Source organism: Triticum dicoccoides, chromosome 4A (genome assembly GCF_002162155.2).
Source record: "Triticum dicoccoides isolate Atlit2015 ecotype Zavitan chromosome 4A, WEW_v2.0, whole genome shotgun sequence".
In the NCBI taxonomy this organism is placed as follows: Eukaryota; Viridiplantae; Streptophyta; class Magnoliopsida; order Poales; family Poaceae; genus Triticum; species Triticum dicoccoides.
This window is the reverse complement of record NC_041386.1, coordinates 94,856,819-94,917,946: the sequence shown is the minus strand read 5'-3', so window position 1 is coordinate 94,917,946 and position 61,128 is coordinate 94,856,819. Positions and strand designations below refer to the sequence as shown.

The window sequence follows — 61,128 nt, the reverse complement described above, 5'->3', positions numbered from 1 at the left end:
TAAGCCCCCGAGTGGGAGGTTTGCTCTTCACTCGGTAGGATTTTTTCAAACTTAGGCGAGCACTGGGTTGCAGCTAAGCCCCCGAGTGGGAGGTTTTCTCTTCACTCGGTAGGATTTTTAAACACTTAGGCGAGCACTGGGCTGCAGCTAAGCCCCCGAGTGGGAGGTTTGCTCTCCACTCGGTAGGATTTTTAAACACTTAGGCGAGCACTGGGCTGCAGCTAAGCCCCCGAGTGGGAGGTTTGCTCTTCACTCGGTAGGATTTTTTCAAACTTAGGCGAAACGGATTCGCGGCTAAGTCACCCACTGGGGGATTCCGTATGTAAACAAAAGTGACAACAATTGATGGAACACTCTTGCCTTTGATAAAAACGAACTGCAGGAATCTTTCTTATTACATCTCGTCCAAGGGAGAGCTCAAGTGTAAAAGGGCGGAGTAGTTCTGCATTCCAAGCTCGAGGCTCGTCGATCTGGCGATCAACATTGTAGAGGTGATACGCTCCATTGTGGAGGACTCTGGTGATGACGAAGGGGCCTTCCCAAGTAGGAGCAAGCTTGTGTGATTTCTGTTGATCCACTCGGAGGACCAAATCTCCTTCTTGGAAGGCTCGACTCTTCACATTCCGGGCGTGGAATCGACGCAAGTCTTGCTGATAAATGGTCGATCTGATCATGGCCATCTCCCTCTCTTCTTCTAGGAGGTCGACTGCGTCTTGCCGGGCCTGTTCTGCTTCATCTTCGGTGTAAAGCTTAACTCGGGGCGCGTTGTGAAGAAGATCACTTGGCAGAACCGCTTCGGCTCCATAAACCAGAAAGAATGGAGTTCTTCCAGTCCACCGGTTAGGGGTGGTCCTCAATCCCCACATAACTGACGGAAGCTCGTCGACCCAAGCACCTGCCGCGTACTTGAGATCACGCATCAGCCGAGGCTTCAGTCCTTTGAGAATCAAACCATTTGCTCTTTCAGCTTGTCCATTCGACTGAGGATGCGCGACCGACGCGTAGTCGACTCGTGTGCCTTGAGAGGCGCAAAAAGCTCTGAACTGGTCCGAATCGAAGTTTGACCCATTGTTAGTGATGATGCTATGAGGGACTCCATATCTGAATGTTAGTCCTCTGACGAAACTGATAGCAGTGCCAGCATCGAGGTTCTTGATAGGCTTGGCTTCAATCCATTTGGTGAACTTGTCGACTGCCACAAGCACATCCGTGAATCCGCTCCTGCCTGTTCTCAATGGACCAACCATGTCCAGTCCCCAGACAGCAAAGGGCCAGACGACTGGAATGGTCTTCAGGGCTGATGCAGGCTTGTGTGACATGTTGGAGTAGAACTGGCAGCCTCCACATTTGTCGACTATCTCTTTTGCCATCTCATTTGCTCTAGGCCAGTAAAATCCCGCTCGGTATGCTTTAGCCACAATGGTCCGAGAGGACGCATGGTGGCCACAGGTCCCCGAGTGGATATCATCGAGGATTATCCGACCTTCTTCTGGTGTTATGCACTTCTGACCGATTCCAGTCGCGCTTTCTCTATACAACTGCCCATTTATGACTGTGAAGGCCTTGGATCGGCGGACGATCTGTCGAGCCTCTTCCTCGTCTTCTGGGAGCTCTTTCCTTAGGATATACGCGATGTACGGTATCGTCCAGTCGGGAGTGATTGCCAAGACTTCCATGATTAGGTCGACCACAGCAGGAACTTCGACTTCAGTCGGATCTGTGGCACTTTTCGGTTGTGGGGCTTCTTCTGTGAAAGGATCCTCCTGGACTGACGGCGAGCGGATGTGCTCCAGAAACACATTGCTAGGAATGGCTTCTCTCTTGGAGCCTATTTTTGCCAGATCATCAGCTGCTTGGTTTTTCAGTCGGGGGATGTGATGAAGCTCTAACCCCTCGAATTTCTTTTCTAGCTTTCTCACTGCATTGCAATAACCAGTCATAGCTGGACTTCTGACGTCCCACTCCTTCATCACCTGATTAACCACCAAATCTGAGTCGCCATAGACCATGAGGCGACGGACGCCGAGTGAAATGGCCATGCGCAACCCATACAAAAGTGCTTCATACTCTGCTTCATTGTTGGAGGAATCGAAGTGAATCTGGAGAACATATCTGAGCTTATCTCCTCGAGGGAAGACTAGAACTACCCCAGCACCGGAACCATTCAGCATCTTAGATCCATCGAAGAACATGGTCCAGTGCTCCGAGTGAACTTGAGTCGGAAGTTGCTGTTCAATCCACTCGGCTATGAAATCTGTGATTGCTTGGGACTTGATAGCCTTCTTTGCTTCAAACTTGATATCTAAGGAAGGAGTTCAATCGCCCACTTGGCCACTCGACCAGTTGCATCTCTGTTATGCAGAATCTCTGACAGTGGGGCATCGCTGACGACTGTAATGGAGTGGTCAGAGAAGTAATGTGCAACCTTCTTGGTGGTCATATAAATCCCATATACAAGCTTCTGGTAGTGAGGGTATCTTTGTTTTGAAGGTGTCAAAACTTCAGACACATAATAGACTGGGCGCTGAACTCTGAAGGCCTTTCCTTCTTCTTCCCGCTCGACCGTACGTACTGTGCTGACAACTTGCCCTGTGGCTGCAATGTAAAGCAGCAGAGGCTCTTTGCTGATTGGGGCGGCAAGCACCGGCTGGGTGGAGAGCAGAGCTTTGAGCTCTGCAAATGCTGCATCAGCTTCCGGAGTCCACTCGAACTTGTCGGACTTCTTCATCAGTCGGTAAAGGGGCAACGCCTTTTCACCGAGACGAGAAATGAATCGACTTAGGGCGGCCAAGCAGCCTGTAAGCTTTTGGACGTCGTGCACGCGAACGGGACGCTTCATCCGGAGTATGGTGCCAACTTTTTCAGGATTGGCATCGATCCCCCGTTCGGAAACGAGAAAACCGAGTAACTTTTCACCTGGAACTCCGAATGTGCACTTTGATGGATTGAGCTTGATATCATACCTCCTGAGGTTGGCAAAGGTTTCGGCAAGGTTAGCTCGCAGGTCGTAACCTTTGCGTGACTTAACCACAATATCATCCATGTATGCCTCCACATTCCGACTGATTTGAGTGAGTAAACACTTCTGAATCATTCTCATGAATGTGGCTCCGGCGTTCTTGAGGCCCAACGGCATGGTGACATAACAGAAGCATCCGAATGGGGTGATGAAAGCTGTTTTGATTTCATCGGGTCCATACAGACGGATCTGATGGTACCCGGAATAAGCATCTAGAAAAGACAATCTCTCGCACCCCGTAGTCGAGTCGACTATTTGGTCGGTGCGAGGGAGAGGAAAATGATCTTTCGGGCAGGCCCGATTGATATGTTTGAAATCAATGCACATGCGAAGTGACTTGTCCTTCTTGGGAACCATGACGACATTGGCGAGCCACTCGGAGTGGTAAATCTCTCGGATAAACTCCGCTGCTAAGAGCCGAGCCACCTCCTCGCCAATGGCTTTCCTCTTCTGGACGGCGGACCGTCGAAGATGTTCTTTCACAGGCTTCAACTTCGGGTCGACTCGTAGACGGTGCTCAGCCAGCCCTCTGGGAACTCCAGGCATGTCAGAGGGTTTCCATGCGAAGATGTCCCAGTTCTCACGGAGGAGCTGGATGAGCGCTTCTTCCTATTTGGAGTCAAGCATCGTTGAGATGTGAGTCGGGGCAGCATCGGGGTCGGTCGGGTGAATGTGGACTGTCTTTGTTTCACCGGACGACTGAAAAGCTGATTCTGAAGCAGGCTTCTTGGCTCGTAGCAATTCGCTTGGATCGGCAGTCTTTTGGTACTCTTGCAGCTCGACCACTGCCATTTGAGCATCTGCAATCTTTGAGCCCTTCTGAAAGCACTCTTCTGCCTTCTTCCGATTTCCTGTAACAGTGATCACACCTTTGGGGCCGGGTATCTTCAGTTTGAGATACACGTAACATGGCCGGGCCATGAAGCGTGCGTAAGCTGGCCTGCCCAAAATGGTGTGATAAGCACTTTGGAAGTCCACAACCTCGAATGTCAACTTTTCCTTGCGGTAATTCTTTGAATCACCGAAAACCACATCAAGAGCGATCTGGCCGAGTGATTGGGCTTTCTTCCCAGGAATAACTCCGTGGAAACTCATGTTACTGGTGCTGAGCCTGGACATCGGAATGCCCATTCCTTTCAATGTTTCAGCATACAGTAAGTTCAGGCCACTGCCACCATCCATCAGGACTTTAGTCAGTCGAGTGCCTTCAACAATTGGGTCGACCACCAAAGCTTGCCTCCCAGGGGTGGCAATGTGCGTCGGGTGATCAGACTGGTCGAATGTGATGGCAGTCTGAGACCACTTCAGGTAACTGGGTGTTGCCGGGGCAACCATGTTCACCTCTCGGTTAATGACTTTCAGTTGACTTTTGCTTTCGACATCGGCAAAAATCATCAGGGTGGAATTGACTTGGGGGTATCCATCGTCACTGTCTTCCTTGTCCTCGACTCTGTCCGACTCTTTTTCCTTATCCTTGGACTGCTTTCCTTGGAACTGCTGGATCAGGAGCCGGCACTGTCGAGTGGTATGATTTGGGTAAATAAAATTACCCTCTTCATCCTTCTTGGTGTGGATGTGACATGGAAGATCCAAAACATCATTTCCGTCTTGATCCTTGACTTTCTTGGGCTTCCAGGGGCCTTTGGGTTTTCCCTTGAAATTTCCCTGGGTTGCGGCCAGGGCCTCCCCAGGGGCGGCTGGCTCGGCCTTCCGCTTCTGCTTCCGACTAGAATTGCCTCCGGTTTCCTGGGCGACTGCTTTCTGCTTGCCACTCCGGAGTCGATCTTCATCTTCTCCGTTAGCGTACTTGGTGGCAATCTCCATCATCCGATTCAGAGACATCTCTCCAGTTCGACCGAACTTCAGATTCAACTCTCTATATTTAACACCTTCCTTGAAGGCACAAACTGCTTGATGGTCTGGCACATTCTCAACCGAGTGATGCAGCGTGATCCACCTCTGGATGTATTCCCTCAGAGTTTCATTCGGCTTCTGCACGCAAGACCGCAACTCTGTAAGGCCTGCAGGTCGCTTGCATGTTCCTTCAAAGGTCGTGATAAACACTCGGGAGAGGTCCTCCCAAGTGTAAATGCTGCTGGGTGCTAACTGATTTAGCCACGCTCTGGCCGAGCCCTCTAACATGAGAGGCAAATGCTTCATGGCCACCTCATCATTGCCACCGCCAATCTGTACAGCCACTCGGTAATCTTCGAGCCAGGTGTCAGGCTTAGATTCACCGGTGAACTTGCTGATTCCAGTCGCCAGCCTGAAATTGGGAGGAATCACTGCGGCTCTGATGGCTCGACTGAAACACTCTGGCCCTGAAGCACGTACTCCGCTGCTGGCAGGCGCATCTCTGTTGTGGCCTTCTCGATGAGCTCTGTTCCTGTCAACCAAACCTTGAACGAGGATGGATCTCGCATCAAAGCCTGGGTCTCTAGGGTCGACTGGAATCCTCTGCCCAACACTATGAGGGCGTCTGTCATCTTGCCGTCGAGGCGCATATGACCCACTCCTCGGGGGAGGGGTTGGCACTCGACGTCGATCATCACGGTCGAATCGGTGATCATACTGCTCATTTCTCCTGTACTGGTCACGCCGGTCACCACGTCCCTCACGCCTCGGGGGCGATCTCGGGCTGTGAGCCGACTCGACTGTATCTGTTGCGACAGATCGACTGTGGATCCTATCCCGCGACTGAGAGACAGCGGAATTCTGGTTTCCCGCCGCCCGGAGCAATGCTCTGATCTGTAACAAGCCCCTGCCAGCCTCCGACTGGGAGGGCTGAATTGATTCTGCTATACGGGCCGCAGCGGCCAAATTCTGAACTGGGGTTCGATATACCTGCGTCGGCGGGAAGAGCTGGCGTCGACTAGACTCGGGAGCCCGCTGACGCGCTCGCTCGTCGAGTGCTCGCTGGAGATTCTCCAGTCGAGTGCGCTCGGCCAAATTAGCCAAACGCGCGTCCTCCAAGGCCCGGGCCTCGGGGGACTCACCGACGATAGGGGTGCGGAGGGCGTCCGTGTTCCAGTGGCGAAGCTCCTCTCGCTGTGATGACGTGAGAGGTTCGGGGAGATACTCATCGTGGGGATGCGACGGATCGCCCCCACCCGCGCCTCCACCAGCGCGAGGGAAACCAGGAGGACTGTGCGTCCCATCGACCGCCAGAACCTCCGCCGCTGGGTCGCTGCTGTCGCACTCGGATGCGGTCTCCGCGGAGCCAGTCGACAGGTCTAACAGGCCGCGGAGGGATTCGTCGGGCTCGATCGCCGCGACTTGCGGGGTGGCCGACTGGCGAGCCACGGCATGTCTCACCCACCTCTGAAGTCTCGACCGACCGGAGCGCTTGCGCCAGTGGGAGGCAGAGCAGGGAGACGATACGGGGGCCGACCGATATTGGGTCGACGGTTGCCGCAGGAGGACGCCACGAACGCATGCGCGGAAATACGTCGCACCGCGGACGGGGAGCGCGTCGATGTCGAGTGGCGCCTCCTGAAGCCAGGCGGAGTCGTCGGCGATGAACGTGAGCGCGCCGAGACGGATCTCGCGGACCTCCACCAAAACTCCGCACGAAACCATGATCAAAGGGGATCGGAAAAATCGCAACTTCTCCAATCAGGCGCTAAGACTGCTGCCCCACGGTGGGCGCCAACTGTCGTGGTTCTAACTCTGACAGTGATGTAGGGGGGTGAATATGGAGAGGCTAGATCTTAGCTATTGGGAAGTTGTTACACGCGAGGTTTACGAGTTCAGGCCCTTCTCAGAGGAAGTAATAGCCCTACGTCTCGGAGCCCGGAGGCGGTCGACTGGATTATGCGTGTATGGATTACAGGGGTGCGAACCCTTCACACTGAGGAGGGGGGTGGCTTATATAGAGTTCGCCGGACCCCTCCTGCCCTCAGTAATGCAGGGTTTAAGGTACATTTAAGTTTGGGCGTTACTGGTAACGCCCCTAATAAAGTGCTATAATGATCATAAAGACTACTTAACAGCCGACCGTTTGCCTGTGGAGTGACTTTAGGTCTCCTGGCAGTCGAGTGGTTGGCTTCATGGTCGAGTGATAGCTTCTTGGTCGAGTGTCTTGAACCCGTCGAGTGGGATACCTTCAAGTCGATTGAAAGGTGACTTCTTTTATGGGTGTCCTAGGGTAGGACTCTTTGGTCAGGTCCGTGTCCCTACCCTAGGTACATGTATTCATCAGTAGCGAAGAGGCCCTCTAGTTTGATACTTAAAGAGTTGACTAGCAATTCTCACAAACATCATAACCAATTCTTACTTCCAGTCATGAGACCTGTATTGTTTTTTGGTAAGTGTTATATGTATTACTCCCTTTATTTTTTATACAAGGTCACAAACTCATATTGCAGGTACCAAGGTATAAATTAATGCCTACTTAGCCAATGTTGCAAGCTAGTCTTGTCTCCTCGCTTGACGTGTTAATTAATGTGTATTTTTCTCTTCAGCGCACAAGAAGACAACCCTCTCACTCCTCATTGGTTGATTAATGTGGTACATAAAAATCAATCTCCTCACTCCCACATGCATGCAAGGGGTATTAATGTTCTCGGTTGCTAGTACGAGGCAAACCTCATCAATTTTACCTCGATGATGTTAGTGGCCTTGTATAGATGCAAATTATAATTTTCATAGTGGCCTTGTATTTTTTTAGAAATGGAGGTTCGGCCCCCGGCCTCTGCATCAATTAATGCATGTATCCATCTTTATTAATTATTTCACAAAGGTCTGACAAGAAACATACATTAAATCGTCCGAAGCCACCACTCACACCTACAAAATCGATAATGAGGAGTGCTCTCACTCCCCATATCTATAACCAGTGTCGTCGTCGATCCATCCACATAACGTATCGGGACTAACAACCGGTGCAGCAGACCTAAAGCGCACACCACCTGCACACGTTTTAGAAGCCGCCATCTTCATCGGACCACTGACCCATCTTCAGAAGATAAATCTGTATCCTTCTTACCAATCCGGACATCCATCGACGCCACCACGGCGCCCAACGGCGCCACCGCCCTGCACTCGTCCGTCCAGACGCGAAGACTCTGGAAGAGCTATCGTGCGTAGCACCTGCCAACCAGGCATGACTCATCGTAGCACCTGTCGGCCAGGCATGACTTGACAACTCCACCGAAGCTCCATGCAAGACGGAGCCGCTCCACCTCCTGCTTGTGTCTTCTAGAGCTGCTCCACAAACGATGCTCCCCGGAGAGAAACGACACAGCAATACTGCCATCGTCTGATCTGGAGAACCAGATCCTAGGGTTTCCCCCGAAGCAGTGCCCATCACCAGCAACCGTCAAGGACCCACACAGTGCCCACCACCCCTCAGCCCTTAAGGCGACGCCTTCAAGAAGGTCACGACGTCAAGGACGCTGCCGCCCGCCAGAGTTAGGGTTTTCACCCGAGAGGCGGAGAGGGGGGAAATGCAGGAGCAGACATCGACCGATGTCTCCAAGAAGAAAAGCGGCGCCCTTGAGCGTCGTCGTCGGCGCGGCCTGCGGCTAGATTTGGCGCTAGAACCCACCGCTCGCGCACACCGGTAGCCGAACAAGCCGACCCCGACAACGCCGGCCACAGATTTGGCCACACCCAGATCCGACGCACCCGCCGCGTCGACGACCTCCTCCACATGCCGGAGTGGAGAACCACCCTGGACGCGCAGGCAAGCGCCGGCGACACCACGGGCCGCTACCACCCACAGAAGGACGAATCTGGGCAGGGGGCGCCCAGATCCGCCGCCACCGCGCGCCATGGCTGACCACCACGCTTCCCCTGCAGCCATGGAGGCGCAGCCCCGCCGACAAGCCCTGGAGCCGCCGCTCCAGCGTCCTATCTCCGCCGCCACGCCAGACGCCCAGGGTCGCCATCGCGCGCAGCCCGAGTATTAGAAATTTGCATTTTCAGCCGAATTTTAAATCTTCAAACTTGAATACTGAATTTTTGATAAATTATTGATCAATTTGGTATGAAATTTTGTTAGTCTCTCAGCAGGCCATTTATTATTTCGTTGGAAAGGAATCCAGAGTTTTGTGTATGGTTTGTTCCAACCAAAGCTAGTCCTTTCCATTCATTGTTAGAATCGCTAATCCACACTTGAAGCTAGTGTATGGGTTATGTGCAATGACCTGCCCAAAATAGTGGCTGTTTTCAGTAAAATGTTAGCTAAGTGGTGGTTATGAGCAATACTAGCCCTAATAGTGTTCGTCTTTTATGCAATTCACGCTTGCTCCAAAATCCAAATACAGGACAGGTCTGGTAAAGCCTGAGCACCAGTGAGTAGCAGCTAGGTTTGATCAAAGCCTATGTATGCTAGACAGTTTTCATGGATGCATGGAGTACACCATAAGATACGTAGAAAAGCCAGACTGAACATAAAGCTTACCTTAACTTTTGTTGGCAGATGTTACCTGAACGAAGCCTATGTATGCTAGGCAGTTTCATGGATGCATGGAGTACACCGTAAGATACGTAGAAAAGCCAAACTGAACATAAAGTTTACCTTAACTTTTGTTGGCAGATGTTACTTCCTGCAACAACAACATAAGGAGATCGACTACTGGTTTCCACCGTTTGATCACACAGTTCACTGCTCAACTTAAATTTTGTGTTTCTTACATGGCACTTTTTTTTTACGAGAAAACTTCTGATCTATCCATCAACTGTCAAGGTATATAGTATAAGAGCATCTCCAACAGCAACGGCAAATATCGCGCGCGCAGGGGAAAGTTAGGTTTAGCGCGCGCGGAGCGGGTTCGCGCGCTCCAGCGGACGCGGAAAATTCCGGCGCGCGGCAAAAGATCGCGCGCGTGGGGGTGGGGGTGGGGGGAGGCGGCCCTTCATGCACTAGATTTGGTGGGTGGCATCCGGCGCGGTCTATAAAACACGCGCGTCCGATGCCGCCAGCCGCACATTCGACTGCTCTCGTCGGCCCTTTCTTCCCCTCGCCACCCCTCTCTTCTTTGCATCCGGCGCCCCGCATCTGCCGCCGCCGCGCCCTTTCCCCACCACCGACATGCCGCCGCGTCGCCGAAGCAGCTCGGGCTACCGCGGCGTCCGCGTCCGCCCTTCCGACGCGTTCTACGCGGAGATCCGCTCTGGCAACGTGCGTCTCAGTCTCGGGACATTTGAGACCGCGCACGAGGCCGCCCGCGCCTACGATGCTATGGGCGTGGCGCCTCAGCAGGCCACACTCGCAGATGAACTTCCACGACGCGCAGACATGCCAGCAGGCGCAGGACCTCGCGCGGCCGCCCCGTCTTGTAACAGACGAGGACCATGAGGAACACCGCAGACGTCAGCGCCGCCTCCTCATCGCCGAGGCGGATGAGCTAGCCATGGTGAAGTGGCGCCGGTGCTACCCGCAGGACGTCGCCGACGAGAACGCCTTCTGGGCGGAGAGGACGGCAAGGCGCCGCGTGGTGCGGGCGGACATGCGTCGGTGGAAGGCACTCGCGTCGGCGCAATGCGATCTCGATAGGAGTCGTTCTTTGACGAAGACGATCCTCGTTGGGAAGACGTGTTTCTCAATACCTTGGACGACACCAGCGAGGAGGACAACTTGGGGTAGGTTCTAGTTGCACTGTAGTTTTTATCTATTTTATCGTATTGGACTAGTTTTTTATATCTATCTATGCTATGATGAACTATGTACGCTATGAACTATATATGTATCGTTTTTTAATCTATTTTAATGTATGCCTATGTTTTATTATATTTGTTTAAAGTGCATATGTTGTTTGTGCGAGAGCGCGCGCAGTTTTTTTTGCAGCGTCTGCTGGAGCGGCTCGCGCGCACTAAACTTTTGAGCAGCCGCTGGAGCAAGCGCTCCTCGCCACGCAAAAACAGTCGATCAGCGCGCTGCAAACGCCTTTTTAATGCGCCGCGCGTTGCGCGGCTGTTAGAGATGCTCTAAAGAACACTAGAAGTAAAATTTACATCCAGGTCCGTAGATCACGTAACAACAAATACAAGCACTGGCACTCTCGTTGTAATAAATCAGGGATAATTAACATGAATATGAGGAAGTATATTTTTCTTGATCCGCGTCCGTAGATCACGTAACGACAAATACAAGCACCGGCACTCTCGTTGTAATAAATCAGGGATAATTAACATGAATATAAGGAAGTATATTTTTCTTGATCCGCGTCAGGCACCGGGTACTGCCCGATCAGTGTTTTTCCGAGTAACCGAGATGTTATGCCGGCATGTCATTTGCGTTGCAAGAAAACATTGGGTCCACAGACGACACAGTAATGCCGTTCGTTCCCTACATGATGATGGACACTAATTGGGTATCACTCGAAGAGGAACGTTACCGCTTTCCTAATCAGGGAATCCAGCAGCGCTATTATCAGCCTGATCACTTGCCGTGGAGGGCATCGGAGCGTGCCAATCTTTACACCGAGATGTGCACAGGCACTTGATCATCTCGCACAGCTTTTCTCATGCCTGGTGGATGATCTGACCTCTCACTCTCCATGCATGGATGTACGGGCGCCTTTGAACTTGCTTGGGCGCGACGACTCTCTCGGAGGTACTACGCGCTTTTTTAAGAGCACATCTAACCGTCTGCCGTTACTTAATTATAACGTGGGGCGCAGCTGCAGCAGTGCAGATAATCTGTCATGCCCATGAGATGAGCCCATGACGTACGTACGTTCGAGTTATATATGCATGGCCGCAGAACTTAATAAGAAATGCCCGTGTACAGTACATAATACGAGGCGCGCAGATCAACGTCTGAAATCTGACGAATAATTGAGCATCGTATACTTTAGGCCGGCTTATATATAATTTCCATGGCAGCTAAACTCTTGCTTGTATTGTATGTATGATAATAATATATAGATATAGGGCTTTTCCCCCGGTTCCATGTACTGAAATGCATGGCACGATGGCAGCTGATGAGATGGATCTGGTTTTACAGCTCTTTCAGTGGCTTTAATTATAGGTTTTCCGACAGCATCAGGCAAGTTTGGCAGCTGCCCATGCGTGTATGTACTAGCCAGTTTTCGTTTCTTTTCTTTTCTTTTCTGGCCACAATTAATACTAGTACAGCCGAAGCGTCCAGGAAGGCAAGCCACAAGCTACACCGTACATTCTCCCGAGATCTGGCTATACGCTCCTTCTCAGACAAGCCTGGCTAGGCAAGGGCAAAGTGGGTACATCACACGTAGGCATAGCACATTTGCTGCGATCTAGCCAGCCTTGGTCTCGGTCACTTCATCGAAAACGGAGTCTTCCAAATGCAAGTTAAGCAGTGTAGAATAGCGCCAGCCCTTTCTCCACTACTAGAGTCTAGGACCACGTACGTACATACTCCTACGTACGTAGTACGTGGTGACTTTGCGTGCGCGAGAGTGACACTGCCCCCTTTCCCACGATCGAACTCCCTAGCAGCGTTCAGCCGTTCACACGTCGCCTCCCTCACTATAAGTACGGAACTCACCAGTGTGGTGTGGCAGCAAGATCTCATCTCAGCAGCAGGGAGCTAGAGCGCGTGGAAAATGGTCAAGAACCACCCGGGCGGCGGCACTAGCAGGTGCGAGGCTGCGGCGGCTATGGCAGAGAGCGGTGGTGGGGGTGGGACGGCGGCGCTGTGCGGCGGCGGGAGTAGGCAGCCGGCGATGGCGGTGAGGCAGTACAAGGGGGTGCGGATGCGGAGCTGGGGGTCGTGGGTGTCCGAGATCAGGGCGCCGCACCAGAAGCGCCGGATCTGGCTCGGCTCCTACGCCACCCCGGAGGCCGCCGCGCGCGCCTACGACGCCGCGCTCCTCTGCCTCAAGGGCTCCGACGCCGTCCTCAACTTCCCCTCCTCGTCCTCCGCCTCGCCCTCGTCGCCGCATTCGCTTCCCTCCCCCGCCGATCAGCACGCCGACGACCTGTCTCCGAGGTCCATCCAGCGCGCGGCCGCCGCTGCGGCAGCGGCCTTTGAAGCCACCAGGATCGTCGCCGGCGTCGTGGACGACAGCTGCTCTTCCAGCGCCGAGGCGACGACGCCGACCTCGGTCTCAGTGTCCACACTGGGGAGCGCCGACGTCCAGGAGCACGCCACGTCTTCGATGGCCAGCGCTGGCTCGCCGGTGGGAGATCACGACGAGCTGTGGACGGAGCTGGACGCGTTCGCGTCCCCCAAGCTCATGGACCTCATCGCCGCCGGTCACGCCACGCCCTTCTCGTCGACCTGGGAGGAGCCCGAGGAGGACGGCGAGATGATGAGGCTGTGGAGCTTCTGCTAGAGTGAAGCGTCCACCGTCTCGAATGGATCAACATTCATACGGGCATCCATGAGTCGATCACCATTGATCATTGGTTTTTTCTTTCTCCCATGGAAGCTAGCTAGGTGCATGCATGGATCCTCTCTACTAGGCTCTAGCTAGGTCTCACTCCAAGTGTGCTTCCATAGATTCTTTCGTTCATTTAGTAAGAACATACGTAATACTTATACAATATATACTACTATGTGTGTGTTTATTTGGCGAGACGTTAGTAATACCACTGCTACTACACTGTATGGGTTCATGAGTGAATCGAGCGAGACTGTCTGCATTGGATACCTGTTGGATTTGTTCCGTTTTGCTTCCATTTTTCTGTTGTTGATCATTACAATTAGTTTAGTTTAATCGGAAAGTGCTCCCGAGAACGCGCTTTGGGTCTCGTGCGGAGGCTTGGCGTCTAAGCAGAACAGCTCACTCGCAGGAGCTAAGCTGTGCTCGTCTGTAACTCTGCAACTCTGGTTTTTTTGGTATTGTAAAGATGATAATCCAATGCCCTCGATCTAGCTAAGATTCCTTTTTGAGGATGATATTCCTTTTTTTCTTCTTTTTGAGGATGATCTAGCTAAGATTCCAGCGCTCCCATTAGCTGTTCTCCCTTTCCCACTTACTCCAGCTGGTCATCCAGTGTTAAGTCTGCTCGGTGTTCACACCCTCCCGTCTTCAAGCAGAGTGACACGGCATGACCAGTTGCGGTGTGGAAGCAGTACTACGCAGGTCCTGCCTAGTTCGTTGCAGGTGTTTGTGTACGGCAACGCCATCAATACGGGTCCTTTTCGGCTCGAATTTCTGTGCACTCTGTCGGAGTACCAACCTTCAGTCGCCTCCATGCACCTGAGTTTTGCTAAGAGAGATGTAGGTGTCTAAGAAACAGCTGTACGACTGCACATGATCTCGGTGTCTAAGAATCTAATTACTTTATCACCGGCCACCAGAATTCAGGATCAGGACGCCGGTGAACCCTAGCAGCTGAGGACCAAAATACAGCAGCAAGAAAATGCTCCACTTACGTTATATATTGCTTCAGAGATGCTTGATGTCGATTGCTCTAGCAAAGGCAGTATTCACTGCTCACCTCCGCAATTGTAAAAGACGAACCAGTGGTGAGTGAGTTGACATTGGAGCAAACCGGAAACACCGGCAGAACACAAGCATGTTCTGGACAGCTCAACCTATGACGCAGGATCAACACGTATATCTCTTATTCCTCCGTATTCTAATGAGGACTGGCAGGACGCCACTAAAGAAATTCAGGGGAAAACTAAAGCGAAAAAGGCAAAAAATAATGCTGGAAACCTTTTGTAGATCCTGATGGTTCCCATGGTAGATATCTGTATTCCTGATCGTAATCGACAAAACTACTCAATGTGCAGTGAAGCAAGCAAAGTTAATCAAGACAATGGTTCTTCACTGTTTTTTCTTTATACTTACACACACATAAAACTACTCAATATTTCAGTATGATTATGAAGCTGAAAATAATACTGTACTATGTTACCTGGTTCTGTGTCATCGGTGGAGGTTCTTGGGTTCATACCCCGCAAATGAATCGAACAAAATGTAGTCATTATTGCCTTGAAAATCTTAAGATGATGGGAAATGAATCTTAAGATCCGATCTCTACAGAAGTAAAAGAGGTCATCACCCCGGGCTGGTACGATATGACTGGATGCGCTGATTAAGAAACCACATTCAGGTACATAAATTACTCTGAATATTGGCACGAATTCTACCTGCTCTTATGGAAATTCTAGTTACATAATAACAGTTTACAAAATGGCAGTCACCACAAAGTCCAACTGACAACAAAATAAAGAGCCCCAAGGATCAATTAACAAATGTTTGGATCTGGATCTAGCTTCAGCAGAAAGAATTTCCATCTGCCTTGGTACCCAATATCTGCTTTCTAGTTTCCAGCATGTACAATTGTGGCATCAAGGACCGCGGCATATCTGCTCAGGGGGAATATGCATATTCTGCTCCGCGGCTGCTTATCGCCTCTTGGTATACTAAGAACGAACTGCAGAAGGCAATGTTCTCACTGTCTGTATTTCACCCAATTGATTTCACCGGCTTGACCAGAGTGCCAGCTCACGCATGCTCTGGCTGACCTGATGATTCGTCAACAGCGGCTTGTTGTGTACTGATGTTGCTGACTTCTGAGTCAGGAATTTCATTTTTAATGTCCTCATGAGCCTTGTTGCTTGCTTCAGTGCTGTCGCAACTATTTACAACATTCTTCACATTCTCAGGCTCCTCGGATATCTGAAGATGGGATGCAGTTTGCATGTTCTGAACAAGAGGAGTTTCAGGGGTGACACCCATCCCCTTGGAGAGTGCTACATACTTAAGTACTAGTTGCTTGTAAGAGTTTAAAAGGTTATCTACATCAGCAACTGTCAGATCACCAGCACGGGCAAATAGAAATGGGTATTCCTGGGATATTTTGTTCAAGTCGTCATCCTTGACAAGCTCTGTAGCTCCCTTCTTCTCTAAATCAGAGATAGATTGCACCCGCTCAACTGATTTACTGCTCACATCACTTTCCCTTTTCATGTCCTGAACTGGACCTTGGATATGATCTTTCAAGGGTAGGTTGACATCGGAATTTCCACTAGCTTTTAGTGCTTGTGGTCTATGCTCCCCCGCATCAAGATTGGTCTGATTCTCCTGATTCTCTGAGCCAACTGATAATCCTAACAAGCGTTCCCTTGCCAAATCCATCTTCTTCTGGAAATCTCGTTCATCCATGGATAATGATTCCGCCTCAATGTTCCAAATGAAAGACTCGGCAGATAGGAGGTTTGTAAAAAAATATTGAGCCTCTGACACCAGTCGTGATTGGCACCTGTATCTTTGTATGTATAAAAGATTTGAGTGTAACTGCGGAGGATTAGCCTGCATTAAGAACAGAAACTACTTGATTCATGAAGGCTACCCCAATTTAGTAATTTAGTATAAATCTACAGGTGTGTTTTGTAAGCCAACAACAAAAAAGGGTCATCCCACACAAATCCAGATAATGAATAAATAAAACTAATAAAGCAGCAGCGCATGGCACAAGGGCATCTTTGCCGATTACCGTTTTAAAGTTACCGAATGAAACCTTGACAGGCTGAGCCGGGAGGGCACAGATGTAAGGAAGTCTAGTAGGTTCAATACAAGCAACAATAGTCAAATACGTACATCACACCACAAGCTTGCTATCAGGATGACAAAATATGAAGGCTACGTTAGACTAGATAGGTACAATGATAAAATAAAAAAGTTACAAAGAGAAACAATAAAGCTAGGTCACACAGTGCACTGACACCTATACTGAAGAAGCATGTATATGACATAACAAATAAACCACACCATCAGTTACAATTTGCAGCTATTTTTCAACGTATATCGAAGTTGAGCCATGTCGACCAATAGGCAAAGCCCTGTTGACAGTTGAAACAAAAACGTATGGGGCTGTTCGGTTTGTGACTAACTTTGCCAAAGGTTGCCACACCTCAGGTTAGGCAAGTTTGACTAACTTAGGTGAGTGTTTGGTTCAAGCCACACCTTAGGCAAGCCGCACTTGAGCCCCACATGGCATACACACAAAAAGTGTGGCAAGATTCCCTTAGGCTTGCCAACTTGTGGCTCTCATTTTGATGAACTAAGCTTAGGCAAGGTTGGCAAAAATATATGGCAAAGTGTGGCAATGCTAGGCCTAGAACCAAACAGCCCTTAGTACTGCTAACAATAGACACTTCATTTTACAAAAGATGGACTTCTAGAAATATCTCACCAACAATCAACATGTCCTAGCACAAGCAGTGAACCATACCTTTATGGTGACATAGATGAGGACTGGAAGAAATTCGTCAGCTCCAGGGGGGTTATCATGTGACATATGAGAAGCATTCATAAGTAAGTTATTGATGACTTTACAACAGTTCAGGATGCAAGCAAGCTTATCCCTTGGAGCCTTATACATGTTTATCTTCTGTAGCTCCTTTTGTGCAAGCTGAATAAAAGAAGAAGAAATTAATGGTGACCATGTATATGACGAGTGGGCCATAAAATGCATGCTATTGGAACAGTCATTGGGTCCCAAATGGCTTCACCGTTATGTGTCTGTCAGCTCTAACTTAAAAATGCTCTACAATGCAACATGAAAAATTTATGTTTGTTTTAAAACTAACAATGATTTTAACTACTCTCCCTGAGAAGGGTAATTGGCATTTGGCAGCGGCAATGTCAAGAGTGGCATCAATGATAAATAGTAAAGTGTAATGAGTAGGAAGAATGACATGCTTAGCATAGGTAGGTCCAAACGTTTTGCTCTACGACCTACTCATCACAATTGTACCATAGCTCAATTTCAGCTTGAAAACTTTCATCTGTAAAGACAGCTATCAACATGTGCAATAACACAACATCCGGCATACGGAATTTTGAGAAAATAGGGAGGTTAAATTTTATACCAGCCATGATGTTTCATTCTGATATTCTGGTTTTATGTCTAAGTTTTCAGGACGTATAAACTGCTGGAGTAGAGAAATCTTCTCAAAAAGCTCTTCGTCGCTCTTCACATCTTCCGGGACTGAAGCAAATACCCGATTATACAGCTTGGTCATAACATACTTCTCGAGGCCCTAGAAGCACAGAACAAGAAATGACAACAAATGTTATATGCTAGAAATAATAAATAGTCTAAGAACAAACTAGTATGTGTGCCAGATCAGCATGACAAAATTATTCGCAACTAAAGTAATGACACCTAGAGATACAAAGATTTACCACATTGAGCCTCAACTACAAGTTATTAGGACAGCAGCATGGCTATAGTAGAATATATTAATACTTGGCATTCAACACTGCTAGTATTAATCACATGACTAACGTAAAACTTCACTGCTGCAAGAAAGTATGACATCAAACACTTTTTTATTCAGAAGAAATGAAATAACAAATTCTCAGTGTTCTTACACAGTGAAGCCTGAGCAAAAATGGTTATTTATAATCTATATGTCAGACATGCAGCCGGTTATTGAGATTTTGAGAGTGCTAACATGAAAAGATAAACCACAAACAATTCCAGTGAAAACATGGCCTGTCCAAGAATAAAACATTTCACGCCCATATCCGAATACCATTATGCAAAATATTAGTCATCACTGTTAAAGTCTAGATATAAGTTATTGCTAAGGATGACAGATTGCTTGTCGAACATTCAAAATGATATTCCACTATGATCATAAAATAGATTGCCATTATGCATCAGGGCCGGAGTGCCATATATGACTTTGATAATGTGACAAAGCTATGCAATCATGTGGATCATAAAATAGATTAGAAGCGCCATATATATCAAAACATCAGCAAAAAATAAAAAAGCAAGACAACAAAACAAGAGAAAGAAATCACATTCTGACAAACCTAGTCAAAGTCTTGGTCCAACCATGTCAAAAAGTGCATATACTTACTGGATACTTAAATTGCATCAACCAAAAGCCAAGATGAAGAACAGTATTTTGTTTATGAGAATTCCAGAAATTTTGCAATCAATATGAAGATAAAGGTTTTGAATGCAATGCTAATCCTTATCCCTCTGGACATGTAGTTGTATTAACAGGGCAACATAATAAGCAAATTACCTCACCGGCACTCTCTAGTTCTTCTTCAGAACTGCCAGCCCAAGGAGTGTGGGCTCTGAAAGCACCTTCCATATTTTCAAGGAACTCTTGAACAGCTGTGCTATCTCCCTCTGGATCAGGTGCTCTGTTTGAGAACGTCATGATAAAGCTGTATACAACATATAACTACATTAATTTCGTATTGTTTACATGAAAACCTACATAAATAGCAAGTACTAACTAAACACTGGCACTGAATCTAGTTGGGGGTGGTGAGGCCCCACAGTATATTTTTGCTTGCATATAGAAGTACCATTATTCCCACAGGTTCATGCGGCATTAATTCACTAATGGGGGGCTTCTAGTCTTCTTAGCAGCATATGGAGAGAAAAACAAAGGCACTGATCAATTTTTGACTAAAGGATCCTCGCAATCAGTTGGAGCTCAGGATTCGACCTTGGTTGCTGATGCTACGGGAAAATCTAACCTTAATCTATCTCTAAATATAAGCGTGTGAGACTTATCTTCAAACACAGAATAATAAGCACAGTAAATTCCATGCCCTGCACCCAAAGTAGTTGTTTCACTTAAACCTAGTAACCATCTAGCTAAGCTCATGTATTCACTTAGGTACGGGTACGCGCAGATCCTGTGAGTTTCTGGAAAGCTTTGTTACACTGCCCAATACATCTGCATTATACTGCAAGCATTCATGTGCATCAGCTCAAACTTGGCAAACCGGAATGCCGCTGAACCCTACATAAACGATGGTTAGTAATCGTAGGTTTAAGTTCTTCAAACAAACTGGCACAGCAGCAGAATCCCCTTGGATCCGCACTCAAGGTGTACCAAATTCCCACTAAACGACTGCAAAATGACTCATCTAACTGACTGAAGTTACGCGCATCGCGCAGGGAGGAACCGATTGCACTAAACCAACATCCCGGATCTCTACACCACGAACTGAATCGAGCTTATGAGCCCAGCATGGAATTTGGGGGGGAGCGGGAGCGGAGGGGAGGGGAGGGGCGCTGACCCCTTGATGGACTTGACGAATTCGGCGGCGGAAGGCTGGCGCATGCGCTCGAGGAAGTCGTGCCAGGCCAGCGGCGCGGTCGAGGACCCGAAGGCGTCGGCGCCGCCCTCCATCGTCGCCGGATCGGGAGGGGGGACTGGACTCGGCGGTTCGGATCAGCGGGTTTTTTGGTTCTATGCTGAAGGTGGGGGTGGGAGAAGTCAAAGGCTCGCCGCGGATGGCCCTGGCGACGCGGCGATTTTCGGATTTCTATACTGTTGGAGTTCGGACCCGCCGAGGAGCTGCTTCACCGCTCAGGCGCTCACGGCGTGGCCGGGCAGGGCAAGCAATGCTTCGTTTGTCTGCCTCCCTCGTCCACATGAAGGGTCCGTTTCGCGAAACTGATTAATTCTTCGAGGGCATGTAAAGAATTAATCAAATACTCCGTATCATTTTTTTCTTCTAAAAATCATGTTTGTAAATTTGCATCAAGAAACACTTTCTCTATTTATGTGAATTTTGAGTTTGCTAACCACATGTCCCATGTGGCAAACACTTTCTCTATTTAAAACACACTAATTAAGAGCAAGACTGTTGCCTAGTTAATCACAAAAACTCGTAGAAAATTTATACTAGAAGACGCTAACTAAACACACACCTACAACCAAGCTAACATCTCACTATATTGCGAGAGAGAAAAAGTCATGACAATTATGGGAGAGCGGGCCCAGGGTGCTCCGGCGAAGGTGAAGAAAGCATCGCTCCACAAGCCCTAGTGCCAAAAGCGATTTTAGACACGCGCATGCCACTGACCAACATCAAACATCAAAGACAATCCCCATCGTCCACACAACACAAGACAAATGTTCTCAATGTTGCTGAATTCACGAGGTCGCCACCCAATTTCTAGTCACTTCTTTGTGACATATAGAACCCATGACACCATGTCGACGTACCACCACTCATCCTTGAGCCATAAACGACACATGATCCAGTTGCCTGCAACCCAAACTGCACAGGACCACCACCCCGCATACCTCAACTGTTGCACCATTTAGGTGATCATCGCTACCGGCATACCATCTAATCATCCTCTATGCTATTCTTGGAATCTATGTGAAATTTATGATTTTACTTGTTGCTCGGAGAACCCTAAAAAATATCTTTCCTACCTATGTGAGTTTAATGATAATGAAAATAGTATCTTCTTATGCCAAAGGTGTTTATGGTTACTACGATATCGAACAAATTGAAGAATTTGTTGCTTTTAAGAGTGCTTATGAAGTTGCTTCTTTGATTGAAAAATATGATATTACTCTCTACAAATCTGAAGGTTTTGACATACTTAAATATTGCTATGAAAACTATGCTTCTAATGCCTATGTTAAAGAATTTATTGAGAGAATTCTGCTGCTTTGGGAGAAATTATGATATTCATGAATATATAGATAATTATGATTCCATTGATTTGATTGAAATATCCCCCTGGTGAATGTTGGGGAACGTAGCATGCAATTTTAAAAAAATCTATGCTCACGCAAGATCTATCTAGGAGATGCATAGCAACGAGAGGGGAGAGTGTGTCCACATACCCTCGTAGACCGAAAGCGGAAGCGTTTGACAACGCGGTTGATGTAGTTGAACTTCTTCTCATTCGGACCGATCAAGCACCGAACATACAGCACCTCCGAGTTCTGCACACGTTCAGCTCGATGACGTCCCTCGAACTCTTGATCCAGCAAAGTGTCGAGGGAGAGTTCCGTCAGCACGCCGACATGGTGACGGTGATGGTGAAGTGATCCACACAGGGCTTCGCCTAAGCACTACGTGAATATGACCGGAGGCGTAAACTGTGAAGGGGTGTAACATCTCAATTTTCAATTTGGATGTTATACATAGGTCATCATATACAAATCATATTTTATTTACATTTTGTTTGTGATCCTAGAAATCTTAAGTAACTTAAGGATCCAAGGAGAGAGTTGGGGATTTCATTTATTTTTATATTTGACTTTTCTCAAATTGGAAAAGAGGGATCATTTTGATTTTAATACTTTTCTCTCCAATTATTTCCAACATTAAAAATAAAAGAGAGAGAGGATAATATGACTTCTTCAAAAGGGAGAAATATTGGAGGAAAATTTTTAAAAACAAATATATTTTTTATTTGGAGTTTATTTGAGTTTTTCTTTGAATTAGAAAAATATACATTTTTAAAAATTGCAACTTTAGGCCAGAAAAATGTTCACTTTGTTCTAAATATTTTATTTAGAAGGTGAAAATTGTTTTTGGCATTTTTAGATTTTTTTTATATTTTATTAGAATTTTTCTTCGGCGGAATTTATTTATAAAAAAAGTTTCTGCCCGACTGGGCAAAGGCCCAGCCGAGCCGGGCCGAAGTCCGTAGCGCCGCCGCCTTCCTCCCGTCGCCGCCGTGCATGGCACGGACGCCGAGGAGGAGTCCGAGCCGGACTCCACCCCATGCCGGCCCCCTCCCCAAGTCGCCGCCCCCGGCCTCCTTAAATAGGGCCGAGGCCCCCACCGCCTCTCCACCCTGCCATCGCAGCACCACCGCACTGCCGCCAACGCGGTTGCCCCACCGCGCCGCCGCCGGAGCCGCCCCACGTCGCCGCGCCGTTCGCCGGATCCCGCCAACGCCGACCCACCGGTTTTCGCCGTGAACCGGTAAAACCGCCGCCGTTTTTTCGGTTTTTGATCTAGATCAGTTTTATTTTAGGGTTAGGGTTTTCTCGGTTTTTCTTGGTTTTTTCGATCGGCTCTATTTAGCGAACATTCACCCAAACGTCTCTGTTAGCGAACACGCTCGCCCGTTTATCTCTGTTAGCGAACGTTCGTTCGTTAGTGTTTTTCTTTTATTTTATTTTCGGCCAGGACCTATCCGCGATTATTTTTATCGCAGATTAGCCTTTGAACTTCAATCGCTCACAACTTTTTGCTCGTTTGCCCAAATCTAGTGAAACCAACGCCAAAAGCTTCGTCTCGAACCCCTCTTTCCAATTAACCAACTTGAACATGATTTTGACAATTTAAAATTTGGTTGCAAGCAGATTTGAATTTGAACTTCTTTAGATCGTAGTTTGAGTTTCGTTGCTACGATTTGGTTGATTCTTTTTGCAAATCGAAGTTCTTGAGTTGAACTTTCGATTTGGATCTTTTCTTCTGAGATTTACCCTTGCATCTATTGTTTGAGTGCTTATGTATGCTATTGTTTGTTTGCGATAAAGTTTTCGGAGTGCGAAGCGTGCTACTACGAGTCACTAGGGTTTTCAGATCGTCAGCAAGGCAAGTAACACTTTGATCATACCCCTTATTACCCAGTTTTTATGCATAAGTTTCAATCCTCAAACACTGCATGGTTAGGACTTGAATACTTGTGGGTATTGGGAAGTAGTGATGAGGTAGAACCTATTGTCTTTATTCAAACCATGGGAGTTACTTCTATGTTATGCTTATACCGCTATGCTATGCTCGTAGACGTGGTTTGGTTGAGTGATCCATGACAGTTGTGAGAGTTTAATTAATGGTTAAACTTAAGGTGGCTACTTTAATACACATCCGCGTGGATTGGTTGAGGCACCCTGGAGCACCCAGTGGTTGTTTGGGCACCTGGAGCAATCCAGTGTTGTCCTGGGATATCCCGGAGTACCCGTGTGATCATCCTACGGTTTGCCACCCAGGCTCAAAGGGATCATAAGATTATTCATGCTGGAAACTTCTGTGTGCAGCCACAAGCCATTATGGGCTCTGGCATAGTTGATTAAGTTGTGTGACCTCTTTCAGTGGTAGGCTAGCAGATGTAGGGGATGTAGGTGGTACTGTCTACCCAGAGTAAAGAGTTAATGCTTCTGAAAGACTGTGTCTCGGTCATCCGTTTCTCAAACACCATGTAGTGCGAGAAATCCAACGGAGGAGATCGAGTTTTGTGGGGAAAAGTGCGCAAACCTCGGCAGAGTGTATAAACTAATCATGGTTAGCCGTGTCCCCGGTTATGGACATCTTGAGTATCTGGTACTTGACTTATTGATTTGATCTCGTCAGTCTATTGATTAAATTGTTGGGTTGATGATTACTTAATTTGGGATTGAGTTGGAGGAACCTTCTCAATGTTTTCAACAAACTTTGTAGTTAAATAAAATATATTCCTTTGTTGTAGGGAAAAATTAGCTTTCTGCAAAAATAACCATAGAGCCTCCACCAGCCAAATATGCATATAGTTATAGCTGCTACATGTTCATTGCTCTACAGTGTTATATTGCCAGCATATTCCATGTGCTGACCCATTTTGGGCTAGGATGTATTATGTTGCAGACTTTTTAAACGAAGAGTAAGGTGCGCTAGGTCGTTGTCTTGCACTCAGCTATGTCGTTGGAGTTGATGGACTCATTTTGCCTTTGAAGCCTTCCGTTGTTATCTTCATTAGTTGGCCTTCGGCCATATTATTGTAATAAGTACTCTCTTTGAGATATTCGATGTAATAAGTGTGTGATTGAACTCTGTTATAAATCCTTCAAGTACTATGTGTGTTAGCATTACCGATCCAGGGATGACACTTATACATAGAGATTTGACCGTTTGAGGTCGGATCGCTACAAGATGGTATCAAAGCACACACTGACCATATGACGCAACCACTAAGATAAGCCATAGGACACCCTTCGCTACTCATTTCTGACTCTTCTCCACTTTCCACTCTATAGATGACGGACCCAAGGAACATGTTTGCTCAACCGAATGAAGACACCCCTTTTGGATGACATTTGAAGGAAGCCACTAGATACCTAAACATCAGAATACTAAGCTTCACCGGGACCTACACTGCCACTCTACCTGAAGAAGAGTGTTGGACCATTTGAGTACATGTTCCAGGAAGGACATTCATACCAGTGACTGAGCCCAAAGAGTTTTCCTTTGATGCACCAACCTGGAGTCTAGGAAAGAGCATGGCAGCTCACATCGCCATGGGACGCATTGTCGAAGTTTACCGCAAGGATCTTAAGGACACCATCTACCAGATATGTGGGCGCCGAGATGAGCAATGGGAGATGATCAGCACCAGGAGGGACAAATCCATTGTAGCCTACATCCAGGAGTTGAACCAACACATTCATCGACAGGAGAACCAGATGTGCGCCAGCATGATAGACATGAAGAAGGTGATGACCAGAAACATGGAGCTAGAAGAAGAACTCAAGTCTACACACGATGGATATGAGGAGGAAATTGCAGTTCTACTGGAGAAGAATGAAGATCTGAAGAAGAAGCTAGGAGTATTCATGGGAGACCCTGCGCCAGGAGGTGACGATCATCCCGAAGACTACATCATCATCGACGACACCGACTCCAACCCAGACAGTGATGATGACTATGAAGATGAAGCTGGAGTGGATATCATGGAATCTTCTTCTAATCCAAATTTCTAGTCGACCACCATATTATCAGTAGTATACTCCCCATGTATATAGAATAGTCCGAGTACTTTGTAATGATAGCTAGATCGTTTGTATGCCCCTTGTTTGAATTGAGTGGTGTGATATGAATTTGTTTGTCTCATGTGCATATGGGTAGTGATTTTCCCCTTAGACCCCACTGTATTCTAATCTCTCCCCTCTAAACCTATCAGATGCCTCCAAGACGTGACCCCATATTTGTTTTCCCACCGGAGCTCACATGGCTGATCCAACAGCAGAATGCCTTGATGCAGCTTTTAGTTCAGAACCAGGGCAACAACAACAACAACAACCCGCCGCCGCCACCTCCAGTTGACAACTTAGCTCTTTTTCTGAGGTTGAATCCGTCGGTGTTTTCCAGTAGCACCGAGCCAATAGTTGCTGATGACTGGCTCTGCAAGATTGGAAGGGAGTTGACCACCGCAGGGTGCACAGATGCTGAGAAGGTGCGTTTTGCCGCACACCAACTAGATGGACCCGCAGCCTCATGGTGGGAGAATTACACGGCCACTTTCCCCATAACCAATGTCACATGGGATCAGTTTTAGCAAGCTTTCTGTACATCCCATGTATCAAGTAGAGCAATGAGTATGAAGAAGCGTGAGTTTCGCAACTTACGCCAGGGAAATCGTACTGTGGAGCAGTACATGGATGTGTTTAGTAAGTTAGCTCGCTATGCCCCAGATGATGTGGCTACAGATGCCGCGAAGCAGGAGAAGTTTATTGAAGGGCTGAATGATGAGCTGAGTATGCAGTTGATGTTAGCAACATTCAATAACTACCAGGATTTGGTAGACAGGGCCCTTATGATTGAAGGCAAGCAGCAACAGATAAAGAGCTACAAAAGGAAGTATGGACAAGGGAAGTACAATTCTGGAGCTCAGCAGAAGCCTCATTTTACCCCGAACTCGGGAGGACACACTCATAACCATGGAGGCCATACTCATAATGGAGGGAGTTCGCATAACCACAGTGTCCCTAAGAATGGAAATGGGAATGGAGGAAGCAACAGACAGAACAGTTCCAACCCAGCAACACCCGCCAGGAAGGATTTAAGTCACATTACTTGTTTCAAGTGCGGGAAGACTGGACACTACGCCAATGAATGTCCTGAAGCAAAGAATGGAAATGGCAATGGAAGCTCGGGGAACAAGCCAAACCCTTTCACCAGAGGTCAGGTGAACCACATCAACGTGGAGGAAGTTGAGGAGCAGCCAGATGCAGTTATCGATAAGTTTTTGGTTAAGTCATTTACCGCTCTTGTTCTTTTCAATACTGGTGCATCACATTCATACATATCAAGGGGATTTGTGGATAAGTTTAAGTTGCCAACCTTAGCTCTTAGGTCACCCATTTTAGTAAGCTCGCCAGGAGCAGAGTATATGGCCAGCCGATGGTGTGATCGGTTACCATTAACCATTGGTAGCCATGTTTTCCCCTCAGACCTAATAATTTTGGAGTCCCAAGGATTGGATATAATATTAGGCATGGATTGGTTATCGAAGTATGGAGGAAACATCGATTGTGCTAGTAGGTCAATTTTACTCACCACCCCGGAGGGAAAAAGGACCAAGTATGTGTCTAGGCATGCGCTAAGGAGGACCCAAGTAAATTCTCTCCTGGGAGTTTTTCAGGAAGAAGTGCCTGTTGTGAAGGATTACCCGGATGTATTCCCAGAGGAACTACCAGGCATGCCGCCCGATCGAGACATAGAATTTTTGATCGAGCTATTGCCAGGCACCGGACCAATATCGAAGAGGACATACCGGATGCCCGCAAATGATTTGGAGGAAATTAAGAAGCAGATTAAGGAGTTATTGGAGAAAGGCTATATCTGACCAAGTTCATCACCGTGGGGAGCCGCAGTGCTCTTAGTTGAGAAGAAGGATGGATCTTTAAGAATGGTTGTTGATTATCGGGCTTTGAACGAAGTGACGATCAAGAACAAGTACCCACTACCGATGATCAATGATCTATTTGACCAGTTGCAAGGAGCTAAAGTATTCTCCAAGATTGATCTTCGATCAGGATACCACCAGTTGAAAATCCGAGAATAGGATATACCTAAGAGAACTTTTACCACAAGGTATGGGCTATATGAGTACACGGTCATGTCATTTGGATTGACTAATGCCCCTGCCTATTTTATGAGTATGATGAACAAGGTATTCATGGAGTTTTTGGATAAGTTTGTTGTGGTATTCATTGATGATATTTTGGTGTACTTGAAGAATGAAGAGGAACACAAGGAACACTTGCGCTTAGTTCTCAAGAAGCCCAGGGAACATCAGTTATATGCCAAGTTCAGCAAGTGTGAGTTATGGTTGAAGGAAGTTGGATTCCTTGGACATGTTATATCAGGAGAAGGTATAGCAGTAGACCCTACCAAGGTCCAGTCTGTCACTGAGTGGTTGGCACCCACATCAGTTGGAGAGATCCGCAGTTTTCTGGGAATTGCATGATATTACAAAAGGTTCATTGAGAATTTATCCAAGATTGCGAAACCCATGACCGAGTTGTTGAAGAAGGACACCAAGTTCAAATGGACTGAAGATTGTGAGGCAAGCTTTCATGAGTTGAAGAAACGTTTGGTTACAGCCCCAGTGCGGATTCTCCCGGATATACGCAAGGATTTCCAAGTTTATTGCAACGCTCCTCGCTTAGGACTTGGAGGTGTACTTATGAAGGACGGAAGAGTTGTTTCATATGCCTCACGTCAGCTTCGACCTCATGAGTTGAATTATGCCACACATGATTTGGAGTTAGCATCCGTAGTGCATGCGCTCAAGACCTGGAGACATTTTCTTATTGGGAACCGTTGTGATGTGTACACGGATCATAAGAGTTTGAAGTATATTTTCACGCAGAAGGAGCTGAATCTCAGGCAGAGGAGATGGTTGGAGCTTATAAAGGATTACGATATGAAGTTGCATTATCATCCAGGAAAGACCAATGTCATAGCAGACGCTTTGAGCCAAAAGAGTTATGCCAATACCCTCGTAAGCGGAGGATTACTGCAGGAGTTAGTTGACGATCTCAAGGAACTTCATTTGGAGATAGTTCCAAGAGGTTTTGTTGCAACAATGGAGGTTCAGTCTACATTATTGGGAAAGATTCGAGAAGCTCAAAAGGATGATAAGGAAATTGCTGAGATAAAGGAGAAGATGAGCAAAGGAAAAGCCAAAGGTTTTCGTGAGGATGAGCATGAAACTTTATGGTTTGAGGATCGTATATATGTGCCCAATAATGCGGAGATTAGGAAGTTAATACTTCAGGAAGCTCATGACTCGCCATACTCGATTCACCCCGGAAACACCAAGATGTATTTGGATTTAAAGGAGCGTTTCTGGTGGACAGGTATGAAGAAGGATATTGCCGAGTATGTAGCAGTATGTGATGTATGTCAAAGAGTGAAAGCAGAACATCAGAAGCCGTCATGATTGCTTCAGCCTATGCCGATCCCCGAATGGAAGTGGGACAAGCTTGGCATGGATTTCATCACCGGATTACCCAGGACCCGATCATGATATGATTAAATCTGGGTAGTAGTTGATCGCTTGACCAAGGTAGCTCACTTTATCCCAGTGAAAACCACTTACACAAGTGCAAAGTTGGCCAAGATATATATGACCAGGATCGTATGTCTGCACGGAGTTCCGAGGACCATCATATCAGATGGAGGAACACAATTCACTTCGAAGTTCTGGAATCAGTTGCACCAGACTTTGGGTACCAGGCTAGGGTTCAATACAGCCTTTCATCCGTAGACAGATGGACAGACCGAGAGAGTCAATCTGATTCTGGAGGACATTTTGAGAGCTTGTGCGCTAGATTATGGATCTGGTTGGGATGACAATTTACCTTACGCTGAGTTCTCATACAACATCAATTATTAGGCTAGTTTGAAGACGACCCCTTTTGAAGCCTTGTATGGAAGGAGATGCAGGACACCGCTAATGTGGGATGAAGTTGGAGACCGTCAGTTGTTTGGACCAGATTTAATTAAGGAGTCCGAAGAGAAGGTCAAATTGATTCGAGATAGACTGAAGATAGCTCAGTCCAAGCAGAAGAGTTATGCTGATACTAAATGCAAGGAGGTAGTCTATGAAAATGGAGATCGGGCGTATCTTCATGTGCCACCACTCCAAGGAGTTAAACGATCTGGAGTTAAGGGAAAGTTAGCCCCGAGATTTTTAGGACCATACCGATTTTTGGAACGTATGGGAGAGGTTGCCTACAAGTTGGATTTACCCGAAGGTTTGTCAGGAGTTCACGATGTGTTTCACGTTTCCCAGTTGAAGAAATGCCATGCTGAGATGGCCGACATTCCCCTAAGAGATACAATGCCCCTGGAAGCAATTCAGTTGGAGAGTGATCTAACCTACGAGGAGAAACCCGTCAAGATCCTCAAGTTTGCCAGCCGAGTAACGCGCAGCAAGGTTATCAAGTTTTGCAAAGTTCAGTGGAGCCACCATACCGAGGATGAAGCCACCTGGGAGCGAGAAGAACACCTACGGAAAGACCACCCACACCTATTTTCTAGCCAACCCAAATCTCGAGGGCGAGATTCATCTTAAGTAGGATAGGTTTGTAACATCCCAATTTTCAATTTGGATGTTATACATAGGTCATCATATGCATACCATATTTTTTTTGCATTTTGTTTGTGATCCTAGAAATCTCAAGCAACTCAAGGACCCAAGGAGAGAGTTGGGGATTTCATTTATTTTCATATTTGATTTTTCTCAAATTGGAAAAGAGGGGTCATTTTGATTTTAATATTTGTCTCTCCAATTATTTCTAACATTAAAAATAAAAGAGAGATGATAATATGACTTCTTCAAAGGAGAGGAATATTGGAGGAAAAAATTTAAAATCAAATATATATTTTTCATTTGGAGTTTATTTGAGATTTTATTTGAATTAGAAAAATATGCATTTTTGAAAATTGCATATTTAGGCCAGAAAAATGTACACTTTGTTCTAAATTTTTTATTTAGACGGTGAAAATTGTTTTTGGCATTTTTAGTTTTTTTTATATTTTATTAGGATTTTTCTTCGGCGGAATTTATTTATGAAAAAGAGTTTCCGCCCGACTGGGCAAAGGCCCAGCCAAGCCGGGCCAAAGCCCGCAGCGCCGCCGCCTTCCTCCCGTCGCCGCCATGCATGGCACGGACGCCGAAGAGGAGTCCCAGCCGGACTCCACCCTGTGCCGACCCCCTCCCCAAGCCGCCGCCCCCGGCCTCCTTAAATAGGGCCGAGGCCCCCGCCGCCTCTCCACCCCACTACCGCACCGCCACCGCACTGCCGCCGGAGCCGCCCCACGTCGCTGCGCCATTTGCCGGATCCCGCCGCCACCGACCCGCCGGTTTTCGTCGTGAACCGGTAAAAACCGTCGCCGTTTTTTCTTCAGTTTCGATGTAGATCGGTTTTATTTTAGGGCTAGGTTTTTCTCGGTTTTTCCGATCGGATCTATTTAGCGAACGTTCACCCAAACGTCGCTGTTAGCAAACACGTTTGCCCATTTGTCTCTGTTAGCAAACGTTCGTTCATTAGTGTTTTTCTTTTATTTTATTTTCGGCCAGGGACCTATCTGTGATTATTTTTTACCGTAGATTAGCCCCTGATCTTCAATCGCTCTCAACTTTTTGCTCGCTTGTCTAAATCCAGTGAAACCAACACCAAAATCTTCGTCTCGAAGCCCTCTTTTCGGTTAACCAACTTGAACATGATTTTGAAAATTTAAAATTTGGTTGCAAGCAGATTTGAATTTGAACTTCTTTAGATCGTAGTTTGAGTTTCGATGCTCCGATTTGGTTGATTCTTTTTGCAAATCGAAGTTCTTGAGTTGAACTTTCGATTTGGATCTCTTCTTCTGAGATTTACCCTTGCATCTATTGTTTGAGTGATTATGTATCCTATTGTTTGTTTGTGATAGAGTTTTCGGAGTGCGAAGCGTGCTATTACGAGTCACTAGGGTTTTCAGATCGTCAGCAAGGCAAGTAACACTTTGATCATACCCCTTATTACCCAGTTTTTATGCATTAGTTTCAATCCTCAAACACTGGATGGTTAGGACTTGAATACTTGTGGGTATTGGGAAGTAGTGATGAGGTATAACCTATTGTATTTATTCAAACCCTCAGAGTTACTTCTACGTTATGCTTATACCACTACGCTATGCTTGTAGACGTGGTTTGGTTGAGTGATCCATGACAGTTGTGAGAGTTTAATTAATGGTTAAACTTAAGGTGGCTACTTTAATACACATCTGGGTGGATTGGTTTAGGCACCCTAGAGCACCAAGTGGTTGTCTACGCACCTGGAGCAATCCAGTGTTGTCCTGGGATATCCCGGAGTACCCGTGTGATCATCCTATGGTTTACCACCTAGGCTCAAAGGGATCATAAGATTATTCATACTGGAAACTTCCGTGTGCAGCCACAAGCCATTATGGGCTCTGACATAGTTGATTAAGTTGTGTGACCTCTTTCAGTGGCAGGCTAGCAGATGTAGGGGATGTAGGTGGTACTGTCTACCCAGAGTAAAGAGTTAATGCTTCTGAAAGACTATGTCTTGGTCATTCGTTTCTCAAGCACCATGTAGTGCGAGAAATCCAACGGAGGAGATCGAGTCTTGTGGGGAAAAGTGCGCAAACCTCTGCAGAGTGTATAAACTAATCATGGTTAGCCATGTCCCCGATCATGGACATCTTGAGTATCTGGTACTTGAATTATTGATTTGATCTCGACACTTTATTGATTAAATTGTTGGGTTCATGATTACTTAATTTGGGATTGAGTTGGAGGAACCTTCTCAATGTTTTCAACAAACTTTGTAGTTAAATAAAATATATTCCTTTGTTGTAGGGAAAAATTAGCTTTCTGCAAAAATAATCATAGAGCCTCCACCAGCCAAATATGCATATGGTTATGGCTACTACATGTTCATTGCTCTATAGTGTTATATTGCCAACATATTCCATGTGCTGACCCGTTTTGGGCTACGATGTATTATGTTGCAGACTTTTCAGACAAAGAGTAAGGTGCGCTAGGTCGTTATCTTGCACTCAGCTATGTCGTTGGAGTTGATGGACTCATTCTGCCTTCGAAGCCTTCCGCTATTATCTTCATTAGATGGCCTTCAACCATATTATTGTAATAAGTACTCTCTTTGAGATATTCGATGTAATAAGTGTGTGAAAGCACAAGTGCTCCCTGGGTGATTTTGGTAATTAATGTCAACATATCTCTTGTTGGACTAATACTTTTACCTAGTATGTTTCAGGTAAGTTCAACAATGGAGTGGACTAGAGGATGTGGAACCCCTCCAAGATGCTGAGGACAAAGTATTGGCGCAAGCTCAAAGCTCATGACTCTACATTTATTTTAGTGATCCAAGATCACATTGAGTCCATAGGAAAAGCCAATACTATTAAGAGGGGATGAGGTGTTGCCTAATGGCTTGCTTGCTCAAAGTGCTTAGGGATATGCTCCAAAGCCCTCAACCATTTTCTCATATCCACATATGTCCCAAACCAAAAGTCAAACTCGGCCCCACCGAAACTTTCTATCCGGCGCCACCGAATTCTCTTGACATAGCCACTGCGAGAAACCAGAATCAATTCGGTCTCACTGATGGGATCTCGGTCTCACTGAGACGGGCTTGCAAACTCTCTGTTGCCTATTACAATAATGTCGGTCCCACCGAGACATGCAATCGGTCCCACTTAGTTTGCTTGGGCAACCCTCTATTTTGCTTATTACCCAAATCGGTCCCACCGAGTTTGTGTAATCGGTCAAACCAAGATGAGGCTTTACCCTAACCCTAGCACATCGGTCCCACCTGAAAGGATCGATATGGTTGACTAGAGGGGGGGGGGTGAATAGGCGACTAACAATTTTTAGCTTTTCTTTAACAAGTTAACGTTTGCATCAAAATAGGCTATTTAGAAATGCAACTAGGTGAGCAACCTATATGATGCAACGAGGATAGGTACACAAGCAAGCAAGAGATATAAAACAAGTAAGCTTGCTTAAATAAAGGCACGAGATAACCAAGAGTGGAGACGGTGGAGACGAGGATGTGTTGCCGAAGTTCCTTCCCTTTGAGAGGAAGTACGTCTCCGTTGGAGCGGTGTGGAGGCACAATGCTCCCCAAGAAGCCACTAGGGCCACCGTATTCTCCTCACGCCCTCACACAATGCGAGATGCCGTGATTCCACTATTGGTGCCCTTGAAGGCGGCTACCGAACCTTTACAAACAAGGTTGGGGCTCTCTCCACAACTTAATTGGAGGCTCCCAACGAAACCACGAAGCTTCACCACAATGGAATATGGCTCCGATGTGACCTCAACCGTCTAGGGTGCTCAAACACCCAAGAGTAACAAATCCACACAAGAAAGTATGGGGGAACCAAATATCCTTTGGTGGAAGTGTAGATCTAGGTCTCCTCCTTCAATTCCTAGCAAATCAACAAGTTTGAGTGGCTAGAGAGAGAGATCGGGCAAGAAAGCTTGAAGGGCATCAATGGTGGAGTGAGAGAGGTCAAAGGTAGGTGTGGTAGGTGGGAGAAGCTCCCTTATATAGTCTCCCCACAATTCCAACCGTTACTGCGTTTTTGCACTGCAGCGGTACAACCGGTCCTCGTCTCGGTACAACCGGGACTCACGGTGTAACAGGAGAACCCTACCAAGCGGTACAACCGGACAGGCGGGCGGTAGTACCGGCTAAGAAAGATAACCGGACTAACCGCCTGGCTACCGCACAACCACCGCATCAAAATAGGAGCTTGACCGGTACTTGGGCGGTGCCTGGCCGGAACAACCGCATGGCCTTGAGCTCTTGGGCGGCTAAGTTCCGAGCGGAAGAACTGCTCGGACCACCGGTGGTACCGGTCATCGTGGAACGACCAGACCAACCGAGCCACTACCGCCCAAGAACAGCATCAAACCAAAGGCGAGAGCGGTACTTGAGCGGTACATGGACGGAACGACCGCCCTAGCTGTTGCAGAGCATGGTGGCGGTACCACCGCCCGGAGGCAGCGGTACAACTGCTCGAGCAAAAGCTGGTGAGCGACAAGACCCAGCGGTACAATCGCTCCAGAGAGCGGTATAACCGCTGGGCAGAAACAGTGAGCAGGAAAAAGGGGAAGAGGCAAGGAAAACTCTCTCTCACACACACACCTGAGGAAGGCAAAGAGAGGGTGAGAAAAGTGTACGTGAACTGATTCCCCCAGAGCTTCCTAATGAGGATTCCCTCTTGATAGTACGGGTACTCTACGACCAAAGAAAATAAAAACGTAGAGGACACGTCTTCGATCTTTTCCTTCGAGAGGTAATAGCAATCCGATGTAAGCCTAAGCATCGAGAACCTGAAACATATAGCACACGTTTAGACCACAAAGGGTTGTCATCATCATCCAAAACATAAAGTAGGGAAATGCCCTTTCAATCTCCCCCTTTTTGGTGGATGATGACAACAACACGATTTGCAAGAGATAAGTCAATGAAATCTAGACGGAACTCCCCCTGAATGTGTGCCCCAACAAGTACTAGCTGTTAGAAAGCATGGGCACACTTTCAGGACTAGACTCCCCCTAGATTTTATAGACTCATCACTCTGAGCTCAAAAGGATAGACAATATAATACTTAGAGGCAATAATAATGATAAAGACCTACGAATAAACGGAGTAGCAAGTCTAGCAAGTCTCACACACAGCACGGAACGAAACAAGTCCACGAACAAACACAAAAACACGAGAACAAGAGAAAACAACCCAAGCAAATCCCCGAGACCTATAGAACCCTCTCCCCCTTTGGCATCAAGACACCAAAAAGGAAAAGAGCAAAGCTAGCGACCCAAAGCTCAGGCGTCCTCCTCTGACTCCTCAGTCGCATCTGGATCTTCATCATCAGAGTCGTCATCGTCGTTGTGATCAGATTCTTCCATGGCATTGTCAGCTGCTGCAAACGAGGATGATGGCTGGGGAGGGGCTTCATCATCAGTCCAGGTGCTATGGGTAGAGATCCAACGCTCCTCTGGGGTGATGCTCTTCTTAGAGCCACTCTGAACCTGCATGTTGAGGTGCTTCATCATTGCAATTTGGCGACGCCGTGCGAGCTTCTTATTGACATGTGCCTCATACATCTTCTTCTGGATGTCAGCCTGGAGACAAAAGGTCTTCTTTACCTTGGCAGTAAGTTTGGCCACCCACGAAGGCTTGGCCCCTGGCTCCAGCTCAAAGTCCTCATCGTCAGAAGTAGCATAGACATCCTCAGGAGCATGTTCAGGGAAGCGAGGCTCGGCATGCTTCTTCTTCTTAAGGAGCTTGACCTCATGAACAGTGAGGTTGTCTGGAGAAGTGAGGAGCTCTCCAAGACGACGAACAGCCCACACAGAGTTCAGAAAGCACATGACAAACGGAGCATAGATTGGGAATTTACGGTAGATGACCATGTTGTACATCTCATGCCACAGCCAATTGGACACATCAAATGTTGCCCCTGTCCCCACCATGGTCTTCATAGCAACCATCAAATCAACCAGATAGCCATGAATCTCATCTTGATTGCCCACCTTGGGCAAGAGCACATTGCGGAACACTCGGTGCATGATGTCATAGACCTTGTCCAAATCCTTGGATTCTCCAATAATCCCACGACCCCTAATGTACAGAGGGGCAAGCTTCTCCTTAGGCATGGACTCAGGAAAATCATGAGGGCGAATGCCACCCCTTCCTTGCAGACCGGTATCCTCGTACCCAATAGCATTGCAGAAAGCCCTCCAGGGAACGTGAAACAATTCATCGCGACACATGAAGGTGAGAGTGCGCACATCATCTTCTCCAAAATGAACTGTGGCATAGAACTGATGGATAAGTTGAACATCAAAGTTACAGTTGACTGACATGATCTTGATAAGATCAAACTCCTCGCACAGAGCTAGTGCCTCACCAAAATACTCCATGTTGTTTCTCCAATGATCAAAATCAATTGTCCACTGCTTGGCATATCTGTTCTTGTTGTGCTCAAAGAGTTCATGAACAATCTGCACTTGCATCTCATTCCGGAACTGAACAGTGGTCCAACGAGGAGCAATGGGAACCTCATACGGATTCTTTGAGTGGTAGGCTTCCCAATCCTTGGCTTTCCAACGATGCAACGGCATGACAACACGTTGCTTAGCAGCTGCAGACTTTTCACGGCGAGTGTGCTTGGTGGGAATCACAACTTCTTCATCATTTGACACAACCGGTCGCAAGGTCCTTCGTGCCCTCTTCTTGGTCTTGCGAGGAGCAGAGCGAGAACTAGAGCCACCTGAACACACACACGAAAAGAGCACACAAAAACCCAACAAGGATGAGAGGATTGCACCCACTAGCAGAAAAGGAACAAGTTGCAACAACAGAGAAGATAGAACAGTGCTTAGTGGTTGATATACTCCGGTTGTACCGGATCTTCCGCCAGTAGTACCGCTCCAGCGGTTGTACCGCCCGTAGGGGCGGTAGAACCGCTGACAGTGGCACTACCAGGGAAGATAGATCTAACCGAGTCATACGAATCACACAAGTAATATTCCAAATTCTAAGTGCTGCAAACAAGACAGGAGGCTAACAAAGAACTCTTCTAAGCCATAGAACGAACACTAAACGCAGAAAGATGGGAAAATCCCTAGGCAAGGAATAACCCTAAACAAAAAAAACTAGAGGCAAAGAGCACGACGCAATACCACCATCCATGGGAAGAGATCGGAAGGCCTCCACGGAGAGAATCCACGGAGAGCCAAGGATCCGAAGCGCGAGACGCACTCCGGGGTAGGGGTAGAGATGGCCGGCGGCTAGGGCAAGAAAAAGAGGAATGAGGACGAAGGGAAAAAAGACAGCCCTTCAGCCCCGTCGAGTATATATAGGCCCGTACGCACGCCCCAGTAGAACCGCTTAGGGGAGAGGTTGTACCGCTCGTCTGGTACAGACCGGTGGATGGAGGCGGTACTTCCGGTGCCTGGAAGGCAGCGGTAGTACCGCACGGCAACAACCGGTAGTACCGGACATGGGTTACCGTGGGAGTGTGCGGTGGAACCGCCCAGGCACCGAACGGAAACCCTTGGGACAGCACAACCCGGTACCAGCGGTAGAACCTCTCGTGGTACCGGTTGTACCGCCCGACCACCTAAGCCCAAGCCAAGATCAAATGAGTGCAATCCGAAGGGAGGAAGAAGGGGCACAAAAACAGGAGAGAAACAACACCTTAGGAGAACCTAACACAAAGAGCAAAGAGAGAAAGAGAGAAAACAACATGAGAGCAGCAAGGCTAACTACAACTCCCCGAAGAGAGGACGATGGCCGAGGCCACCTATGTTTGAGTCAATTGGTATGGCACCGCGAAGAATTATCCTTGGGTCCATGACCAAAACTCGTCTTTGAAGCACAAGTACCATCAAATATGGCTAATGTGAAAGACACAATCAATTTATGCATAATGGAGGGAGGGAGAGTTCATTGAGAGAACAACACTCCCCCTATGTCCATGCCTACACCTAAACTAGACAACAAGTTGAGCGTGGTAGGGTGTGCAAGGGTTCAAGCCACATTGCTCGAATCAATGATATTTAGCTCATGCCTTAACTCGCGAAATCTTGCTTCATCTAAGGGCTTCGTGAAAATATCTGCAAGGTTGTCATGAGTGTTGACATAGTTGAGCTCGATCTCTCCTCGTCTAATGTGATCCCAGATGAAGTGATACCGGCTCTCAATATGCTTCGTCTTGAAATGTTGTATCGGATTGAGAGAGATCTTGATGGCACTTTCATTGTCACACCAAAGAGGCACTTTGTCACAAGTGACACCGTAATCCTTTAAAGTTTGCCTCATCCATAGGAGTTGAGCACAACAACTACCGGCGGCAACATACTCCGCCTCAGTGGACGAGAGAGACACACAACTTTGCTTTTTGGAAGACCAACTTACCAAAGAGCAACCAAGGAATTGGCACCCTCCGGAAGTGGACTTCCTATTCACTTTGTCTCCCGCCCAATCGGAATCCGAGTACCCTACAAGCTTGAAGTTTGATCCTCTAGGGTACCATAGGCCAAAGTTTGGGGTATGAGCCAAATATTGAAAGATTCGTTTGACCGCCACATAGTGACTTTCCTTAGGTGCGGCTTGAAACCGTGCACAAATTCCCACACTCAACATGATGTCCGGTCTAGATGCACAAAGGTAAAACAAGGATCCAATCATGGAACGATATACCTTTTGATCCACCACTTTACCATTGGGATCTAAGTCAAGTTGGCACTTGGTGGGCATTGGAGTGGAAGCCGGCTTGACGTCACTTAGCTTGAATCTCTTGAGCATGTATTGAGTGTATTTGGATTGATTGATGAAGGTCCTTCTCTTCTTTGCTTCACTTCGAACCCTAGAAAGAACTTCAACTCTCCCATGGAGGACATCTCGAACTTTGAGGTCATGAGAGCGGCAAATTCCTCATTGAAAGCTTTGTTAGGAGAACCAAAGATAATATCATCAACATATAATTGGCACAAAACAACTCCCCTTTGACCTTCTTAGTAAAAAGAGTGGGGTCGATTAGCCCAACTTCAAAACCACGGTCTTGTAACAACTCGGTAAGGTGGTCATACCACGCGCGTGGGGCTTGTTTAAGGCCATAGAGCGCCTTATCGAGTTGATACACATGATCGGGAAAGTAAGGATCCTCGAACCCGGGGGGTTGCTTGACGTAAACCAATTCTTAAGAAAAGCACTCTTCACATCCATTTGTTGTAACTTAAAATTATGATGAGAAGCATATGCAATTAACAAGCGAATGGATTCAAGACGAGCAACGGGAGCAAAGGTTTCACCGTAGTCGATACCCTCGACTTGGGAGTAGCCTTGTGCTACCAAACGAGCCTTGTTGCGAATGATAATCCCATGGGCATCTTGCTTGTTCTTGAATATCCACTTGGTTCCAATGACATTGTGGTTCCTCGTTGGCCTTGGCACCAATCTCCACACTTTGTTGCGCTCGAAGTTGTTGAGTTCTTCATGCATGGCATTGAGCCAATCCGGATCTTCTAGCGCCTCATAGACCTTGTGGGGTTCCACACAAGAGACAAACGCGTGATGCTCACAATAATTTGCTAATTGTCTACGAGTGCTTACCCCCTTTCTTAAGCTTCCAAGCACATTCGTCATGAGATGATCCTTGGTGGAGAGCTTGGATGCAATCTTGGCGGCACGACGCTCTAATTCCTCCTCGGTGGTGAGTTGAGGAGCGGTTACTTGATCATCTTGAGCGCCGTCATGAACTTTTTCTTGATCTTGAACTTGCTCGGGGGAGAGAACTTGACCTTGGGCATCACTTGGTGTGTCAACACCGTCTTGAGTATGATCTTGCCCTTGGTCTTGTTCATGAGGTTGAGGGCCTTCACTTTGTTCTTCGGAAGCATGTGGGCCTTGGGTTGGTGATGGCTCCACTTGAGTGGAGCATTGTCCTTCTCCTTCGTCCACAAGGGGTTCCTCAATGGGTAGGATAAAACCAACACCCATTCTTCTTATGGCTTGAGGAGGAATTTCATCACCTACATCACAAGTGCCACTTTGCTCCACTTGGGAGCCGTTATTCTCATCAAACTCCACGTTACACGTCTCCTCAATAAGTCCCGTGGATTTATTGAGGACACGGTAAGCATGAGAGTTTGTAGCATAACCAACAAATATGCCCTCATGAGCTCTAGCCTCAAATTTAGACAACCGAACACCTTTCTTGAGAATGAAACACTTACACCCGAACACCCGGAAGTACTTGAGGTTGGGCTTGTTACCGGTGAGTATCTCATATGGAGTCTTGTTCAAGCCCTTGCGGAGGTAGAGCCGATTGGATGCATGACACGCGGTGTTGATGGCTTCAGCCCAAAAGTTGTACGGAGACTTGAACTCCGCCATCATGGTCCTTGCCGCATCCATCAACGTCCGGTTCTTCCTTTCCGCAACACCGTTTTGTTGAGGGGTGTATGGTGCGGAATATTGATGCTTGATTCCCTCATCACTAAGAAATTCATCCAAGGTGTAGTTCTTGAACTCGGTGCCGTTGTCACTTCTTATTGTCAAGATCTTTGCATTGTGTTGACGTTGTGCTTCATTTGCAAAGTCAATGACGGTTTGTTGGGTCTCACTCTTCTTCTTGAAGAAATACACCCACGTGTACCTTGAGTAGTCATCCACAATCACCAAGCAATACTTCCTACCTCCAAGACTATCGAAGGATGGAGGCCCAAAGAGATCCATGTGAAGGAGCTCCAAAGGCCTCTTTGAATAAATGATAGTCGTGGGAGGGTGAGCCTTCTCATGTAGCTTTCCTTCGATACAGGCACTGCAAGCACGATCTTCAGCAAAACTAACATTCGTTAGTCCACGGACATGGTCCCCCTTGAGGAGACTTTGCTAAGATCTCATATTGACATGGGCTAAATGGCGATGCCAAAGCCATCCCACATCAACTTTAGCCATTAGGCATGTCGCGGTCTTAGTGGGTCGCTCCAAAAAGTTAATCACATATAGACCGTTCTCGACATGCCCAACAAAGGCTACTTTAAGAGTCTTGCTCCACAAGAGGGCCACGGTATTGATATCAAAGAAAGTGGCAAAGCCCATGATTGCAAGTTGATGAACGGAAAGTAAATTGTATGCAAGGGACTCAACAAGCATGACCTTCTCTATCATGAGATCATGAGAGATGACCACCTTGCCAAGTCCCAATACCTTAGAATATGAGGCGTCACCCCACTCGACATTGGTGGGCATAGATGGAACCTTGTGCACGTCCACCACCAAGTCCTTGCTTCCGGTCATATGATTTGTAGCTCCGCTATCAAGCAACCATGATCCACCACCGGAAGCAAACACCTACAAGAGATCAATGCTTGGTTTTAGGTACCCATTTTGTAATGGGTCCTTTGATGTTAGTAACAAGGGTCTTAGGAACCCAATTAGACCATTCAATGTATTCATGAAGAGAACCAACAAATTTGGCATAAACATGCCCATCACTAGCACGGCATAACACATAAGAAGGATTAAAATCGCCGGCTTTGTTGGGAGGGGTGACATTGCCCTTCTTGACATTATTCTTCTTCTTCTCCTCGGGGGCACTCTCTCCCTCCCTCACAAAGGTTTGCATGAGAGGAGGAGGCCGTTTGGTCTTGTCATTCTTCTTCTTGTTCTTGGAGTCGGGGACGTACCCAACCCCTTCCTTGGCCACACCTCCCTTTTGGTTGGTCAATAGATCGTTGAGGTTCTTCTTGCCTTGTATGCAAGTCGCAAGACCTCTCTCAAGTTGCTCCTTCAACTTAGCATTTTCCTCAACAAGATGTATATTCTCACAACATGGGTTAGTAGCATTTGCATTATCAATTAAAACCATATGAGGAAAAGTTGCTTTCTCCTTAGTTAGCTTCACTTGAAGTTGATCATGAGACTCCTTGAGACTAGCGTGAATACCCTTCAAGGCCTTGTGGGCCTTGTCAAGTATATCAAACTCCTCTTTGAGTCTAGCAAGATCAACCCCGAGTTTGGCCTTCTCGGAATTTAGCACACGAGAAACAACGAGGGCATGATCATAATCTTTCTCTAACTTAGCATGATCTACGTTGTGTGACTCCTCAAGAGCCAAACGAAGACCACACTCTTCCTCAAGAGCATTGGAAAGATCCGAAATCTCATTGGCATAGTCACAACTATGTCCTTCCATCTTAGAGATGGTGTCTTCGTGAGCCTCGATCATGTCATTGGCCTCACCAAGTTGTTCCAAGAGAGCAATAAAGTGCTTCTTGGATTTTCCCTTGAGTTTGCCCATAAAGGCCTCAAACTCGTTAGCCTCCACATTAGCTCCCTCAAATTCATTAATGCTATCCATTTGGGAAGGATGATTAATGATGGTAGTTTTGATGTTGGAGGTTACCTTGTTGGTGGCTTTAGCCATGAGGCACTTGGCGGTGATGCTCTCGTTGGGTGAGTCGAAGAGAGACACCCGTGACGTTGTTGCAATGGCAACGGAGGCCATGGCAACCGACTCATCATGTTCATCATCGTCATCGTCCTCATTGTACTCTTCTTGCACAACCAAGGCCTTGGGATGAGTCTTCTTGGTGAAGTTGTTCTTGTTGGGGAACGACTTGGCCTTGTCCTTTCGGATGAGTTTGCCACCATTGTCTTCCCTCTTCTCATACGGGCATTCCGCAACAAAATGACTCACGTTGCCGCAATTGTAGCAAGTCCTTACACGTTGCTTGCCCCTTGTACCACTCGAGTTGTTTTTGCTAAAGTTTGGCCTTGAGTTTTTCTTGCTCCAAAATTGCCTTGAAGCAAGTGCCATGTGTTCATGATATGCATACTTCGTATCTTCGGGGTTGCTCTCCTCTTCTTCCTCTTCTTCGTCTTCCACTATGAGCTTGGCCTTCAATGCAAGGTTAGGCTTCTTTGCCCGTTGAGAACGGAGCACCGCATTGTCGGCGGTCTTGTCCAAAATGTTCATGGCCACAAACTCATCCAACACTTCGCTTGAGGTCAAAGTATGGAAGTCCGGTCTTTGACGAATGACAGAGGACATGGCCTTGTGATAGGGCATCATTGCCTTGAGGAATTTGCGCTTGATCCAATTGTCATCCGTGTCCTTGCTCCCGTGATCTCGTAGTGAGACCGCGAGTTTGGTTACTCTCCGATAGAGCTCACGAGGTTCTTCATCTTTCTTCATTGCAAACTCATCGGCCTCATCTTGTACCACTTCATAGTTGGAGCGTTGAATGCTTGCGCTTCCCCGGTAGAGAGACACGACACAATGCCATGCATCTTTGGCCAAGGCGAAAGGACGAAGATGAGGTAGGTCTTCGGGTGGAATAGCATCTTGAATGATGAAGAGAGCATTCTCATTGAATTGATTGTCCGCGGCTTCTCGAGGAGTGAAGTTGCTTGGATCATGTGGATAGAAACCTTCTTCAATGATTCTCCAAAGGTTAGTGTTCACATGATTTAAATGACATTTAAAGCGGTAAACCCAAGAGTCAAAATCCTCATTTTTCACAATCTTAGGGGGAGGACCGGCATGATTCAAATGAGTAGAAGGAACCGGTCGACCATAAACAAGTGGTGGTTCCACATGGGCAAAGATGCCGGTGCCATTCTTGCCGCTAGAAGAAGGAGCCTTTTCACTACTAGCTTCCCCCTTGTCAGGGATAGCATCCGTCACCTTGTTGGCGGGATCACCCACTTTCAACGGTGCGGTGGATAGTTTAAGCCCCTCAAGAAATTTCATAAACATGCTTTCGACTTTGGTCGTCATGGAGGTTTTCAATGTCTCCAAGGCCACATTGAACTCCTCACGGGAGACCGAAGTTCCCCCATCTCCCGTAGACGAGATCGGATTCACACCGGAGTGTTCCTCCACACCGTCTACGGTATCAACCATACTCTTTGGACGGTAAAGTCCTTAATAAAGAGATGAGGCTCTGATACCAATTGAAAGGATCGATATGGTTGACTAGAGGGGGGGGGGGTGAATAGGCAACTAACAATTTCTAGCTTTTCTTTAACAAGTTAAAGTTTGCATCAAAATAGGTTATCTAGAAATGCAACTAGGTGAGCAACCTATATGATGCAACGAGGATAGGTACACAAGCAAGCAAGAGATATAAAACAAGTAAGCTTGCTTAAATAAAGGCATGAGATAACCAAGAGTGGAGACGGTGGAGACGAGGATGTGTTGCCAAAGTTCCTTCCCTTTGAGAGGAAGTACGTCTCCGTTGGAGCGGTGTGGAGGCACAATGCTCCCCAAGAAGCCACTAGGGCCACCTTATTCTCCTCACGCCCTCACACAATGTGAGATGCCATGATTCCACTATTGGTGACCTTGAAGGCGGCTACCGAACCTTTACAAACAAGGTTGGGGCTCTCTCCACAACTTAATTGGAGGCTCCCAACGAAACCACGAAGCTTCACCACAATGGAATATGGCTCCGAGGTGACCTCAACCGTCTAGGGTGCTCAAACACCCAAGAGTAACAAAACCCACACAAGAAAGTATGGGGGAACCAAATATCCTTTGGTGGAAGTGTAGATCTAGGTCTCCTCCTTCAATCCCTAGCAAATCAACAAGTTTGAGTGGCTAGAGAGAGAGATCGGGCAAGAAAGCTTGAAGGGCATCAATGGTGGAGTGAGAGAGGTCAAAGGTAGGTGTGGTAGGTGGGAGAAGCTCCCTTATATAGTCTCCCCACAATTCCAACCGTTACTGCATTTTTGCACTACAGCGGTACAACCGGTCCTCGTCCCGGTACAACCGGGACTCACGGTGTAATAGCAGAACCCTACCAAGCGGTACAACCGGACAGGCGGGCGGTAGTACCGGCTAAGAAAGATAACCGGACTAACCGCCTGGCTACCGCACAACCACCGCATCAAAACAGGAGCTTGACCGGTACTTGGGCGGTGCCTGGCCAGAACAACCGCATGGCCTTGAGCTCTTGGGCGGCTAAGTTCCAAGCGGAAGAACCGCTCGGACCACCGGTGGTACCGGTCATCGTGGAACGACCGGACCAACCGGGCCACTACCGCCCAAGAATAGCATCAAACCAGAGGCGAGAGCGGTACTTGAGCGGTACATGGACGGAACCACCGTCCTAGCTGTTGCAGAGCATGGTGGCGGTACCACCGCCCGGAGGCAGCGGTACAACCACTCGAGAAAAAGCTGGTGAGCGACAAGACCCTGCGGTACAACTGCTCCAGAGAGCGGTACAACTGCTGGGCAGAAACAGTGAGCAGGAAAAAGGGGAAGAGGCAAGGAAAACTCTCTCTCTCACACACACCTGAGGAAGGCAAAGAGAGGGTGAGAAAAGTGTACGTGAACTGATTCCCCCAGAGCTTCCTAATGAGGATTCCCTCTTGATAGTACGGGTACTCCACGACCAAAGAAAATAAAAACATAGAGGACACGTTTTCGATCTTTTCCTTCGAGAGGTAATAGCAATCCGATGTAAGCCTAAGCATCAAGAACCTGAAACATATAGCACACGTTTAGACCACAAAGGGTTGTCATCATCATCCAAAACATAAAGTAGGGAAATGCCCTTTCACCACCGAGTCGATTGTATCGGTCCCACCGGAAAACCACAATGGTCACATTTTGAACTAAATTGGTCTGACCGAGTTGTATGATTCGGTCCCACCGAGTTTGGTGATTTGTGTGTAACGGCTAGATTTTGTGTGGAGGCTATTTATACCCCTCCACCCACTCTTCATTCATAGAGAGAGCCATCAGAACATGCCTACACTTCCAACATACATTTTCTGAGAGAGAACCACCTACACTTGTGTTGAGGTCAAGATATTCCATTACAACCACATAAATCTTGATCTCTAGCCTTCCCCAAGTTGCTTTCCACTCAAATCATCTCTCCACCAAATCCAAACCCTGTGAGAGAGAGTTGAGTGTTGGGGAGACTATCATTTGAAGCACAAGAGCAAGGAGTGCATCATCAACACACCATTTGTTACCTCTTGGAGAGTGGTGTCTCCTAGATTGTTAGGTGTCACTTGGGAGCCTCCGTCAAGAATGTGGAGTTGAACCAAGGAGTTTGTAAGGGCAAGGAGATCGCCTACTTCGTGAAGATCTACCCGAGTGAGGCAAGTCCTTCGTGGGCGACGGCCATGGTGGGATAGACAAGGTTGCTTCTTCGTGGACCCTTCGTGGGTGGAGCCCTCCGTGGACTCGTGCAACCGTTACCCTTCGTGGGTTGAAGTCTCCATCAACGTGGATGTACGATAGCACCACCTATCGGAACCACACAAAAAATCTCTGTGTCTCCAATTGCGTTTGCACACTCCAATCCCATCCCTTTACATTCTCGCAACTTGCATGCTTTACTTTCCGCCGCTCATATACTCTTGTCATGCTTGCTTGATATGTATTGTGAATGTTTAAACTTATGCCAAAACTCTACTTAAATCTAAAGAAATTAAAAAGTGCAACTTTTCTTGATTAGTCTATTCACCCCCTCTAGACTTCACTTCTCGATCCTTACAATTGGTATCAGAGCTTTGGTCTCCATTGCTTTGGTTTAAACACCTTTGGAGGAAGATGGATGAGTCTATGTTGGGGAGTCTTAGACGTAGAGTGCCTATTCTTGATGGAAAGTATTTTCATGAGTGAAAAAATGAGATGCTTGAGATTTTGAATGAATATCATTTGACCAAGTACATTACTACTCCTTGTGCTCGCATTGTTGATCCTTTGCATCCTACCCTTGATGAGTCTATTGACATGATCCGTAATCTTAGAACTGTCAATTTAATCACTAGAGGTTTGCCTAGAAACTTGCTTAATAGCTTGCCTACTCTTGATTGTGCCTACACCATATAGAGATTCCTTGAGGAACGATTCCCAAACTATTCCTTAAAAAATCTAGATGAGATTCTCCATAAGTCTATTGGCTTGAGTAAGATGAGTTCCAATGACCCCAAATTTGGTGATTGCTATTTGAGCTTACGAATCTTACGAGTGCCAAAGGAGATATTGGAATCATTAGCAATATCATTTCCGAAGTCATTAGAATTCATAGAGATGAATATTGTTATAGTCATACTTCTAATGAATTACCCTCTCTAGGAGTTGATCAATCACAAGACGATATAGAACATGGATACTATGATGAGGATGATGATAGTGACTATGATCTTGATGATGCAATGAGACACTTCGGTCTTATGGCTAATCTTGGCGGCTACATGGCTGGAGGAAAGAATGGGTCCTTGATAGTGGATGTACTGATCATATGACCGGAGACAAAGATATGTTTCGTGAGCTTGCTGAAAACAATAGCCCTCGAAAGTATGTCACTTTTGGTGATAACTCAAAGGGTAAGGTGGTTGGCCTTGGTAAAGTGGCCATCTCACATGATAGCTCCATACAAAATGTTATGCTCGTTGAATCTCTTGGCTGCAATTTACTTTCCGTATCTAGAATTGCCGACTTTGGTTTCAATGTCCTATTTACTGAAGTAGATTGCCAAGTGTTTCGTAGAGACAATCATAAAATGGTCTTTACCGGTATACGAAGAGGTGATCTTTACATTGTTGATTTCACTAAAAAGGATCAACCTAGAACTTGCCTAATTGCTAAATCTTCGAAAGGCTGGTTGTGGCATAGAAGGCTAGGTCATGTGGGCATGCGAAATCTTGATGAGCTTATTAAAGGTGATCATATCCTTGGAGTAAAAGATGTTATATTTGACAAGGATAGACTTTGTAGTGCTTGTCAAGTAGGAAAACAAGTTGGAGGAAGCCACCCCGTGAAGAACATCATGACAATGAGAAAACCGCTCGAGCTACTTCATATGGATCTCTTTGGTCCCAATGCCTACAAGAGTCTCAGTGGTAACTCATTCGGTCTAGTCATAGTTGATGATTTTTCAAGATTTACGTGGGTGTTCTTTCTTGATGATAAATCGCAGGTCCAAAAGATCTTCAAAAACTTCGTTAGGAAGGCCCAAAATCAATTTGAATTGAAGATCAAGAAGGTTCGGAGCGACAACAGAACAAAGTTCAAGAACACAAATGTGGATACCTTTCTTGACGAAGAGGGGATTTCACACGAGTTCTCGGCTATGTACGCACCTCAACAAAATGGAGTTGTTGAGAGGAAGAAACAGACTCTTATTGAGATGGCAAGAACGATGCTTGATGAGTACAAGACTCCAAAACACTTTTGGGCGGAAGCGGTTGAGACAGCTTGTCATGCAACAAATCGCTTGTATCTTCACAAGCTACTCGGCAAGACGGCATACAAGCTCCTCACCGGTAACAAACCCCAAGTTGGATACTTTTGAGTATTTGGCTCCAAGTGCTACATTCTTGATAAGCATCGTCATTCTAAATTTGCCCCTAAATCTCATGAAGGTTTCCTACTTGGTTATGGCTCAAACTCTCACACTTACCGTGTCTACAACAATTTCACCTGAAAGGTTGAAGAGACGGTAGATGTGAAGTTTGATGAATCTAACGGCTTGCAAGTAGAGCAATTGCCAATTGATGTAGGAGATAAAGATCCTTCGGAAGCAACCCAACACTTGTCTATTGGCAAGATTCGTCCAACGGAGGTGAATGAGAGTACCTCGTCCGTCCAAGTGGAAGCTTCCACCTCACGACAAGGTGAACCAAGAGTTGACACAGAAGCATCCACAAGTGGGACACACCAAGACGAAGAAAACGAGGAAGTACACCAAGATGAACATCAACAACCTCCTTCTCCACCACGACAAGAGAACGACAACGTCAACAATGAAGAAGGCCAAGAAGAAGAACAAGATGATGAGGATTTTCCACCTCGAGCCAAGCAAAAGCTCCCACGAGTTCGAGCAAGAGTTGCCAAAGACCATCCCGTCAAGCAAATATACAATGATATCCAAAGCGGGAGAATCACTCGCTCTAAAACTCGTTTGGCTACTTTTTGTGAACATTACTCATTCATCTCTACCATTGAACCTATGAAGGTTGAAGAAGCATTAGAAGATCCGGATTGGATAAACGCCATGCATGAAGAGCTACACAACTTTGAGAGAAACCAAGTGTGGACATTGGTCGAGAAGCCCGACAACAACCACAACATCATCGGTACCAAATGGGTGTTTCGCAACAAGCAAGACGAAGATGATCAAGTCGTCCACAACAAAGCTCGTCTCGTCACCCAAGGCTATACTCAAGTCGAAGGTATGGACTACGGTGAGACATATGCCCCCGTTGCTAGACTTGAGTCCATTCACATCTTGCTTGCCTATGCTAATTACCATGATATCACTTTATACCAAATGGACATTAAAAGTGCTTTTCTAAATGGTGAGATCGAGGAGGAAGTTTATGTTAAACAACCTCCCGGCTTCATCAATCCTAAGAAACCTGATCATGTTTACAAACTTCACAAAGCTCTTTATGGTCTTAAACAAGCCCCTAGAGCAGGGTATAAATGCTTGACCAAGTTCCTTATTGAAAAAGGCTTTGAAATTGGAAAAGTAGATTCTACTCTTTTTACTAAAAGGTTTAATGGAGAACTATTTGTGTGCCAAATTTATGTTGATGATATTATATTTGGTTCGACTAACCCTCACTTTAGTGAGAAGTTTGGAAAGCTAATGTCAGATAAGTTTGAGATGTCTATGATGAGTGAACTCAAGTTCTTTCTTGGTTTGTAAATCAAGCAAATTAAGGAAGGCACCTTTGTTTCCCAAACAAAGTACACCAAGGACTTATTCAAGAAGTTCAATATGCAAGAATGCAAAGGTATGACTACACCCATGCCTACCAGTGGACATCTTGATTTGACCAAAGATGGTGAACCGGTTGATCAAAAAGTTTACCGCTCTATGATTGATTCATTGTTATATCTATGTGCCTCTCGTCCTGATATTATGCTAAGTGTGTGCATGTGTGCACGATATCAAGTGGCCCCTAAAGAGTGCCATCTTAAGGTTGTGAAAAGGGTAGTGAGATACTTAATACATACACCGAATTTTGGCATTTGGTATCCTAAGAGGTCATCTTTTGATCTTGTTGGCTATTCCGACTCGGACTGTGCCGGAGACAAGGTTGATAGAAAGTCCACTTCGGGTACTTGTCAATTTCTTGGTAGATCTCTTGTGTCTTGGTCTTCCAAGAAACATAACTCGGTATCCTTATCCACCGCCGAAGCGGAATACATTGCCGCTGGTTCATGTTGTGCTCAATTACTTTGGATGACCCAAACTCTTAAAGATTATGGGATATATGTGAAACATGTTCCATTGCTTTGTGACAATGAAAGTGCTATCAAGATTGCTCACAATCCCGTGCAACATTCTCGAACTAAGCATATTGAAGTTTGTCATCATTTCATTCAAGATCATGTTGCCAAAGGGGACATTGATCTTAAGCATGTTCGTACCGATAAGTGGTTGGCAGATATATTCACCAAACCGCTTGATGAGAAAGTCTTTTGCCGTTTGAGAGGAGAATTGAACATCATTGATGCTTCAAACTTGGAGTAGAAAACTCCATTTGGATACATGCAAGGCATGAGCCTTTGACTAATCCTTGATATTTCTTTCATGATGCTATTTATATGTCTTGGATATACTTGCACCCTTGCATGCTATCTACCCTTGTAGGTACTTGGATGAATCTAAATCCATGAGACTGCAACTCACTCATATCTTGAGCAATTTCTACATCTCCAAGTCTCTACACAATGGTGGTTGAAGTCAAGGAAGCATGAAACCCTTCAAACATATCCTTTGACAAATTCTACATTAAGTTTTGTGATTATCATCTTGGATGTACAAGTGCTCTTCCTTGCAAAGCTAACCCATGTAGGAAGATGAACTCAAATTCCAAGTGGTGCTCCCAACTCTTGATGAGCTACATCAACCTTGAGCAACCTACACAAGTTCAACTATGTGATCAAGATCAACACCACCACCCAAGGTATGTTATTCCATCTTAGAGAAGCTTTACTCCAAGACATGGATCAAAGCAACTCAACAAGATGTGAATACATCAAGATGCTTAAACAAAAAAAAGGGTAAACCCATTTTGAGCTTAAACGATGAGCATGACCTATGATCAAGTGTCCTCACTTGATTCCTAAGTCAATATACTCTAACATGGGTGACTTTGTCGCCGACCAATTCTAGATTTCCTTTCTGTTTATTTGTGTTCTGCATTCCCTGCATCCAATTCATTGCAAATCTTTCAGCAAATTCCTTGCAAATCCTTGTGAGATCTATATTGCCTAGTGAGATGAGGTGACAAATGTTTTCTCTATGATGGACTCGGTCACACCGATTTGTTTCCTTCAATCCAAGTGAATTCTTTCGGCGCCACCAAAGCACACAACTCGGTGCCACCGATTTCACTATAGGAAAGACAGCTTGCCACTTGTTTCCTACATTCTTTTTGCTCCAGCTCCACTTATTGATTCTTGTCCTGTACCAGCATCATATTCGACTTGCTGCTTTGCTTTGTGACTCAAGGACCAAACCCATTTGTAATAACAATCCAGAAGAGCTGTTCTTGGAAATTGATGTCAAAGGGGGAGAGAGAGATCACATCAAAGCTTAAGAGAGAGATCACATCAAGGCTTAAGCTTAATCATTTCTATAGGGGGAGAGCATACTCAGGGAGAGTGTAAGAAACCCCAGATGCTTGGTATTCCAGAGGAGAGAAGTCACATGTCTTTAAGAGGGGAAAGACATGTTCATATTTGAATATTTGCATTAGCTCTATTTCTTTGTGTTGCTCTGATTTTCTATTCCCTATCTTCTCCCAATATCCCATGCAAGATTCAGGGGGAGAAAGACATCTAAGGGAAGGAAATCCTTGAATTCATTGCACATATTTACCTTTGGGGACATGTCTATATCCAATAGGGTACTCAGTACTCACTCTCTACATGTCATCCCAGTCTTGGTACTCGTGTGGTTTCTTTTGTTTGCTCTGGCTAGTAGGTATATCTGTGTTATCTAACCTTGTTTACTCAGGTTCATTCCTTCCTAAGCCAACTCAAGACCACAAGGTAAGTATATGCATCACAAGCATGTGTCTGAGGATTTCTTGCTGATGTACATACTGTTTGCAAGAAGGAATCATGAGCATGAAGGTACATTTCCTATATTCACATCATTTGATCTGATGCATATGTAACACATTGCTTACTTTGTCATGCTTATGCATTCACATGCTCCTATGTTCCATGTTTACATGATTGCATACATGTAGGGGGAGCCTATGCATGTTACATGTTTTTCCAAAGCTTTACTTGTTAGTCTCTATATCTTATCTAAAGCTTTGATGTATATTGTCATCAATTACCAAAAAGGGGGAGATTGAAAGCACACGTGCTCCCTGGGTGATTTTGGTAATTAATGTCAACATATCTCTTGTTGGACTAATACTTCTACCTAGTATGTTTCAGATAAGTTCAACAATGGAGTGGCATGGACTAGAGGATGTGGAACCCCTTCAAGATTCTGAGGACAAAGGATTGGCTCAAGCTCAAAGCTCTGGACTCTACATTTTATTTTAGTGATCCAAGATCACATTGAGTCCATAGGAAAAGCCAACACTATTAAGAGGGGATGAGGTGTTGCCTAATGGCTTGCTTGCTCAAAGTGCTTAGTGATATGCTCCAAAGCCCTCAACCACTTTCTCATATCCACATATGTCCCAAACCAAAAGTCAAACTCGGCCCCACTAAAACTTTCTACCTGGCGCCACCGAGTTCTCTTGACATAGCCACTGCCAGAAACCCTAATCAATCCGGTCTCACCGATGGGATCTCGGTCTCACCGAGATGGGCTTGCAAACTCTCTATTGCCTATTGCAATAATGTCGGTCCCACCGAGACATGCAATCGGTCCCACCGAGTTTGCTTGGCCAACCCTGTGTTTTGCTTATTACCCAAATCGGTACCACCGAGTTTGCTTGGCCAACCCTCTATTTTGCTTATTACCCAAATCGCCCACTGAGTTTGTGTAATCAGTCAAACCGAGATGAGGCTTTACCCTAACCCTAGCACATCGGTCCCACCGAGTCGATTGTATCGGTCCCACCGAAAAACCCTAACGGTCACATTTGAACTAAATCGGTCTGACCGAGTTGTAAGATTCGGTCCCACCGAGTTTGGTGATTTGTGTGTAATGGTAAGATTTTGTGTGGAGGCTATTTATAACCCTCCACCCACTCTTCATTCATAGAGAGAGCGATCAGAACATGCCTACACTTCCAACATACATTTTCTGAGAGAGAACCACCTACACTTGTGTTGAGGTCAAGATATTCCATTCCAACCACATAAATCTTGATCTCTAGCCTTCCCCAAGTTGCTTTCCACTCAAATCATCTCTCCACCAGATCCAAATCCTGTGAGAGAGAGTTGAGTGTTGGGGAGACTATCATTTGATGCACAAGAGCAATGAGTTCATCATCAACACACCATTTGTTACCTCTTGGAGAGTGGTGTCTCCTAGATTGGTTAGGTGTCACTTGGGAGCCTCCGTCAAGAATGTGGAGTTGAACCAAGGAGTTTGTAAGGGCAAGGAGATCGCCTACTTCGTGAAGATCTACCGGAGTGAGGCAAGTCCTTCGTGGGCGACGACCATGGTGGGATAGACAAGGTTGCTTCTTTGTGGACCCTTCGTGGGTGGAGCCCTCCGTGGACTCACGCGACCGTTACCCTTCGTGGGTTGAAGTCTCCATCAACGTGGATGTACGATAGCACCACCTATCGGAACCACGCCAAAAATCTCCGTGTCTCCAATTGCGTTTGCACACTCCAATCCCATCCCTTTACTTTCTGCTGCTCATATACTCTTGTCATGCTTGCATATGTATTGTGAATGTTTAAACTTATGCCAAAACTCTACTTAAATCTAAACAAATTAAAAACTGCAACTTTTCTTGATTAGAGTCTATTCACCCCCCTCTAGACTTCACTTCTTGATCCTTACAGTGTGTGATTGAACTCTGTTATAAATCCTTCAAGTACTGTGTGTGTCAGCATTACCGGTCCAGGGATGACACTTATACTCAGATATTTGACCATTTGAGGTTGGATCGCTGCAGGGGGGCGCCGCACACGGCTAGGAATCAATGTTGTATGCTCTAGCGGTGCACCCCCCATATATATATAGGTGGGATAGGGAGAGGGGCAGCAAGGGGCGCCCCAAGTAAGAGTAATCCTACTTGGTCGCCTCCCACAAGTCGGCCTCCCCCCTTCCATAAGTGTCGGAGGGGGAAGGAAAGAGAGGGGAGAGAGAAGGGAAGGGGGAGGCCAAATCCTCCCCTTTCCTTTCTCCCTTCCCCTCCTTCCTTCCCCTCCTATTAGGCCTATATGCGGGCGCACCAGCCCACTATGGGCTGGTATGTCCCGCCCTTGGCCCAAAAAGGCCCATATCTTTGTTGGGGGTTGCCCGGAACCCCTTCTAGTGACCTGATACGTACCCGGTACCCCGAGAACACTTCTGGTGTCTTAATACTATCGTCCTATATATGAATATTTAACTCTCGACCATTTCGACACTCCTCGTCATGTCCGTGATCTCATCCGGGACTCCGGACAACATTCGTTCACCAAATCACATAACTCATATAGTACAAAATCGTCATCAAACGTTAAGCGTGCAGACCATATGGGTTCGAGAACTATGTAGACATTACCAATACACCTCTCTAGTCAATAACCAATAGCAGAACTTGGATGCTCATATTGGTTCCTACATATTCTACAAAGATCTTTACCGGTCCAATCGTAATGACAACATACGTTATTCCCTTTGTCATCGGTATGTTACTTGCGCGAGATTCGATCATCGATATCTTCATACCTAGTTCAATCTCGTTACAGGCAAGTCTCTTTATTCGTTTCATAATGCATCATGCCGCAACTAACTCATTAGTCACATTGCTTGCAAGTCTTATTATGATGTGCATTACCGAGAGGGCCCAGAGATACCTCTCCGATACTTAGAGTGACAAATCCTAATCTCGATCTATGCCAACCCAACAAACACCTTCAGAGATACGTGTAGACCATCTTTATAATCACCCAGTTACATTGGGATGTTTGAGAGCACACAAGGTATTCAGGAGTTGCATAATCTCATAGTCAAATGAATATGTATATGACATGAAGAAAGCAATAGGAATAAAACTTAATGATCATTATTTTAAGCTAATGGATGGGTCTTGTCCATCACATCATTATCCTAATTATGTGATCTCGTTTATCAAATGACAACACATGTCTATGGTTAGGAAACTTAACCATCTTTGATTAATGAGCTAGTCTAGTAGTGTCTTACTAGGGACATTGTGTTTTTTCTATGTACCCACACATGTATCAAGTTTCCGGTTAATACAATTCTAGCATGAATAATAAACATTTATCATGATATAAGGAAATATAAATAACTACTTTATTATTGCCCCTAGGGCATATTTCCTTCAGTCTCCCACTTGCACTAGAGTCAATAATATAGATCACATCACCATGTGATTAACACCAATAGTTCACATCGCCATGTGATTAACACCCATAATTCACATCGCCATGTGACCAACACCCAAAGGGTTTACTAGAGTCAATAATCTAGTTCACATTGCCATGTGATTAACACCCAAAGAGTACTAAGGTGTGATCATGTTTTTCTTGTGAGAGAAGTTTACTCAAAGGGTCTGCCACATTCAGATCTGTATGTATTTTGCAAATTTCTATGTCTACAATGCTCTGCATGGAGCTACTCTAGCTAATTGCTCCCACTTTCAATATGTATCCAAATTGAGACTCAAAGTCATCCAGATCAGTGTTAAAGCTTGCATCGATGTAACTCTTTACGATGATCTCTTTATCACCTCCATAACCGAGAAATATTTCCTTAGTCCTCTCAGGATAATTTTGACCGCTGTCCAGCGATCTACTCTTGGATCACTATTGTACCCCTTTGCCAAACTCATGGCAAGGTACACAATAGGTCTGGTATATAGCATGTCATACTTTATAGAACCTATGGCTTAGGCAAAGGGAATGACTTCCATTCTCTCTCTATCTTCTACTGTGGTCGGGTTTTGAGTCTTACTCAACTTCATACCTTACAACTCAGGCAAGAACTCCTTCTTTGACTGGTCCATTTTTAACTCCTTCAAAATCTTATCAAGCTATGTACTCATCAAAAGTCTTATCAAGCCTCTTGATCTATCTTCATAGATCTTGATGCCCAATATGTAAGTAGCTTCACCGAGGTCTTTCTTTGAAAAACTCTTTTATGCTTTCCAGAAAATTCTACATCATTTCCAATCAACAATATGTCATTCACATATACTTATCAGAAAGGCTATAGTGCTCCCACTCACTTTCTTGTAAATACATTCTTCACCGCAAGTTTGTATAAAACTATATGCTTTGATCAACTCATCAAAGCGTATATTCCAACTCCGAGGTGCTTGCACCGGTCCATAGATGGATCGCGGGAGCTTGCACACTTTGTTAGCACCTTTAGGATTGAGAAAACCTTTTGGTTGCATCATATACAACTATTTGTTGGGGAACGTAGTAGAATTTAAAATTTTCTACGCATCACCAAGATCAATCTATGGAGTTATCTAGCAACGAGGGAAAGGGGAGTGCATCTACATACCCTTGTAGATCGCGAGCGGAAGCGTTCAAGAGAACGGGGTTGATGGAGTCGTACTCACCATGATCCAAATCAACGACGACCGACCGTCGAACGGATGACACCTCCGCGTTCAACACACGTACGGTTGGGAATACGTCTCCTCCTTCTTGATCCAGCAAGGGGGAAGGAGAGGTTGATGGAGATCCAGCAGCACGATGACGTGGTGGTGGAAGCAACGGTGATCTCGGCAGGGCTTCGCCAAGCTCAGTGAGAGGGAGAGGTGTCACGGGAGGGAGAGGGAGGCGCCAGGGGCTAAGATGTGCAGCCCTCCCTCCCCCCTCTTTATATAGGGGTCCAGGGGGGCGCCGGCCCCTCTAGATCCCATCTAGATGGGGGAGGGGGGGCGACCAAGGGGGGTGGCTTGCCCCCCAAGCCAAGTGGGGCGCCCCCCACCCCTAGGGTTTCCAACCCTAGGCGCAGGGGAGGCCCAAGGGGGGCGCACCAGCCCATCAGGGGCTGGTTCCCCTCACACTTCAGCCCATGGGGCCCTCCGGGATAGGTGGCCCCACCCGGTGGACCCCCGGGACCCTTCCGGTTGTCCCGATACAATACCGGTGACCCCCGAAACTTTCTCGGTGGCCGAAACTGGACTTCCTATATACAATTCTTCACCTCCGGACCATTCCGGAACTCCTCGTGACGTCCGGGATCTCATCCGGGACTCCGAACAACTTTTGGGTTACCGCATACTAATATCTCAACAACCCTAGCGTCACCGAACCTTAAGTGTGTAGACCCTACGGGTTCGGGAGACACGCAGACATGACCGAGACGACTCTCCGGTCAATAACCAACAGTGGGATCTGGATACCCATGTTGTCTCCCACATGCTCCTCGATGATCTCATCGGATGAACCACGATGTCGAGGATTCAATCAATCCCGTATACAATTCCCTTTGTCAATCTGTATGTTACTCGCCCGAGACTCGATCGTCGGTATCCCAATACCTCGTTCAATCTCGTTACCAGCAAGTCACTTTACTCATACCGTAATGCATGATCCCGTGATCAACCACTTGGTCACATTGAGCTCATTATGATGATGCATTACCGAGTGGGCCCAGAGATACCTCTCCGTCATACGGAGTGACAAATCCCAGTCTCGATTCATGCCAACCCAACAGACACTTTCGGAGATACCCGTAGTGCACCTTTATAGTCACCCAGTTACGTTGTGACGTTTGGCACACCCAAAGCACTCCTACGGTATCCAGGAGTTGCACAATCTCATGGTCTAAGGAAATGATACTTGACATTCAGAAAAGCTCTAGCAAACGAACTACACGATCTTTGAGCTATGCTTAGGATTGGTCTTGTCCTTCACATCATTCTCCTAATGATGTGATCCCGTTATCAATGACATCTAATGTCCATAGTCAGGAAACCATGACTATCTTTTGATCAACGAGCTAGTCAACTAGAGGCTCACTAGGGACGTGTTGTGGTCTATGTATTCACACATGTATTACGATTTCCGGATAACACAATTATAGCATGAACAATAGACAATTATCATGAATAAGGAAATATAATAATAACCATTTTATTATTGCCTCTTGGGCATATTTCCAATAGTCTCCCACTTGCACTAGAGTCAATAATCTAGTTACATTGTGATGAATTAAACACCCATAGAGTTCTGGTGTTGATCATGTTTTGCTCTAGGGAGAGGTTTAGTCAACGGATCTGCTACATTCAGGTTCGTATGTACTTTACAAATATCTATGTCTCCATTTTGAACACTTTCACGAATGGAGTTGAAGCGAAGCTTGATATGCCTGGTCTTCCTGTGAAACCTGGGCTCCTTGGCAAGGGCAATAGCTCCAGTGTTGTCACAGAAGAGAGTCATCGGTCCTGACGCATTGGGAATGACTCCTAGGTCGGTAATGAACTCCTTCACCCAGATTGCTTCTTGTGCTGCCTCCGAGGCTGCCATGTACTTCGCTTCACATATAGATCCCGCCACAACGCTTTGCTTGCAACTGCACCAGCTTACTGCCCCACCATTCAAAATATACACGTATCCGGTTTGTGACTTAGAGTCATCCAGATCTGTGTCGAAGCTAGCATCGACGTAACCCTTTACGACGAGCTCTTCGTCACCTCCATAAACGAGAAACATATCCTTAGTCCTCTTCAGGTACTTCAGGATATTCTTGACCGATGTCCAGTGTTCGATGCCGGGATTACTTTGGTACCTTCCTACCAAACTTACGGTAAGGTTTACATCAGGTCTGGTACACAGCATGGCATACATAATAGACCCTATGCCCGAGGCATAGGGGACGACACTCATCTTTTCTCTATCTTCTCCGTGGTCGGGCATTGAGCCGTGCTCAATTGCATACCTTGCAATACAGGCAAGAACCCCTTCTTGGATTGATCCATATTGAACTTCTTCAATATCTTGTCAAGGTACGTACTTTGTGAAAGACCAATGAGGCGTCTCGATCTATCTCTATAGATTTTGATGCCTAATATATAAGCAGCTTCTCCAAGGTCCTTCATTGAAAAACACTTGCTCAAGTAGGCCTTTATGCTTTCCAAGAATTCTATATCATTTCCCATCAATAGTATGTCATCCACATATAATATGAGAAATGCTACGAAGCTCCCACTCACTTTCTTGTAAACACAGGCTTCTCCATAAGTCTGTGTAAACCCAAACGCTTTGATCATCTCATCAAATCGAATGTTCCAACTCCGAGATGCTTGCACCAGCCCATAGATTGAGCGTTGGAGCTTGCACACCTTGTTAGCATTCTTAGGATCAACAAAACCTTCCGGCTGCATCATATACAATTCTTCCTTAAGAAAGCCATTAAGGAATGCCGTTTTGACGTCCATTTGCCATATCTCATAATCATAGAATGCGGCAATTGCTAACATGATTCGGGCGGACTACAGCTTTGCTACGGGTGAGAAAGTCTCATCGTAGTCAACCCCTTGAACTTGTCGATAACCCTTAGCGACGAGTCGAGCCTTGTAGATGGTCACATTACCATCTGTGTCTGTCTTCTTTTTAAAGATCCATTTATTTTCTATGGCTCGCCGATCATCGGGCAAGTCAGTCAAAGTCCATACTTTGTTTTCATACATGGATCCTATCTCGGATTTCATGGCTTCTAGCCATTTGTCGGAATCTGGGCCCGCCATCGCTTCCTCATAGTTTGAAGGTTCACTGTTGTCTAACAACATGATTTCCAAGACAGGGTTGTCGTACCACTCTGGTGCGGAACGTGTCCTTGTGGACCTACGAAGTTCAGTAGCAACTTGATCTGAAGTTTCATGATCATCATTATTAACTTCCTCTCTAGTCGGTGCAGGCACCTCAGGAACATTTTCCTGAGTTGCGCCACTTTCCGGTTCAAGAGGTAATACTTCATCAAGTTCTACTTTCCTCCCACTTACTTCTTTTGAGAGAAACTCTTTCTCTAGAAAGGATCCATTATTGGCAACAAAGATCTTGCCTTCGGATCTGAGGTAGAAGGTATACCCAATAGTTTCTTTAGGGTATCCTATGAAGACGCATTTTTCCGACTTGGGTTCGAGCTTTTCAGGTTGAAGTTTCTTGACATAAGCATCGCATCCCCAAACTTTTAGAAACGATAGCTTAGGTTTCTTCCCAAACCATAATTCATACGGTGTCGTCTCAACGAATTTCGATGGAGCCCTATTTAAAGTGGATGCGGCAGTCTCTAAAGCATAGCCCCAAAATGACAATGATAGATCGGTAAGACACATCATAGATCACACCATATCCAATAGAGTGCGATTACGACGTTCAGACACACCATTATGCTGAGGTGTTCTAGGCGGCGTGAGTTGTGAAACTATTCCACATTTCCTTAAGTGCGTGCCAAATTTGTGACTCAAGTATTCTCCCCCACAATCTGATCGCAAGGACTTGATTTTCCTGTCACGTTGATTCTCAACCTGACTCTGAAATTCCTTGAACTTTTCAAAGGTCTCAGACTTGTGTTTCATTAAGTAGACATACCCATATCTACTCAAGTCATCAGTGAGGGTGAGAACATAACGATAGCCACCGCGAGCCTCAACACTCACTGGACCGCACACATCAGTATGTATGATTTCCAATAAGTTGGTTGCTCGCTCCATTATTCCTGAGAACGGAGTCTTGGTCATTTTACCCATGAGGCATGGTTCGCACGTGTGAAATGATTCGTAATCAAGAGACTCCAAAAGTCCATCTGCATGGAGCTTCTTCATGCGTTTGACACCTATGTGACCAAGGCGGCAGTGCCACAAGTATGTGGGACTATCATTATCAACCTTACATCTTTTGGTATTCACACTATGAATATGTGTAACATTACGCTCAAGATTCATTAAGAATAAACCATTCACTAGCGGGGCATGACCATAAAACATATCTCTCATATAAATAGAACAACCATTATTCTCGGATTTAAATGAGTAGCCATCTCGAATTAAACGA

At 46.3% G+C, this 61,128-nt stretch overlaps 2 protein-coding genes across 2 annotated transcripts; one reads left to right on the top strand and one right to left on the bottom strand.

Moving 5' to 3' along the window:
* The first annotated feature begins 12,433 nt into the window (after window positions 1-12,433).
* LOC119288730 (ethylene-responsive transcription factor ERF014-like) lies at window positions 12,434-13,601 on the top strand. Its single transcript, XM_037568289.1, has one exon. It carries the CDS (start codon window positions 12,553-12,555, stop codon window positions 13,282-13,284), a length of 732 nt encoding a protein of 243 aa, XP_037424186.1. The 5' UTR covers window positions 12,434-12,552; the 3' UTR covers window positions 13,285-13,601.
* Window positions 13,602-14,972: 1,371 nt separating this feature from the next.
* LOC119285188 (vacuolar protein sorting-associated protein 9A-like) lies at window positions 14,973-20,305 on the bottom strand. Its single transcript, XM_037564421.1, has 5 exons — window positions 19,969-20,305; window positions 18,954-19,101; window positions 17,781-17,951; window positions 17,141-17,320; window positions 14,973-16,218 (listed from the first exon to the last, which is right to left on the bottom strand). Exons 1-5 carry the CDS (start codon window positions 20,079-20,081, stop codon window positions 15,412-15,414), a joined length of 1,419 nt encoding a protein of 472 aa, XP_037420318.1. The 5' UTR covers window positions 20,082-20,305; the 3' UTR covers window positions 14,973-15,411.
* Window positions 20,306-61,128: the final 40,823 nt, after the last annotated feature.

Excerpts from the sequence above, each read along its gene's own strand:
- LOC119285188 (XM_037564421.1), bottom strand. The coding sequence starts at position 20,081 with ATGGAGGGCGGCGCCGACGCCTTCGGGTCCTCGACCGCGCCGCTGGCC. Across the intron at positions 19,102-19,968 it reads TTCGTCAAGTCCATCAAGGG|CTTTATCATGACGTTCTCAA; the intron begins GTCAGCGCCCCT and ends TGTTGTATACAG. Across the intron at positions 16,219-17,140 it reads TCATCTATGTCACCATAAAG|GCTAATCCTCCGCAGTTACA; the intron begins GTATGGTTCACT and ends TTCTTAATGCAG.
- LOC119288730 (XM_037568289.1), top strand. The coding sequence starts at position 12,553 with ATGGTCAAGAACCACCCGGGCGGCGGCACTAGCAGGTGCGAGGCTGCG.